Source organism: Opisthocomus hoazin, chromosome 8, assembly GCF_030867145.1.
Source record: "Opisthocomus hoazin isolate bOpiHoa1 chromosome 8, bOpiHoa1.hap1, whole genome shotgun sequence".
Lineage (NCBI taxonomy): Eukaryota > Metazoa > Chordata > Aves > Opisthocomiformes > Opisthocomidae > Opisthocomus > Opisthocomus hoazin.
In genome coordinates, this window is record NC_134421.1 from 67,022,865 (window position 1) to 67,087,379 (window position 64,515).

A 64,515-nucleotide genomic window follows, 5' to 3' on the forward strand; every position below is an offset into this window, starting at 1 on the left:
ATTAATGAGATGTAGGAAGAAGAGAAAAACGAGGCAAGGAAAGGTGACAACAGCACAAACTTACTTTGCTTTGTCAAAACAGAGAGAGGTGGGGGAAAAGCTATGCTGTGCGATGTGTTTTACAACACAAGACATCAAATTATCACACCAAAGTTTAAATTTTCATATTAAAAAACTTCAGAGATTGTTTAACACATAAGCTCCTAAGTCTGTAGATGTTAAGTAAACGCATATGTTTAAGCATATGACCAGCCCCACGTGCCAGTGGAAGTAGCTCCAGTGCATTAAACCTAGTACAGCATTCAGCACAAGCAGAGCTGAACAGGCTGGTCCCACTTTACCAGCCACTTCACTGTGAATTCTGCAATGAGGAAAAAAGAAAATCACTTTTGCTGTCATTTCTCACTCTGGTTTTAATCAGCAATATTTTCTCATGCTCTTGCGATGCCACAGTTTCTTGGTTACAAACATTGCAGGGGGAGGCTGCATTGTTTTATTTAAAAAAAGTTTCTGCTGACATTTAAGAAACAGAACAGGGAGAGTTCAAACACTAATCATTTTGTAAACGCCAAAGATGCAGAACCAAGTCAGAAGCCTACTTGGTTCAGAAATATCGCTTAGATTTAACCTGGATACATACACAATGACGACGACGCACTTTGGCCAAGGAAATCTGAGCTGCTAATAATCCATGCTCTGAGTCATCCAGGTAAAAAAAAAGACTGAAGAAATGCAGACCCCGCACCTGTAAAGGTTAAGGACTTTGTCGTGTCCTTGTGTCGGCACAGGAGGCAGCTGGCTTTGATGTGACTGAAGGATCGGGCAGCACCCAGGGGCCGCAGCACGGAGGGCTCTTTAGCTTCTTTTTTTTTCCTTTTTGCACTTCCTAAGGCGTGCAGAGCAGACCATTCTCGTGGCACCAGACCAAATCGCTCCGGATCATGGAATTTCTGCCAGAACTTTTGCACACCAGACAGCAAAAAAGACTTTGGGGGGGGGGGGGGGGGAATCAAAGCCATTTGATCATTTTTTAACTCTAGAACATCGTTATTTAACTCTAGGAAAATGTGACACGAAGCAAGTGGTTCCAGCAGCACAGGCTCTCCCCAGGGCTGCTGGATCCATCACCACTCTTTCAGGGGTTTGCTTACGATCCTGCACCAAAAGGACAATGCCCTGGATGCACGGGATTCCCTTTCTGATCGTATGGGGTACGTGCATGCTGGGTGCAGCAACAGTGACCTGAAGCTGCAGCGTAGATGTGGCTCACTGCTCCCTCTTGCCTTGTTTTGCTGGCAAAGCCACTCTCCTGCCCGCTGCTTGCCCATGCAAAGACTTGCCCCGGGGGCAGGCAGGAGGGACCAGTGCACGTTCTCTGGGACACGTGCAGATCCACCTGAGGATGCTCCACCATTGCCCATGCCAAGAAGTGTGCTGTTAATTAACCAGTGCAGCCAATTATGCACAGTGTCCACCACCATACCCTGGTCCTGTTTAGTTTCAGCTCTAGAGGGCCACACCTGTGCCGTTACTGGTGGGCTGCATGGATACCCCTGCATGTGTGTTCCTTCCCAGAGACCATTTCCCACATCTCTGTCTTCAGATATGACCATCCCACCCCCAGGAAAATGTGGGCAGGGACAGGGGCAGCCCCTGGCACGGCACCTGCAAGGCACGGACCTCCCTCCCACTCCTGCGCACAACGCAGGGCATGGGACAGCATCACCAGACCTCGCCACCTTGGCAAGAATTTGCACGTATTCGGGTTTTCTTTCAGTCAGGCTACCACCTGGAAATCTCAATATTTTTTCCCCCCCTGTATTAAAGAAATAGTTACTGTCTAGCCCTCATGGGCGTGGGGGAAAAAAAGATGAAAGTGTGACTCAGTTCCCCCATCCATCCAAAGAAATGGAAAAGGAAAAAAACTAAGTAAGGGCTTAAAAATCAGCAGCCTTCATTTTTTCTTTTATCTCATCGTTCTCCTTATGTTTCATAATTATTTTTTTTTTAAATGAGATGCTGGTAATAGAGGCGATGGCTAAAAGCTGGAGAAGTGTTAGATCTGAGCATCTGATTACCACCTCTAAAGACACTTACTGGTTTTTTTTTTCAGATTGAAATCATCTATCAGGGAGCACGCAGACGTGATAGGAAGCCAATGCTCAGCAAGCCAGCTCGGATCGATGGCAATCAGAAGATCCTGAGATCTTCTGCCTCCTGCTCCCTCCAAGACAAGCGAGGAAGACAAGTTCAAATTCCAGGTCAGGACTGCGGTCACCGCGTCCTCAATTCATCTCTACTGTCACATCCGTTGGTCAAACGGGCCATGGCTGCTCCCGGAGAAACAAGCTGTGTGCCGAGCTTGAAATGCATTAGGAGAGCAACACAGAGGAGCCTGAAAATCAATTAATTATACAAATAACATTAGTGATTTCCCAAAGTTGTTCGGCCCTGGGTAGTCCCGTGCACCTCTGGTCCTCCACATCACGTTCCAGGGGCACTGCGTTCGCTCAGAGACAAAAGGAGCAATTAAAATCAGGCAAGAAAAGCAGCATTTTAATTTCTTCTCTTTCTGGTTGTTTTTAGGCAGGCCTTTTTCGAAGACAGTTATACAAAAGTCTTTGAATTAACAGGCAATTACTTAATTAGGCACTTAATTGCAAATTACAAGGAGTGAACTGTGTTTTTTCTCTATTTGGCAATGTAAAATGTGTCCCTGTGCTATCTGTAACAGCAAAATCCCCTCCTTTCTGGGAAAACCTGTCTCGCACACAAAGCAAGACAAGTTTTAAGTGAAAATCATTTCATTTTTGGCTTTAATCGGTTGGGAAAAGGGGCCTTAGAAGCACACAAACCACTTTCAGGTAGAAAAGCAAACTGAAAAGACGCTGGAAGTCAGACCCGCCAGAGTTATGTCAGGTTCCAGTAATTTATATATGAAATGTCTAAGAAAAAGTGGGAGGCTTTGCAAATCAGTGATGGAAAAGGGTTGACTTGCGCAAACAGCGTTGGACAAGAAGGAACATCCTGGCTGTACGGGTACTTAAACAGAGCGCAGCTTTCTAGGCTCATCCTGGACTTATCACCACCTGCTTCAAAACAAGACTGCATTTTTTCTGAAGCGTGCTCCAACCCAGATTTTGGTGTAAAAAAGTCACCAGCTGACGCACCCAGCCAGGCAGCATTCCTCCATGGGCCACACGCCAACGGAAACCCTTGGAGATGACACCCGAGGGCTCTTCTTGCTCCCCAGGGCCATGGTCTCAGCTCTGCATCCAGAAGAAATTAATGTTGGCCAAATTTGCCCGTTGTCAAGCCCACCCGACCCCCTCAGTTCCTTTCTTGTCCAGCTTTTGGGTGTAACATGGAGCACGAGGGAACTGGGGCTGTTTAGTCTGGAGAAGAGGAGGCTGAGGGGGGACCTTATTGCTCTCTGCAACTCCCTGAAAGGAGGGTACAGTGAAGCAGGTGTTGGTCTCTTCTCCCAAGTAACCAGCGATAGGATGAGAGGCAATGGCCTCAAGTTGCATCAGGAGAGGTTCAGATTGGTTATTGGGAAAAATTTCTTTACTGAAGGAGTGGTCAGGCACTGGACCAGGCTGCCCAGGGAGGTGGTGGAGTCCCCATCCCTGGAGGTGTTCAAAAAGCATGTAGGTGTGGCACTTGGGAACATGGTTTAGCAGGCACGGTGGTGTTGGGTTGGTGGTTGGACTTGATGATCTGAGAGGTCTTTTCCAACCTGAACGATTCCATGACTCCAAATGTGACTTTTTGTCCAGTTTCTGGGCAAAACCCAGCCCAGGTGGGGCACCCCGAGGCGAGGAGCGCAGCCTCTCCTCAGCCCCCGCCACATTCCCCCCACAGAACGCTCTGGTTATTCGGGGACAACCCTGCCCTGCGCCTCGCCACCACGCTGCCACCCGAGGGGCGCCCCCCGCCTCTCCCCACGCGTGCACGGCCACCGGGAACGCGCGTGGGGGGGGCTGTGTGAGGGGGGGGAGGTTTAACCCCGCCGTGCCCGGCGGCGGCATTTCTATTCAGGCGGCGCTGAGGGAGCCCGGCGCGCCCGGTGCATTGTGGGACTGGGCTGGGAGTCCCGTTCGCGGGAGGAGGCGGAGGGCGAGGAGGCGAGCCGGTAAGAGGGAGACCTGAGGAGGGAGGGAGAGAGGGAGGGGTGGGGGTGCAAGGCGGGGAGATTTAAAGGGGAATTCGCCTCCGCCGGTACGGCGGGCCGGGCGCCGGGGGGGGCGGCGCGGCACCGCCGGGGCGCGGGCTGCCCGCCTGGCCCCGGGCCCCGCCGCCGTCCCTCAGCCCGGCCCCGGGGAACGGGCGGGGGAAGAGAAGTGGGGGGGGCGGCTGTGCGCCGCCGCGGCCGCTTTAAAGAAACCCGGCGCCGGCGCCGGACGGGTTAAATTTTTCGCCCGCCGACATTTTTTTTTTTTCCCTTTCCCCCCTCCCCCTCACGGAGCGGCGGCGGCGGCGCGCGCCCAACGCTCCGCCGGCCGCCCCGCGCGCGCGCCCGCCCTGGGGCCGGCGGCTCGTGCCGCCTCCGCCCGCACGACCCGTCCCCCGCCAGCAAGGGGTTAACCCCGCCCCGGCTGACGTCTTACCTGCGCGCACGTGCGCCCGGGACGCGCGTGGGTGTGGGCGCGGGGTGGGAGTCGCTCGCCTCGCGGCGCGGTGCAGGGAACGGCGGTCGCGGCGCGCGCGGGTGCTCTGCCCGCCGCCGCCGCGTGCACAAAGCCCTCAGCCGAGGCCCTCGCGGGTTTAAGGTGTCCCGCGGCCATGCCCGCGCGCCGCGCCTCAGCGGCCTCGTTGCCGTTGCCCGCCCGGGCGGTGGCTGCGCGGGGGTCTGCGGTGGGCACCCGCCGGCCTCCCGCTGGCCCCTGCGCGCTCCTCTCGCCGCCCTGCAGGCAGGCAAGGGTTAAGCTTCCGCTTTTAATATTTATTTTAAAGTAAGAAACATCTGGGTTACGAGGTGTTTGCTTCTACTTTGCGGGGGGGGGGGGGGGGGGTGCTTAACGCTCCCGTCGCGCGCCTTCACGGACCGCCGGCCCTCACAGGAACTTGGCCTTGCGGGGAAGGTTGCTCCCCTGGGCAGTCTGCGAGATACAGAGTTGCACGCAGCTTTGTTCAGGTCTGCGTTATAAAGTTACAGCCGTCTCGCACCGTGGATGTTTTCCGTTCAATAAAATCTCCGTGTTCGTTTCGGTACTCGTGTTCGAATAATTCGGTGCTGTCTTCGCCGTCCCGAAGGAGCTGCTGGTGGGCTGCGGCCTCTGGGCCCTTCCCTGCGCGAGGAGGCAGGGGGTGCTGGGCATATTGCAATTACTGAGGAGATGGAGGAAAACGTTCCCCTTGTGGGGCAAGCTGCTTTTTATAAATTTCTGGAATTAATTAGAACAAAGTGTTAAAAAAGAATGAAAGGGGGGGAAAAAAAAAAATCCCGTTCCTTGAAGAGCTTTTGTCTCCCATTCTGTTGACAGGTTGTTTTCCAGACACTATCTGTTTTTTTTTTGATTGCAAGTGCTTAGTGTCTTGCACTGGAAGACAACAGCTATGAGCTGAATTCATTGCTCATCCAAGACACGTTCTTGTAACTGGAGTTTGGATTACTGCCCGAGCCTTGGCTTTGGAAGATTTGTTTTAAATAAGTGCCACGCCTCCCAGAGAAGGAGGGAAAGTGCTGTGAAGGAGAGCTGGGCTCCATGGCAGAATTTCTCAGGGAGCTTAAAACTTCAATTCCTGCGAAGTATATTCAGTAAATTAGTAGACTTAAAAGGTTTATGGAATGGACGTGCTCATTAATAAGTGCTGCATAGGGGAGATCAGTTCCACAGTCTGTAGATTTACTTCTTTCTTACATTTAGTGCTGTCGAACTTCACGAATGCCAGTCACTTTGCATTCACGTTTTTCCTTTTCAGCTTAACGGTGTGGTGGCGTGACCATCAGTATCAGGTTTTGTCAGCGATTCTGCCAACTCCGTTCTACTTGTTGTTAGGCAGGATCCTTGCTTTCTAAGAAACTACCACAGACAGGTCTTTTTTAGTAATTCCTGAAAACTTCTGCTCTGAGAAAGATGAATTACATTTTATCACAGCCGTTCCTGTTTAGAAGTCAGTGTCTCGGTTAGGCCTCGTACTGGTTTTGGAGTGTGGTGTATGTGAGTCAGAGTGGAAAAACGTTCTAAAATTAGACATGCATTGTTAACAATTTTATTAAATGAGTTGCATCAGTGTCTTTTTACATTACCATTTTAATGGACAATTCTCTTTATTCTCAGTATCGTTAGTTGACTAAAAAAGGGCTCGAGAGGCAAGAAACTCTTCTTTTCAACGTTTTTATGTCTGTGACCGTACTAAAAGGTAAACTGGCATCTTTGTAGGTAAACCAGTCTGATTAAATATGGCCTCTTTGTTCTTCTGTTACCTGTGCTGACAGAACACCAGGCTTGCGTGTTCCCCCAAGGAGAACAGGTGTATTATGGAGTTTCAGCTTCTTACATCAGAACTGAAGCAGAGCCATTATTTGAAAAGGATCTTATTTTTGAGATTAATATGTTAATGGCTAAAATTATGACCCCGCACTGAGCTGAGTACAAACAGATGTCTCCGCTGAGCGTGTTGCAGGATCAGGGCCTGGGTTGCCTTCTGCAGATTGGCCCCAGTGCTCTGGGAACTATTATTTCTTTCATTACCTCTGTGTTAAATGAGGTCGGTAAGTGTGTTACGTTCTGTTTTTAATGAAAAACTTAAGCAGCGTATCTGGAAAAGAAATTGGTTCTCCGATTTGCTTGGCATAGTTACAGTTTTAAATGTTGGAAGGTAAGAGGAGGAGTCATTCCTTTGCAGTCTTGAAGAAACGAGTTGTGTGAGATGCGCCCACCTGTCTTGACAAGCGAACGATGGCATCGTTGTCTTTCTTTTTAACTTGCTCCATGTGGAAAAACTGTTGTCTTGTAGGTCCTAGGAATTTCTAACGTTCCCAATTTTATTTTTTTTTTTTCAATTAGACTGCTCAGCAGAGAAACTGATACTGTTGCTCTGGGGTGGGAAAGGCCAGCAGTCTGTGTGAGAGAACCATGTCTGTTCGGGAATCATTTAACCCAGAAAGTTACGAACTGGACGGGAGTTTCCGTCTGACCCGATTCACTGAACTGAAAGGCACAGGCTGCAAAGTGCCGCAGGATGTCTTACAGAAACTGCTCGAATCTCTACAAGAAAACCATTTTCAGGAAGATGAACAGTTCCTGGGGGCAGTTATGCCCCGGTTGGGTAAGTAGTTGCTCCTCTAGACACCTGTGGTCCTGCTGTTTGGTCTGCTTAGTGACGCGATCTCGTTTGCGGTTTGTTTAATCAGTTTGAAAATTGTGTGTTGTATAATGCATGCACAGCATCCAGAAATCTGAAGAGTGAATCTCGCATTGTCATTTGTTGGCATCTGGGATACAAGAATAATATTTTAATTATTTAACACCCTGCAGTGCGCTCAACTACAAAGAAAAAACGGTCAGGAATGTCCACCGTGGTAGGCACATGCGTAGGAATTAGTCTCCTCCTCCCTTTCCCCAGTAGATGCTTTGCAAACTGAAGTCATATCAGTTAATTTCTGCACTTTTATATAAATGTGTTGCCTTTGGAAATTTATGCAATGAATTTTACGCAATTAGATGACTTGCAGGTGAAGTTCCCCTCTCCCTCCCCTCCCCTCTTTTCCTGGGCCAGAGAAAGTGAGCGAGAAAAAACTTTCTCGCTGCAGCTGACTGGGAGCGGATTGTTTTACAGTTGTCATTTTTCCTTTCAGTCCTTGCGTTGTTCCCCACTCTGACCTTTTTGCTCACCTGTAGAAGCTGCCTGGGAAAGGCTGTCTTTCCAAGACCTCTGTGCTCTTGCCAGCTTCACTTTCTCTTTGATATTTGTACAATGATGCAAGCAGTAAGGGAAAACAACCTGCACAAGCCACCTACATGGGGAACAGGGCGAACGGAGGTATTTTGATGCCAGCTACTGTACCTAATATTGATACAGATAAATTAATGTAGATAATGTGTTTAATGACACTTTTAATTCTGTTTGTCTATTTACTCAGCCCTGGAAATTCAGTCTCTACTTTGCAGTGCAGAATGACTTTTTTTTTTCCCCCCCTCAGTTTAGGAATATCAAAGTAGCATTTATTCTGGAGTTATTTAATTATCAATTTAGTGTCCAATAACCTTATTTAAAATTATTTAACTTTGCTAATTGTCTATTAGCAGGCTAACAGGTTGCAACCTATTATTCTGGTAGAGATTGAATTCAGTGAGAGATTAGTAAGGAGCCTGTTTTCTTGCTTAAACAATGGCGATCTTTGTATGGAATATCTAAGCAGCAATTGTATGGGGAGCTGGGGTGGCACTATAATTTAATATTCCCTAATGAAGGACACTTCCAGCTTCTTTTATCCCCAAATTGCTATTTTTTTTTCTAAATTAAGTTATTCACAACGGCATTTCAATTTGGAAAATTTCTAAAATCAGTAATAGTTTGGTTTAGATTAAATTATCTAGCTGTTGGGTTTTGTTTGTTTGTTTGTTTTTTCCCTCATAAACTTACAGGCTCTAAACAGTAATGGAACTGCTAATATATTTTTCTTCTCCAGCTATCTGAAAAGGTAGGAAAAATAGACTAATGCCATCAATATGTAGGTATGATATTATGTAACAGGAAATCTGTTAGTAATAGAAGGTGGAGAGTTGAGGTCTCTTAAAAATATGCTTTTATGGTGAGTATCCCTTTAACAAATGTGTCTGTGAGTAAGTTAGGTGTTACTTGCCTCTGATGCCTTGTGCTTAAAAGTGATAGACAGGTAGCACTACAGCCTGTGCATACCCACCGTGCTTTTGAGATGCAGTCAAGAAGGAAATTGCCGATAGCAGGTTCAGCCTCACTCCTTTTTAGTTCAGCAAGTGGTGTTATCCAGAGCAATCTTAAATATGGCTGAGTATATCCGTGAGTAAGAAACTGCAGGTTTGATATTAATTCTCAGAGCTGTTACGGACCGTGAAATCACTGTTTGCAGTCAGCTCTCTGAACCGATTCACTTACTCAGGTATTTTTTGGTGGAACAGCCTCAGAATGACCGTCCTGGCCCCTTGGCCTGTATGTCAAGCAGCACTTCCACTGAAGCTGTGGAAAACCACACAAGCGAAATCAGTCTCGAAGCATTATGACATGAATAGGTGAACTGAGGGCAAAACAGCTCCTCTGCGTGAGCTGCTTTGCTGTAACTGCTTATATGCACTTCCCTGGAGATACCGGGCATCATGCATAGTGGCTTGGTAGCTTCTGAGGAGGATGAGCAACCCTAAATTACTGTTCATGAGCGTCTGCCAGTATACTGTCTTTTCTGAGGCAAGATCTGCTGCTTCCATAGGCAGGAGAGGCAAGATCCTCTCCACCTATATACCTGTCGCCTGGCAGACCTTCTGCTCTCAGTAGGACCGCAGATGACAGCAGCTCACTCTGTCCCTGTGCAGGACACTGCCAAATACTGGCTGGTAGCTCTTGCTAGGTAGTGTGTTTCATTAATACATGGGGAAAAGTTAGTGTGGCGTCTACTCTTGGAAAACTGATTGCTTGAAGACCCTTGCCTTGTGAGGCACACGGAGTAATTCTAGGCAGCCTGCTGCCAGCCCAGCCACTAGGTGCTGAAAGGTTAAAACCAAAACAAAAGAAATACTTTACAAAACAAGGCTTTGCGGAAGGATAATAGGCACAGCTGCGCAATTCAATTATGCAAAAAGATAACAAAACCCAGTGAAACAAAGAGATAAAGGAAGAAACAGGACCTTGAACTGGGAACAAGGAATCCTCCCCTGATCAGGTGCTCAGAGATACTAAAAAATTGACCAAATGGTGTCCTTTAGATGAACTTAGCCCATTATAATGTGAAAACCACACAACACCCCCTCCCGTTTGAAGACCCCTACTCACTGAGCATGCTCAGTACATTTAAAATGTACTTTACCTTTAAATCAAGACGAGACATGTAAGGACCAATGAGAAAGAGGGTGATTAAGCATAACTGTATAAGTACTGATAGCTGTCGCTCAAAGTGTATAAATGTTTGCCGTGTGCTGGCTTGATGGAATTACCACCTAGCACCCATCTCTGCACAGACATGAAGTAAAGAACTATCTGGGCTCTGCATGTGAGGCTGGCTGACCCCACCTTGGGCGAACGAACCCTTTTCGTGCGACAGCAAAGGCAGGAGGACATTGGCAGGGAGGGCTGCTCAGCTGGCATGTTGTGATTTGTCACCTGCCGCTTTAGTGCAGGCTCTGGCCTCGCAGCGAATGCCTGGAGGTTTTAAGATCGCTTATTCTGTTTGAAATATCCACCATCATGGAAAAGGCTGCTCTTGGTGTTGTGGTTTTCTCAAAGGAGTTTCCCTGTCTAGCAGGTTATCTTGCCGCCTTTCAGCCTTACAGAAGTAAGCTGAGGTTGACATAGTTGCAGAAGCTCCAAGCAAGTGAATCATTATTCACCACAGGCCTTGGCTGTGACTTGTGGCGTTCTGTTTGTTCCTCCTGAAGTGAGGAAATGCCCTTTATGAGAGGCGATGTCCTTTTAAAACTGTCACCGTGTTTTTGTTGAGTTCAGAGTGACGGGAAAACCTATTTGCTTTTGACAATACCAAATTTACGTAGTTCCTCTTAACTGTAAATGTACATACATACAAGCACGGATGTTCTTAATGTACTATTATTATGCTGCAAAAAAACCCATAGGAACATTGTAGTTTAGTTCTTGCTTTCAGCCGTTTACACTTCTGTTCCAGTCAGACGTTTTCATTCTTTGCTTGCTTTTCCTCATATTTGTGCTACATGTTTTCTCTAAGGAAGGAATTTGCCATGTCTGTTTAGGCAGTATTGAGTTGTGTTTCACAGACGTGTTTTATAAGTTCTCTTGTTAAAAGCAACAGATAATTAAGGGCAAAGTTAGTCACCTCACTGATGGATTTCTGTTTTTGCAGGAATTGGGATGGACACTTGTGTTATTCCATTAAGACATGGAGGTTTGTCGTTGGTCCAGACGACAGATTATATTTATCCTATTGTGGATGATCCTTATATGATGGTAAGTTGGCTAAACTTACTTGTTAACTGTATTGCTGATTTGATTTGTGCTTCTCACTTACCAATCTGATGGCAGTTTTGACCACTTCTTCTAGATGTGCAGCGCTAATTGTTTGGTTAACTGCATTCAGAGTCTTTCCTAAATACATGTGAAGAGGGAAAGGCATAGTTTCATCCTATAATCTTTTCCACATCAGCCAGGAATGCTGTAGTGCTGCTTTCTATAGGTGAAAGTTGGGAGAACTGCCACCTTAAATTCAGATTTCCCTTCATCTTTTGTTCTGTGGAATTTGGCTTGAAAAGCCCAAAAGGGGGAAAAAGAGCCATCTGTGAAGCAGCAGTCGGTAAACTCCGCTTACGAGCAGAACTGCATTGTACTTGGCCTTTTTTGAGGTTCTGAAATAACCAGGTAACATGTTAGAACTGGAAATGTCTAAATGACAGCAGTTGGCAGTAGCACCTGGCAACTTCAGAGTGCTTTGTGAACACCGATTTTCCCATCGTTCTACCTCCGTTTGCAGATGGATAAGTTGAAATGACTTGTTGGAAGTTGCGTGCACTTTGACTTCGGTTCCTTCTGTGTCCCTGTTTCATTTAGTCCATCTCAGTAGAGATTCCTCTGTGGTGTTCTGTGTGGCGGTGATCCATACTGACTTGAACAGCAGGTCACGGGGAAACAAATGAACTTTAAAAAAGCACTTAGGCTGTAAGGAATTCTACAGGCGGTGTTTGTTAAATGGAAGTTAAGAAATGCCAAAATTCAAGTTTCCTGTGATTTGGATGTGACCACTTTGCTTTAAGCCATGCTTTTATGGCTGTTTATATGATTGCATGCTTGATTTGCTGTTGTTGGTTCATTGTTTGTTCTGTGAGACCTGTCAGGTAGGTTTTGGACATGCAGTTTGAGATTGGGACCGACTCTTTTTGTGGTTTTGTTTTTTTTTTTTTTTTAACATGCTGGACCAGATGTTGTGATATATGCAAGCATAGCTCCTTTGATTTCTGTTCCAGAAGTGCTCTCTTTCTGTAGATTGAGCCACCAAGATCTCAGCCTGGCCTCCAGAGTATGGACTTGTTGAGCTCTCCTGAGAAATTTGATTCAAGTGGCTTGTTTTAACATCATGTGGGAACTTGTCAGGCGCCAGGATAAAAAAAAATAATTAAAAAAAAAAAAAAATCTGTGTCGGTGGAGAGCTGTGTTCAACTTAATCAGCTGAGAAACTCTCTTTTCTCTCGCCTTGTAGCAAAAACTTGTGAGGCACAGTGTGAGAAGTCTGTGGTGAAGGAGGAGGGTTGTTTTGCTTGGAGATGCAAAGGGTTTGAGGTGCTGCAGGAGTGGATAGGTGAGCCTGTGCCCAGATGAGCTTTAGGCCAGTGTGGTAGGAGTGGAATGTAAATTTGGCCTTAGTCCAGTTTGAGTGGTTCTATCATAAGTTAGAGTCTATACTGTGAGCCACATGCACCAGCAGCTGTAACTTTGGTGTTTTCTAACTCAAGTCCTTTGCTTTTCATTCTCGACAATATTCATTTCAGTGTGGTGGCTTGCCACTTCCTAATCTGTTTACAGGTATGTGATTCTTCTTGAAAGCTAACTGAGAACAGGAATTCTGTCACAAGCCTTCTTGATGATACCTGCCGCGATGATGCAGCAGGCTTGGAGCTGCTGGATCCTCTACTCGGACCTCTCTCGCTTGGCGGCTGGAGTACTCGGGGGCGATAGGGATTGCCATTTTCTGGTGTGGACCGACACCAGTTGGAGGACAGCCAAATACAATTTGGCAGGGTGTTTATGGGTGGTTGTTAGTAGCAGAGGAATGGTGAGACTTGGGAATTTTGAGTTTGTGTCCAGGTTGTATAAAGCAGTGTGCTCTGGACAACTCTGTTCAAGACAGGCTGCTGCTGCTGCCCTGTTTCTCCAACTGCGTCTTTCCTTGTTTTTAGTCTAGGTGCCCCCTGACCCAAGCCTGTTGTTACCAATCAGTTCTTGTTACCACTCACATGCAGTCCACATGCTGCTTCTTCCTCTTCTGCTCTGTCTCCTTACCTAGCCAATTCTAGTCTGGTTTTGGGCAGGTGTTCCCTTTCTCTGTGCACAGTGTCTACCTGCTGCTCCTTACCGGATCTCTCTTCCTAGCCGGAGTGAGAGGAAGCAAGGAGGCAAAGGCAGAAATGAAGTGCAAAGGGAGTCCAAGCTGGGTGCTGTGATAGAAGGGATTAGAAAACAGCTGAGAAGGGCAAAACTGCACATGGACTCAGCTGAACTTCAAATTTTTGCTTTATAAAACAGCTTTCCCTCACTCTGTCCCTGCCTATTTTAAAACCATGTTCTGCAGTTATATGCAAAAAACCTCTTCCTTCTGCTTCTCTTTCCCCTGCTCTTTGGCTTTGTTCTTGAAAACACTCAGTCCGTGTTCACAGAATCATGAATGCTTTGGGTTGCAAGAGACCTTTAGAGATCATCTAGCCCAGAACCCTGCAGTGAGCAGGGGTATCTTCAACTAGACCAGGTTGCTCAGAGCCCTGTCCAACCTGGCCTTGAATGTTTCCAGGGATGGGGTCTCCACTGCTTCTCTAGGCAATCTGTTCCAGTGTTTCACCACCCTTATCGTAAAAAATTTCTTCCTTTTATCTAGTATAAATCTACCCTCCCTTAGTTTAAAGCCATTACTCCTCGTCCTATCGCGGCAAGCCCTGCTGACAGTATTTCCCCCATCTTTCCCATAGGCCCCTTCAGGTACTGGCAGGCTGCTGTAAGGTCTCCCCGCAGCCTTCCCTTCTCCAGGCTGAACAGCCCCAACTCTCTCAGTGTTTCCTCCTAGGAGAGGGGTTCCAGCCCCTCGGATCGTTTTTGTGGCCTCCTCTGGCCCTGCTCCAACAGCTCCATGTCTGTCCTGTGCTGGGGGCTCCAGAGCTGGACACAGGACTCCCGGGGGGGTCTCACCAGAGTGGAGCAGAGGGGCAGAATCCCCTCCCTCGCCCTGCTGCCCACGCTGCTGGGAATGCATCCCAGGGTACAGTTGGCCTTCTGGGCTGCAAGCGCACATTGGTGGCTCATGTCCAGCTTTTCATCCACCCATACCCCCAAGTCCTTCTCAGCAGGGCTGCTCTCAATCCCTTTATCCCCCAGCCTGTATTGATAGCAGGGGTTGCCCCGACTCAGGTGTAGGAACTTGCATTTGTCCTTGTTGCACCTCATGAGGTCCACACAGGCCCATTTCTCAAGCTTGTCCAGGTCCCTCTGGATGGCATCCCGTCCTTCTGGTGTGTCAACTCCACCACTCAGCCTGTGTCATCTGCAAACTTGCTGAGGGTGCACTCGCTCTTGCTGTCTTAAGTCATTGATGAGAATGTTAAACAGCTGCAGACTTGCTGAGAGTGCACTTGACCCCTCTGTGTCATGTATGAAAATGTTAAACAGCACTGGTCCCAGTACGGACCCCTGAGGGACACCTCTTGTCACCAGTGTCCATTTGGACCACTACCCTCTGGCTGCGACCATCCAACCAATTCCTTAGCCACCGAACAGTCCACCCTTCAAATCTGTGTCTCACCAATTTAGAGAGAAGGATGTTGTGAGGGACTGTGTCAGAAGGGTTTACAGAAGTCCAGATAGATGATGTCTGTAGCTCTTCCCTTGTCCACTGATGTAGTGACTCCATCACAGAAGGCCACTAGGTTGGTCAGACAGGACTTGCCCTTGGTGCAGCCATGCTGGCTGTCTCGAATCACCTCCTTGTTGTCCATGTGCCTTAGCATAGCTTCTAGGAAGACCTGCTCCATGATCTTCCCAGGGACAGAGGTGGGGCTGACAGGTCAGTAGTTCCCAGGGTCCTCCTTCCTACCCTTTTTAAAAATGGGCACCATGTTTCCGTTCTTCCAGTCACCAGGGACTTCCCCTGACTGCCATGACCTTTCAGATATCATGGAGAGTGGCTTGGCAATGACATCAGCCAGTTTCCTCAGGACTCTGGGATGCACCTCGTCAGCTCCCATAGACTTATGTATGTTCAGGTTCCTCAGGTGGTCCCAAACCTGATCTTCCCTTTACTGTGGGAGGGGCTTTGCCCCCCTGTTCCCCATCTTGTGGTCCATCAACTGGGGAGGGGCAAGGAGAGAGGTTGCCAGGGAAGACTGAAGCAAAAAAGTTGCAGAGTACCTCAGCCTTCTCCTTGTCTGTTGATAGGAGGTCACCATTCTTGCTCATCGGGGGGGAGGGGTATGCTTTCTGTAACCTTCCTTTTCTGGCTGACATGTTGTCTGAAGTATCCCTAGGATGTACACCTGTAAAACCTATATCCGTCGTAGGGCTTCTCAGTTTAAATGGTTTGATACTGGAAAAGCTACAAGCAGTTGAAAATAGGTTTGATAATAAGTATCAAGCCACTGGTAACAAGACTGGTACTGGCCTCTGTTGTGGCACTGGGGAGACACCTTTTTGAGTACAGGAGCAGGAAACTGGCTGGTTTGAGAGTGGACTTCCTTCCCCCTCCTCTCCAGGGATGTTTCTTGTGCCCTTTTAAGAAGAACCTTCGCTCAAGACTGGGAACAGGTATCTGATACTCTGTCCTTTGCCCTGATAAATAGTTCTTAGTATCGCACAGAGACTTGTGTTTCAGGGGGACTAAGCAAGCAGTCGGATAGCGTGTGGGACCCAGCTAGACTGACCCCTGTTTGTGAATCCTGTCGTGTTTATCGGTGTTTGCGAGCCGTGTACTGTTCCCTTGCTACTTCAGAGTTGAGACTTGCACTCCCTGAATTTGTTTCCATAGGGGTTTTGGCAGTTGGCAAAGTGGTGTTAGACTGACCTTGGACTACTAGAATAGAGAGCTGTTGTCAGTGTGGTTTTAAAGACTTATCTGTCATTCCTAAGAGGGCATAAACCAGCAGTTTGTTTGGTAAATACTGAAGATAGTGGAGAATGGTTTAATAGCCCCCTTCCAGAAAAGGAAAATGGCAGGCTTTAGTGTTTTTAAACAGCTAGAAATTTAACAGCCAATATCCATCAAACCATACAGTACACAGCTCACTCTTCTCTTAATAGTTTAAGATTTAAATGATTAAAACATATTCCAGTTCCAAATATAAGGGATTCCCCTGATGCTACTGGAAGCTCTTGAATTTATGAAAACCTGGATTATGTTTAATTGTGATTTGGAGGTGTTACTTCATGTCATCAGCAAGTAAGGTAACTGCCTGAAAAATAGTAATTTTTGCAGAGATCCTGGATGTGTGATCAGACTGTAAGGTTTTAGAGATAGTGGAAAAGTGTTTAGATTCTTTTTTTCTTCTTTCCCTCGAAATTTGTCCTGCAGCTAAAGCATCTTTCTGTAGTCCAAATAGTGTCAAATAAGCATGTTGTTGTTTTTGTCATGGTGGTTTTGCCTCTGAACTTTATGAAAAGCACAGGTTTAAAATCATAAAACCAGATGTTGGTTACAGTTCTGCAGCTGTAGACCTGAAACAATTTTAATAAAATGCATGGAGTCTTCCAGAGTAACACAACAGAATTTGTCCTGTATTTTAAAATTATCTTGCTGTCCCTTAGGGCACATACTGCATCAAAGTTCTGCGTCTTCATTGGGAAACTCGATGTCTCTTCTGTGCCTGGGTCCACATCCCAACAAACCCTCCCTCAGATCCATTAATTCAGCAAAATTAGAGTAGCTAAGCTTATGAGGCCCAAGTGATCCCTTCTCAGTCCTGTCAGCTTCAAGACTTCTTAGACAAATCTGCAACAGAAGACTAGGTCTCTTAGTCAAATTTTTGTTAATGGAGATGTTCACACACACAAAAGTCAATTAAAATGTATGCACTGCAGCAAAATTCAGCCTTATCTTGTCATTTAACAAGTGACAGAGTAGGCACATTTCCCTTGCCAAACAAGCGGCGGGGGACATATACGTCCCCTCAGCAGCCGTGCGGTGACAAGGCCAGCTTCTGGGAGCCCCGAGCCCTGTAATCCCTGGCACGCACTGTCTTCTGCAGACAGCTGCTTATTGATGTCCGGACAGAAGAAGCACCTCAGTGTGGCTGTGTGCCGGCAGCACAACTGTGTCCTCTCCTAAAAACTCAGGAGTGTAGATGTGGCCTTCAGGGTAGTGCAGAGGAACAAACAGCCCTCTCATCAAGGTCACTGTCTCCTGTGCATTCCAAAGCAGAAAAGGTACAGCAACACATGCTTTATGGGTTAGCTTCCTAGCAGTTGTGAATTGCATATCATGGTCAGTTTCATCAGTGTGTATGGTTTTGTGCTGGCATAAGGTTAATAGGAACATATCAGATTAAGTAAACTGAGCTTGTTATCAAAGCTAGGCTTAACTTCAGCCTCTAAAATTAGGCATCCAGTCTAAACTCGGTGTGGGATTCCTATGTAGTCAGTGAGAGAGTATGTTGACCAAGACAGCTGGGATGAATTGTCTCCTTACCTGTAAAGGGAGCAAATACCTGCACTCCTAGATGAGCATGTTGCACAAAATGGACCATACTACGTCTTTGGCTGGATTTGTTATTGCAGGAGCTTGTGGAGTAAGCAGCTGTCTCAAAGCACAAACTAATGCTTGAAGTTTTGTTCGTGGCAGGTGTTTGAGCATTCACAAACAGTCCTGAAGATGTTTTTTTTTCCTGTCTGTCTTTCTTTTTCAGGGACGGATAGCATGTGCCAATGTCCTAAGTGACCTTTATGCCATGGGGGTCACAGAATGCGACAACATGTTGATGCTCCTTGGAATCAGCAATAAAATGACAGATAGGGTAAGATTTTTGGTACTTGCTTTTGAAGGAAGACCCAAACAGCTAAACATGTGTAGAATATATTTACCTTTAGTGTATTTTTTCCTCAGAGTTTTAACCCTTGGAAAGAAGGGATGGTTTTATTGAATGTCTCAGTTTGTAGTATGGGTCTTGCCTCATAAACATCCTGAGGTCAGTTGCTAAAAGTTCAGTTTTCTGTGGCATAGTAATCTGCTGCCAATTCCTTCATCTCCATCAAAATGGGGTTCCCTGCTTCTGTCAGTTTAGGGCAATATTGCTCCAAGGCAGCATTTGATTACCAATTCATGTATCGATCTGGATAGATACTTCTGGTTTGCTTATGCCAGCTTTGCAACATGTCTCTGAAGCAGAGGAAACTAAAATAGATGGCTTTTCTTTTTTTTAGTTTTTTTGAAGTGGCCAGTATGTATGTTTGTTTTGTTCTAGCAAAAAAGGATGTTTATTCTTAGAAGGAAGTAAGTTGAAACTTTGCAGGTTAGTGGAGGCCAAATGAATCTTGATTTAACTTTGCCTTGTTGCACTGCACTGCTGTTTGCTGTATTGATTACAACAGCAGGATAGTTGTTCTGAGTTTCCAGAACTCTGATTTCTTTACTTTTATGTGACCTTTTGAAGAATGTCTCTTCAGCTTTTTTACAAAGGGCTGTAAAACCATAGCTCTGTGGGATAAGATGCGATTTTCAGGAGGCTGACCTCTTCCTAAGGCTGGCTTTTCTGTCGTGAACTATTTGCCGTGAGGGCATTTTGGCTTGAATGGTTAAAAGCCCTGGACCAGTCTTGAAATGACTAGCACTGCTGTGTATGGAACTCTGACTTCTGTTTTGATCTCTAGGAAAGAGACAAAGTGATGCCTCTAATTATCCAGGGTTTCAAAGATGCAGCAGAAGAGGCAGGAACATCTGTTACTGGTGGCCAAACAGTGTTAAATCCCTGGATTGTTTTAGGAGGAGTGGCCACGACAGTGTGTCAGCCTAATGAATTTATAATGTAAGTTAAATCGCTAAACAATCAAAGGCACTGGTCTGAAGGGATAAAGTAAAAAATCCTTTAAATACCATGTTGTGATCTTGTGATCTGTCTCCTGATGAATAAAACAGTACCTGCTCCTGCTTGCATTTGTCCTTAGCACTCAACAGATGCCACATTTCTTCTGTACATACTTGCTTTTTTAAACAGGATGTCCTTTTACTTCTCCCCACCCCACAGTATCTTTTAATCCTATACTCCTTTTGACAGGAGTTAAGCTTCTAAACTTTAAAGGTATTGAAGGCTGTTTTGGGACACAAATTTCTGTCGTATTTATATATACATTGTAAACCATCTCCCAGTTATCCTACTAATGGCTGTAGAGAGCTACACAAGTGCTGTGTTTACAGCATTCTGTCCATTTAACAGCTGATTTCGAATGTCCCATTGTGGCATGTTACACTATACAAATGCATTTGTTCGTGATCCTAGTGGTGGTTATCTTATGCCCTGAGTAACAAAGGTCAATTTTTTTCTCCCTATCCTGTCTTATGTCTCCAGTAAATTGAAAGAAAAGTTGTAATTTTGTGTGTGTCTGACTGCAAGCACTGTTATATTCCAAGAAAGAGGGATTAGCACTTTTAAATAAGTATGCAGCTTTTTGCTCAACAATATCCCATGGCAATGAGTCCCAAAGGGTAATTCTGCAATTAGTCAGTGTAACTGTGCAACAAGATACATGGGTCTGTGAAAATGTAATTATCAGCACTTGTTCCTAATAACGTGTGTGAATCTCACCATGTAATTAATATATGAATTCTTTGTTTTCAGGCCAGACAATGCAGTGCCAGGAGATGTGCTTGTATTAACTAAACCCTTGGGAACACAAGTGGCTGTAGCTGTCCACCAGTGGCTAGATATTGTGAGTACACTGTGAAGGGGTGTGACTTAAAGGTGACCTTCCTCATTCCTCAAAACCTCAAAATGGCAAAGCTCAGCAGTGTAATAACTGCGCTGAGGGCTCAGTTGGGAATGATCTACCACCCCTCTCTCCTCCTTCCTCCTTGGTGTGTTGGCCTTACCTGCTTATGTGCAAAACTCTCTTGGAATTGAGACAGTTTACTATTTTGTGCTTCGTGAGCCCATCTTAATTGCTTCTAATTCTTAGTTAGTTCTCAGGCATTGCTGTAATAAACAAAATTGTTTACTAACAGAACAACAGACTAGCACCCTGGGTAAGATTATGCCCTACTCCACCTGCTAAAGTAATTGGCAAAAGCTTATTGATGGCAATTAGGCCAAGATTGCTGTCTGTGTTTGTGGGCTTTCTGCTTGTGTGCGTAGAGATATATCTACGTTTCACATGTATTACCCTGTGCATTCAATAAGAATATTTCTAGCAGCATTATGCATGTAGACGTACTTCCATCTGTTACTTCAGGCAAAAATGTAACTACTGAACTGAAAAGTGATGGCAAAATTGGCATCTGTTTATATTGTCTGGCTCCCAGTACTTGTCTTCGGAATTATAACTGCTCAGTTTACACTTTAAAAAGACGCATCTTTTCTACTTTTGGGACTGCTGAGCCAATAGACTGGCAGAGGGAGCTGGAATCTGCTTTGTCTTGGCTGTTGGCCACTTCATTGTCAGATGAATTCTAATTCCAAAGCCTGTGTTAGCAAAAGTGGGAGAGAACCAGCTTAAACCTTCATTGGAGCCTGAAGTGTGAGCAACAGGGAAAAAAATATTTTTCTCCTTCTTCATAGGGTCTGGCCTAGCAATTCTGACCTCTGCAGAATCCTGCGTTTTCCAACCAGATATAAGGATCAGGGCCTCAGATAATCTTGATATGAAAATGAAGTGAAACAACAAGACACCAATTTTATAGTATGTTTTCTGGTCGTAATCTCATTTCTTAACATATCTATTATTGTACTGACAAACAGACTTGCAAATTAAGGATATTCTGAATTTCCACATATTTCAAGTACTTCTAATTTCCTTGACTGTCAACCAGAAACACTTTCTGGTCTGAAAAATTAGGACAACAAGGAAATTAATCCTCCTGTTACATGTAAATAGAATATATCTTTGATTGTGGTAGGAAAAATTCTGAGTAGCTGTGCTGCCTTTTCTTTAGCTTTGTTTTGTGAAAGAGTAGGAAAAGTGAAACTAGAATTATCCATCACAAATCCACCCATAAATCAAATTTTGGTAGGGAATTTGACTTTATGTTGGAAAGTATACGGGAGAAGGTACATCGTACAGCAAGTTTATGCACAGGCAAGAAAGGAAAACTGTAGAGATATGTGCCTGTAAAATAAATAAACAAAGAAACCAACAAAAAACCCCTTGAAGCTGAGGTGTTTAAACAGAGCAGTAGCAAATGAGTTCCTGGTGAGGAGTGAAAGGAATATCCAAATGGAGACAAAATTTGTCCTCCTTGCTTGGCTGCTGCCAGCATCATTGCAGCTGAGGCCCAGCTGCTTTGCTGGCAGCAGTGGCCGTGGGGTGCGAAGGAAGAGACCAAAAGGGTCTGCGGGGAGCAGGGGACCGGGTCCGGGGTGTGCCAGGATGATGGAGCTGTTTGCTGCAGCTTCGGCTGCCTGGCTGATGGTGTCAATCGATCAGGCAGGTCCACAGCTGAGAGCTGGCATTGCTTTGCCTTGTCTGCTTTCAGCTGCAAAGCATGAAAGGGGTTGTTGTATGTGCCCCTGCCGAAAGGGTTTTCTAGCCCTTGCTGTTGTCTACAGACCCTTCCCACTGGGAAAGCTAATCTTGCTTTTAAAAGTTGTTTGGGCATTTTTGTGAACTTTTCTGCCTTTGTTTCCTGTTTACTGACCACAGTATCTGATTGCTGTAGTGGAGAGGAATTTGCATCTAATAATCTTACCTGTGTTTGTGGCTCTTCTAGCCTCAGCCTTGAGTTCTGCTTCCACCTCATTTGTGATTTCCATTCCCATCAGCTGACCAGTTTCCAACCCATGATCAGCCTCAGAACTGTGTTTTTCAAAAAAAATAAGGTGGACTGACTCTGCTCAGGTCTTTCAGTCATACCTGGAGTAAGAATCATCATTATTCTGTCATCTCTGTAATAGCCTCATTTTATTTTTTTTACTTGGTCTCTGATTTATTTAACTAAAAATGCTTTTCTTATTTAATTGTTCAGACCCAGTTCAACCTAATTTCAGAAGCTCTAATCTTACTGCTACACTTCCTTGCTCTTTAACAAATTATTTGTTTTGGCTGACTAGTCTTTTTCCCCCTCTTGCTGTTTCTGGATTCTCTCTTACACCCCTCGAAGTCAGCGCTCCTTTGTTGGGGGTAGGAGCTTCTTTGACAAGATCCTTCCCCAGTGCAGCATCATATACCAATTCTTAGTAGTTTTTGCACCATTGGTTTAGTAAGAAGTTTGTTCTATGCACTTATTCTGTGAAATGGCAGTGTAGGCATTGTGGCTTCAAAAATCCTATTTTTGTTTATTTTCAATTCTGTGTAATTTTATTTCCATTAAAAAAAAAAAAAGAAAACCCAGTTTGTAGTGTTGCTCTTAACAGCTAAATAGTTGCTTTGGTTCATTCTGGGTCTGGAATTACTTCAGCTTTGAATGAAACAATTACTCTTTATACAGGTACCATTTCCTAAATTTTTCTGAGACTTTTGGGATGAAAAGCATTGCTTAGCATGTGATGGAGATGTGAGGAGCGGCTGAGGGTGCTGGGGCTGTTTAGTCTGGAGAAGAGGAGGCTGAGGGGGGACCTTATTGCTCTCTACAACTACCTGAAAGGAGGTTGTAGTGAGGCAGGTGTTGGTCTCTTCTCCCAGGTAACTGGTGATAGGACGAGAGGCAATGGCCTCAAGTTGCATCAGGAGAGGTTCAGATTGGATATTAGGAAAAATTTCTTTACTGAAAGAGTGGTCAGGCACTGGACCAGGCTGCCCAGAGAAGTGGTGGAGTCCCCATCCCTGGAGGTGTTCAGAAAACGTGTAGATGTGGCACTTGGGGACATGGTTTAGCAGGCATGGTGGTGTTGGGTTGGTGGTTGGACTTGACGATCTGAGAGGTCTTTTCCAACCTTAATGACTCTGTGATTCTATCATAAGACACTGGAGGATGGGTGGAAGGAGATGCTGATATTAAACTGTAAAGGAATCTTATGAAACTGCCTTAATCCTAGCTCACTGGAGTGATTACATCCTGCCTTAGCATATGTTCCTCCGACTTGTGGATATCAGTGGCCTTTCTTGATCACAGTGTCCAGATGTGAAATCAAGAATTTTCTCTTAAAAATCAAAGAAGCCAGAGACTATAAATCTCAACATCCAGCAACAAAATTCTTTTCATTTGCCTGAGGAGTTCAAGCCTGAGAGTTGCCTTGAAGGAGTTGCCCTAGGGTAGGTTATTCCACTCTGCTACTGAAACCAAGATTTGAGGTGCTTGGTGCCTGTTAGATCTTTAAATGAACTTCACTTAGGTACAGCAGAGTAAGGCACACCTCTGACTGTTGAAGCTTTTGCCCCTCTTTAACTGAGTTTAAAAAAAAAAATAAGTACATTTTGGAGGCAGGATTTTTTTAAAGTGGTATGGGTGTGCTTTAAAATACACAGCTGAAAATCTAAAAGATTCATCTTTATTTCATCCATTAGCCAGAAAAGTGGAATAAAATCAAACTAGTGGTAACGCAAGAAGATGTAGAACTAGCATACCAGGAAGCAATGATGAATATGGCACGACTGAACCGAACAGGTAAGAGATGTGCGTTCTGGGGGGGTGAAGGGAAGGTTGTGGGTTTTTCCGATTCCATACTCAATTTCATTTCACTGCTGTGGGGAAATGTGACACAGCCACTTTATCCCTTCCTTCTGCTCCATCTTTCTGCTCTTCAGTGTTTGTGAAGCAAGCAAATTAAAATCAAACGCCCTCTTTTAATTATACAGCAAAAACACAAATGCTGCTGGAGATGATTATGACTCATGTGAGTGCTGCGAGTAACATCCCAGTTAGTGTAAAGGGAAATATATTGGATTTATTCCTGATCTTCTGTGCCTAGAGAACTTGTAAGGGCCTGACTAATAAGGTTAAAAAAAACTCAGAATAAAAAAAGGAAAAGCTCTTAACTTCTGCATGCTTCAATTTAAGTTTTTGGGTTTTAATTTTGTCATGTTGTGTGCTTCCCAAAGTGTGGAATGTGTAGCACATTTTCATTCCTGGGTTTTTTTTTCCTGGTTTTGTGGGTTGTTGGGCTGTTTGGGTTTTTTCTTTTAATTTTGGTAGAGGGAAGGTTCTGGTTTTACCCTACAAATTTTAATCCAGAATTTCCCTTCTTTGTTCAAAGTATATCTGGGGGAGCAGAGAATTGAATTAGGTGTTTCCTTTGGGGGAGCAGAGAATTGAATTAGGTGTTTCCTTCTCAACTGAAGGAACAGGGATAGTTAAATTTCTCTTCTTCCATTTATTCAGTTTTCATTTGGTATTTTTTATGTCATCCCACTGCTTTTTCATTCTTTCACAAAGTCTTCCAGGAAAAATAAATGACCGGGATTGTCCTATGGAAAAGGATTCAGGTCCTGCTCATGTATTGGGAAGGACCAAAGAAGGGCAAAGCATTCTTGGTTTTGTTTTTCTCCGCTCGCTCTAGGCACCTTTAATAACACTTAAATATTCTTAACTGGAGCTATTGTCCTGCATGCAGAGGTGCCTTCTCCCACCCAGGGCTCTGGAGTTGCAAATGCCCAAGAATTTCATGAATGTGTAGGTGGCGAGGCTGGGTCCCTGCCCCCACAACCTGCAGGCTTTGTGCTTAAGCTCTTAAGTTCTGGACACTTGCAAGTTTAAGTTCTGATGTGATCATTTTACAGAGCTGCAGGGAAGGAGATGCAAGAAAACTCAGCCAGTTTTCTCCTTTGCCCTTAATGAAGCAAAGCTGAGCTCAGAACCTCTCTGGCCCTCGAGTTTGGGAAGTTTGAATCTGGAGCAAACCCATGTTTCTTAGACTGCTAATATAAATTAGTAGCACATGTCTAATAGAGCATGCTCATAAATATAACCTTGGTGCTGGATTTTCAGCATGATTTAATACCTCAAATATAAGTTGAATTTTTTAAGGGTTACATGCAGGATTGGTGAATTCCAGTTCCCTTCAAGCATGGGTTTTTTTTCTAAATAATTTAAACAGTAACCCAACCTGATTCAAATTGAATGTATGCAACTTCATTCAAACTGTGCACAGTATTGTTGAAGTGTTGCTTTTCCTGATCATTTTTTTTTCTGTTTTGTTTTTTTTTTCCCTCCTTCTCGTAGCTGCTGGACTCATGCACACTTTCAATGCACACGCAGCTACAGACATCACAGGATTTGGAATCCTGGGGCATGCACAAAACCTTGCCAAGCAGCAGCGAAATGAGGTGTCCTTTGTTATTCATAACCTTCCTGTTCTTGCTAAGATGGCTGCAGTCAGTAAGGCTTGTGGCAATATGTTTGGCCTCATGCACGGGACTTGTCCGGAGACTTCAGGTAGGTGACAGTTGTGCTAACCTCTTCCTTCCCTGCACTTCCACTTTAGAATTTAATAACATTTCAAATGTACAAATCATGTGCTTTGCATTCAGAATCACAGTTGGCTTGGCGTATAGCTGAGCTAATGAGCATTAGCCACACAACTGTTCACAATTAACTTCTTCAGCCTAATTCCAAACCACTATCCTATTCTTAGTGCCTTCTAGTTCCTTATGAAACAGTATTATAGAAACCCTTACTGTATGTAGAATGTCTTGCACTTAGAAGTTAGTGATGACTCTGAATTCTCTTGAAACCTATTTTTCCCTTAGCTGTTAACTCCAGAACAGTGAATATCTGAAAATCCCAGCACAGCTGACACAGTTTTCTCAAAGGTAAAGCAACCTTCAGTAGGTTTGCCAGTCAAATGAGTGGTGTTTTGTTTCTCATTATGAATATGTGTGAAGTTCAGTGCTGAATGGCCCAGTCTTGGCGACTAAGGCCTTCTCTGTCCACAGCATACAGACTTCCAAGAATATAGATTTTTCTCCCTTACGATTATGAAATCTGGCTTTAAAGGACTGTGACTAGCAGGAAAAAAAAAAAAATAATCTCTGACCCATTCATTACTTGAGTTCTGTATTTGATAAAGTTGCCACTTGCAAATACAAGTTACAGACACCAAGTGCATTCCAGATAAACATTTGAACAGTCATCAGGTGATAAGAACTTCTGATGTTTGAAAGTTGCCTTGCTATTAAGTGTAGGCCACTTTGCTGACTAGCACGATCAAAGTCTGCTGCTGAAGCATCTATACTTATATATTTTTCCCCTTGAATCTTCTGCCCTGTTCCATTTTGGTTTTCTTCCTTAATCTGACTTTTCTTTCTCTTTGGGAAATGTAGCAACAAATCTGTCTCTTTCTCTTATCTCATTTCTCCACCCTCTTCCTGCTCTCCAAAAGTATTATCCAAGTTCTCTGCAGTTCACAGCAGAGTGGGCCCCTTGAAGCAAAACAGTCCGAAGATCTGGAAAGAAGCATCACAGTGAGAGCCATAAACTTTTCCCCTAGTGAATACACAAGTTACCGTGATCTGCTGAATTGTTCCTCAGCCATCTGTGTTTAAACAGACTTTCTGTCCTAGGGAGACTGTATGGCTCAGATGATGTGTAATAGGATATGGGACATGAACCCTTTCGAGAGTTCAAATCCAGTGTCAGCAGAGACCAGAAATACCTGGTGGCAGTTTGGTAGCACCAGACAGATGCTTACTACCCAGGAGCCCACATAACAAGTGCTGCTAGCACTCTACTTATCAGTTGCAGAGTCCAAAAAGTAGTGTGGACACAGAGCTGTGTGTGCAGGGTGCTGCTTCAGGTGAGTGGCTGTGGCAGAGGTTTGTATAGCAGTGGGCGTGGGAATGGTTTAGCTGCAAACCGTTGGTGCTGGTGTCTTCAGAGCTGCGCATCCCGCACCCTGGGGATATCCAGTTCTGGCTTTTCACCAAAGGAGTATGAGATGGTGCGGATGTACGCACTGCTGTGAGGGCACTTGGAAGTGGGAAACAGTCGACTTCAGAACCTTTTGGGACTGAGAGGTGTCTTTGAAACGCTGAATGGCTTACATTTCAACATAGATGATGATGGAAAAACCAGCAAGACGTATCTGGTTGTTTGTGAACTTTGGGTGCCTCAAAACACGTATATTTGATTTCATCAGCATTGCATTTCTCGCATTAGAGGCGGCTGTGGGGATTTGTTACAGGGCAGCGTCTGCCAAATATTGGAAGGATCCACGTGGAGCCACGTGGGCACAGTAGCTCGGGTCTGGAAGCTATATAACGGCCTTCCCACAGGCTTCAGGCTTACACCGACAGCGTGCCACATTGCAGCAGTGTGTCCTAGCTGGGGCATGGTGTGCTGGGACAGCTGGTTAGCATTCAGACCCAGGCTGTCTGCGCACTTGACGTCCTGGGGCTGATTTAGGTGAAGGCAAGCGTCTGTCTTGCTGCGCCTGTGTATCCAGTAGCAAGGGTGTCTTTTGCCGGGCTGCTCAGGACTGTTCGTGCCGTAATACCGATAGGCTCTTTCTCTGTTGTCTTAACTTCCAGAAATGCTCTGTCTGTAGCTTCTTCATCTGTGAACAGATGTTTTTCTGCAGAGTGGGCAGGCAGTGAGAAATTTACTGGAAAACGATTTGAATGGATTTTAAGCCTGTTGTGTTTTTTTCCAGTGCACATTCACTGGGCACCTGTTGGCAAAAGTCAGTGTTGGAAAGATCTATTATGTCATCTCTTCCATCCTCCAGGCACTCTTGCTTATGCTGTATTTTCTTAATATTGCAGTTTTACATGATTTTACACTCCTTTTAGGTAACTCTTTGGTAAAGGTTAAAGTTGCAATCAGGCAGTTATTTTCAAAAAACTTAATTCCGTTTGTTAGACTGGCTGTTTGCAGAAGGAAGTTACAGAGTTACTCTGTATGGGCTATTCATGCAGTCCTCTTTGAGTAACTTTTGAAGCTATTGACTGGTGTCAACCATCTTTTTTAGTGTGGCAGAGATATGTCAGCAATGCAGTGTTTCTGCAGATTTTGTGGACATAGGTAGATGGGTGGGCTGTGTTAGTGCCTGACAAGCGGCAAGGCTGATGATCTCATGCTTTTGGTAGTCGTTGTGGGAGAAAGCCATGAGCAGGAGCAAGGACACTCGGTTTGGATTCACAAGCTGTTTGTGTCTCTGCTCTTAATTGCAAAGCTTTGTCCAGTCTGCTTTTGAAGTTTTCTACGTCCTCTTCCCTGCTTGCAATACAACCATTAAAACCAGCAATATTCAAAACCTCTTATAAAAAAAAAAAAGACATTTTTAAAAAGGCACACTAGGACAACCACCAGGTATCTACATCCCTTCAACGCCCAAAAGAAGCACGCAGGAAACTCTCAAACTGCCACGGCCATTTGTCTGTTCAGTCTGCAGTTCATTTGCTTTGTCTGGAGGCAACGCAGACCTCAGAAACTTGGTACTCCGTGGAATGCTGCGTGCCTTGCTGCAGAACGGCACTACTGCTTCATTTGCCATGGGCACGTCGCAGCAACTCCAGCTCCTGGGGGCTGTGACCTTGCAGAGGTGAAGACTGCTTGTAGTTGTCCATGGGACAAAAACCAGAGCAGCTGAGAACGCCGGTAACATAGAACGGACTAGACGAGAATACACGGTGGAAAACCTTAAGGACTTACCCCGAGGGTTAAAGAGACTGGTCAGTCTACCAGAGAAATTATTACTGTCCCTGCAGACAGGAACCCTACTACTGATTGAGAGTAGCCCAGAGCCTTTATTAAGGGTTATTGAGAAAACTGTGGGATGCAGCCAGCAGGTGGGAAGTGATTTTTTTGGATTGCAAATGGATTTTTTACAGTTTTCTCATCTTGCCAAAGAATGTTAACAGGGTATGCATACAAAATTGCGAAAAGTGAATATGTGGGGAAACGGTAACTGATTGAAGATTGTTCTTGTGCTCTTTCTTATTTCCTTTTTCACCATACTCCTACTTCTCCCTTCCGGCTAGTTAGCATGTTCTCTGCACTACCACTTGTAAACCTCTTCCCTGACTCGCTTGCACCATGATGTAAGTTTATCCTCAGTTTGATTTAGAGCCTTGCATGGGAATGGCACGTAATTCCTTTGCAGTTGATTTGTCTGTTACATCTGGAGTAGCTTAAACATCGTCTTTCAAGCTTCAGGGTTTTTTTGTTGTTTTTGATGGAAGTACCTGGATGTTGTGTTCCCCAGTGCCTGAGAAAGGTAGGCATTTTTCTGGATGGCACACTCACTTGCTTCATATAGAGCCTAAAAATAACTCGCACACTTCCACATGTCCTTATAAGTAATTCCTCATGTTCAGTAGCTGCTTCTTCCTCACAGTCTTAAATTAGAAGTGTCTTTAGTCACCACCGAGGGGGCTGTTAGCTTGGAAAATTAAACATAAAGGTGCCCAAGGTGCTAAGAAGCTGTCCAGGGGTGGTGGAGGAGGAGGTGGCACGGAGCCCAGGGTGGCCAGCTCACCAGGCGGCCCTTTGCCCCTGGGCTTGGCTCCAAGCTGGCAGTATCACTTGTGCTGCTGGCTGATGCCCTTCGCCCGGACGAGAAGGCTTTGGGTCAAATACCTCTTAGAGAGTAAGCGAGCCTCAGCCTGTGCCCAGATTCCTGTCTGCGTGAGTACGCTCTCCTGCCTGTGTCCTCCAGACCTTTTCCAATGGGAGATGATGCTTTAACATCCCTTACAAGAGGCTGCTACATGTCAGAATACAGCGCAGCGTACAGATGTGAGCAGCGCAGACTGCACGGAGCGTGCGATGCTTTGAGGGGTAGTCAGGCATCTGCAGGTGACTGCTGCTCTGTGGCACAGTGCTTCACACATTTGCAGCGTAGCGTAAGTGTACAAAAGGTAAAGGATATAGAAAAGCTGAATGCTCTAGTAACAAAAGCTAGCACCAAAACATGTCATGATTTGGTCAGAGCGCCCTGGAATTTTGTGCTAGAGCTGACAATGAAACTCATTCTAGTAACTCACTTGCCGAGCCACCTTTTTCAGTGCTTTGGGATTCTTATAATGGAAGTGTTCGTAGGTTTAATAACGGAGTGGCAAACTTGCTAACTAGTTATTGTGCTGACTCTGAAAAGCATTCATTATGAAATTAAATATTTTTCAGTTGTCTCTGAGAAAAAAATCTTATGGGAAAGGCTAAAAAAGGTTACAAAATTCCCCAACAAAGAGGTCAAAAGGACTGTCACAGGGAGCACTTGATCAAGCTAATGTTTAATTTTCTGCCTCTTGCGTTCTCTGGTTAATAGTCCCCGCTTTGATGAATCATTTCATTGCAGGCAATGGGATTACTTGCAGAATCAGCTGCTGCCAGTGTGTGGTTATCGGTCTCTGCATATGACCTTTATCCAAAATGTTCTGTGCAGAGGCACTTTGCAGTCCCCTGTTGGAAGTTCACAATGCTGTGTTGTTCCAGTATGTCATTTGTTGGCGTTGGTGTGATGTCCTTTTGCCAACATCTTTTTGTGTTTGGCTTGATTTACATACCCACTAAACACAGAGTTCAGGCACAAACTTCTTTCCGGAAAGCGAGAGCTCAGACTTCCACCATGTCTTCTCTAGGAATCCTTGGAGTTCAGCAGAATTCACTGAAGTCACCAAGCGCTTGTCCAAACAGGGGTTTGGCAGATCAAAGTTGAAATGCCTTGTGATCGGACATTTTAATGCTCTGCTTTTTCTCTTTGCAGGAGGCCTCCTCATCTGTTTACCACGAGAACAGGCAGCACGGTTCTGTGCCGAGATCAAGTCTCCAAAATATGGCGAAGGTCACCAAGCGTGGATTATCGGCATTGTAGAGAAGGGCAACCGCACGGCCAGAATTATAGACAAACCACGGATCATTGAAGTCGCACCACAGGTGGCCACTCAGAATGTGAACCCGACGCCCGGTGCCACCTCTTAATAGAGATGAAATAGCTGTTTGTTTTTAAATAGATCTATTCCTTTATCACCCTACAATTTCAAGAACTGTAAAAAGAAAAGAAAACTTGTTGTGTCTGCACATCTGGTGGCCTTAGGTCAGTTTATGAGTGGATACAATTAATAAAATAAAATCCATTGCCTTTTTTTCCTGTTACATTAACTGAAGATGCACCTAATCTTGAGGCAGCTTCTGAGTTGAGAATTATATTGTTATCCAATACTGTTGATTCATTTTGAATCTTTAGACACTTATCTCTTGCCGCATAGGCTCTTTTTAAAGGTGCTTTCACGTAGCACAGACATTACCAGTAGTAGTGTCGAATAGCAGTTTGTGTCCTTTCATTATATGTATATTTATCATAAGTCTAATTTGGATGCCTTGAGTGATATTCCAGAAAGGCAATAAATTGATAAGTGACACGGGGGTATACCCAGTAGTAAGAGGGTTGCATGATTACATTCAATCTTTGATATTTTTTTTTTATTTTTAATTTTTATTTTGTAAGGTTTAGTCTTATCAAGAGCATCTACGACCCTGGACATTGCTTGGTAGTGCACTCTGTTTAAACGAGCAAGTGCTGACTTTGCATGGAAAGCGCTTCAGAGTCGAAGGAGTCATTTTTAATTTCGTTATTTGTAGACCTGACAATATTTACTGCATTATCAATGATTGTTTTCTTTATTGATAGTAAGGAAAAATAATTTTTTTTTTTTTTTTGCAATGTGATTGGATGTGCTATAGTGCAACAAAGGTTTTGCAGACCAAAAGGAGGTTACTGTATAATATTCATTTACAATTCACTATATAAATAACTACACAAATAATTTTTAAATATAATCAAACTAAAATAAACCTCTGTTCTGTGGATGGTAGTGTTTAATACATTTTATATTTTGTATAGTGATTACAGGCTTTTTTGTTTCTTTAAAATCAGCAGCTGTTTAGTATAATTCCTAGCATTATTTTGTTCTTTCTCAAATACATTTTTGTGCACGCTTTTGTGATCAGTGTTTAAAATCTACATTGCCAACATTGCAGCTTGAACTTAAGCTTGTTATTCAAAATAAATATTTAATTTTTTTTATTGCTCTTGTACAAGTGCATGAACTTCTTTGATTCCTAGCCAAATTACGAACTGGAAAGAGGAGAAACCCTTGGGGTTTTATTTTACTGCAAGTGTAATTATACTGATAGTTGTTATTACTCCTTTGGTCAGTTCTGTAAGCTGTGATGTCCAGTGGTAATCCAGAATGTCTCAGCCCACATGCCAAAGTTGGGGGCAAGCAGGTTATCTCCAAGTGTATTATCCACTTTATTTTGTTTATTTTACTTATCAGCACCAAGTATGCAGCGGTTTTGAATTGTTTCCTCTGCAAGTCCTCCTGGCTGCGCCTGCTGCGAGCCAGACGAGGGTTGGCGAGCAGCCCTGTGAGCGGAATGGACGCAGAAACCCCTCTTTTCCCCAACAACGGCACGGCGAGGTGCCCCGCTGCTGCTGCTCGCTGCGAGCTCTGCTCTGCCGACACACGCCATGCACCGATTCTGCTGGATGGGACCGGGCGCGCCTCGCTGAACCAGCTCGTTATTGAGCCTTTCCCAGATGGTGGAATTTGCTCCTTGATATTCAGACCAGGAAGAAGAAAATCTGGGATAATCGTTACTGCTAGCGGCATGAATTACAAGGCCTTCTGTCTGAAAAATGAGTCCCTGGAGGTGAACCAGCCTTTTGCATCACTCGAGGATTAAACTTCCAGTCTTGCTCCTGGTGAAGACTCTGGCAAAACTTGGCTCATCTGTTTTACACTCAGTAGTGTTCTCAACAGACACCTTTTGCAAAGCTAGTTTTTTTGTTTTGTTTTGTTTTTTTTACCCCATGTGAGTAGCCTAAACCACACAGAACCTCACGCTCCTTTTCCTGGAGAAGAAGCCTGCGAGTTGCGTGTTCACCACAGAACCTCAAAGCAGCAACTGAGTTTTTGACTTTGCTTTGGGGGGAAAAAAAAAAATCTTAGGTTTTTCACAGAAGTTCTGAAAATAAAGCATCAAAACCCCATGGTCTGTGTGAAAAATAGTTCCTTTTTTCCCCTGCTGTTTTGTGAAGTTCTGTATCTGGATACAAAGCTGTGGAACGAACTGGCTTCTGTTCATTTTCTTTATCGTCGTGGACAAGACTGCCGCTACACGGGATATTTTATTAGATTAAAAAAATCCCTAACTAGGGTGCAAATGCGTGCAAAAGAGTACTTCTGCATCAAAGTACATGTTACAAAGATCTGTTGTGTCTTAAGATGGTGCTAGATGTGTGTAAGCAGCTCACCCCCAGCAGAAAACTGGTACTGGTTGATAAGGTACTGGGTTTTTTTTCACTGGTTATGTCGATTAGTTCATCAGCCAGGTGTGAAACCAGCCCTTCGCCTCCCCTCGACGTGCCCTGAGCGGTAGAAGGTTCATCATTCAGAGGCGAGTGAAAACTCACGGCATCGCGGCAACCTTTCATGGCAAGAACTGTTTTCGTCTGGACTTTGAGAGGAAAACGTCCCTTTGCAGCTGCTGAAACCGGTGACGGGCAGAACCGCGCCCGGGCAAACTGGTGGTCGAAGCCTCTCCCGGTGGTTCCTGCTGCCTGGAATTTACATCCCAAAGTCCTTCCTGGCTTGGCCGGCTGACACGTGCCGCTGAGTGGGTGATTGCTGAGTTGGGAAGCCTGCTGTTGGCGTCACCTAGTCAGTTAAGGAGTGCAGTGATTTGTGTAAGAAGTTTCATGATTTGTTTTTTTGCTAAGAGATTGTACATCAAGCACAAGCTGTAGGAGGGTGTGTTGTACTGGGCTAGCAAGTCCCAAGATGTGCAGCTTTAAGCCAGGCACTTAAAGATCTCCTTTGAAATGAAGTTTTTTGAGATGCTGGCATCAAAAAGCAATAAGAAAGCAAAGCGAACAGTTGGTTTTATTAGCTATGTCCATTATACAAATGTAACGTGTTTTTGTTTGCATACACAGGTACCTCTGCATGCACCAGCTTCCATCCCTCAGTCTGTACGCGAAGGCTGCTCGTAAAGCTCCATCGAAGTCATGAGAAGAGCAGAGATTGAGAAGAAAGAGTTTGGCGACTGGAACATTTGTTAGCCTGAGCAATGCATTGGATAGGTAGCGTGTTCTTGGAAAGCGAGGATCTCTTCTCTCTGTCATACGTTGGTTTGCTCAGTCTTTTGCTTTTCCCCCTGCCTCAGGGGAAAAAAACACTTAAAATTATCCATGGCAGCACATAGAGTCAGAACAGTTTTCTCCTTTTTTTTTTAAGGTATTATTTTGGTTTCACGTTTTGCTAGAAATTCAGGACTGACCCTTTTCTACTCAGGAGATAAGAAAATTCGTGTGAATGCTGCAGTGAGAGGACAGCAAACCTGAGTGACCGCGGGGGGGGTGGAGGGGCACGATGGCCAGTACTTACTGTTTTACTGATTTTTCACTGAACATCTGGCGAACAGCTGGGAGGAGTCACCTTCTGGGGGCACATCTGCATTCTGACCAGAAGATGTGACGGCAGCCTCTGTGGCTGGTGCTTGAAAGGGGAAAGGTCATAAAACACCCTCTTGTTCAGCCTTAAGATAGGCATTTTTTCCCAGGCTGGGTGGTCAGGAGGGAGAAGGGGATCGCCTGGGGGGCTGTAGGACCTCAACAGGAGCAGTATCTCTGTGGAGAAGACTTCTGCATATCAGCTCACCAACTGCTGAGGTCAGCTGGCGTTGCAAGAGCCAACCATGCAGGAGGAGCTCGGGGATTTTTGAGCAGGATCCTGCTGTCTCTGGTACCTCTGAAGGCATCTGTGTCTCCAGGAGAAGGTGGGCACCCTCAGCTCCAAGGCTGGGGACAGCTGTAGTCCCAAGACCCTGTTTCTCACGCTGGACAAGCCAGACTGCAGTGTCTCAGCAGGTTGGTAGGGGTTGCCCAAAGCTTGAAATCCAGCAGCAGCCGGGAACCTGAGACAGGGCTTTGCTGTTGTGGAAAGCAAAGCTGCTCAACCTGGTGGCAGCCGGTCTCTCGACAACTGCACCACAACCCTGTGTCCTCTGCATGGAGGAGTTCACTCATCAGTGACCTGGACGAAGAGTTAGAGTGTACCCTCAGCAAGTTTGCTGATGACTCAAAACTGGGAGGAGTGGTGGATACACCAGAAGGCTGTGCTACCATTCAACGAGACCTGGACAGGCTGGAGAGTTGGGCAGAGAGGAACCTGATGCGGTTCAACAAGGGCAAGGGCAGGGTCCTGCACCTGGGGAGGAACAACCCCAGGCACCAGTACAGGCTTGGGGCTGACCTGCTGGAGAGCAGCTCTGCAGAGAGGGACCTGGGAGTGCTGGTGGACAACAGGTTGACCATGAGCCAGCAGTGTGCCCTGGCTGCCAAGAAGGCCAATGGTCTCCTGGGGTGCATTAGAAGGAGCGTGGCCAGCAGGTCGAGGGAGGTTCTCCTCCCCCTCTACTCTGTCCTAGGGAGGCCCCATCTGGAGTACTGTGTCCAGTTCTGGGCTCCCCAGTTCAAGAAAGATGAGGAGCTACTGGAGAGAGTCCAGCGGAGGGCTGTGAAGATGATGAGGGGCCTGGAGCCTCTCTCCTGCGAGGAAAGGCTGAGGGAGCTGGGCTTGTTCAGCCTGAAGAAGAGAAGGCTGAGAGGGGACCTTACAAATGCCTATAAATGTCTGACGCGTGGGCGTCAAGAGGATGGGGCCAGACTCTTTTCAGTGGTGCCCAGTGACAGGACAAGGGGCAACGGGCACAAACTGAAGCATAGGAAGTTCCAGCTGAACATGAGGAAGAACTTTACTTTGAGGGTGACGGAGCACTGGAACAGGCTGCCCAGAGGGGTTGTGGATTCTCCTCTCTGGAGATATTCAAACCCCGCCTGGTCCTGTGCAGCCTGCTCTAGGTGACCCTGGTTCAGCAGGGGCCTTGGACTAGATGACCCGCAGAGGTCCCTTCCAACCCCCACCATTCTGTGATTCTGTGATTCTGAGTTCCTCCACCTGTGTCTAAACCAGCTTTAATCTGGCTTGCTCTGTTTCCAGCAGCAGCACTTCAGACTCCATCACAGGTCCCGCTGCTCCAGACTCTGATTCCAGGTATGTACCTCAGTGCTTGTCCCATCACCAGATCACGACACCACATCTTCCCTTCTGTCACCCAACACATATCTAAGCTAGGGCCGATATTCCAACCAGTGCTGGTTTGTGCTTTGGCTTGCAATGTTGACCTATTTTCTGTTGTAATTTTTTTAAGGCATGAAAAAGCTGTTGCCCCACATCTCCAGCCTTCAGAGAGGGGGAAAATAGTAACAACAGACAACTGGTCCTGATCTTTCTAAGGTAAAAACAGGTTTGTGTTCGGATGCACATTCCTTATTGTAGTAGGTCGGTTGGGGGATGCTCCTGCCACCACAGCTGAACTCGGAATAATGTAGTTTTGAACAGATGCCTTGCAGTCCTCTGGTCCAAAGCAGGGACAACTTTGAGGTCATATGAGGTTGCTCAGGCCTATATGCAGTCGGGTTTTGAACATCTCCAAGGACAGTAGTTTCACAATCTCGCTGTACCCCCCATTTCAGTGTTTGGCCATCCCCATTCTGCAGAATTTTCTCTTTATCATAGAATCACAGAATGGTTTGGGTTGGAAGGGACCTTAAAGATCATCTAGTTCCTGCCATGAGCAGGGACATCTTCCACTAGACCATGTTGCTCAGAGCTCCATCCAACCTGGCCTTGAACACTTCCAGGAAGGGGGTATCCACAGCTTCTCTGGGCAACATGTTCCAGTGTTTCACCACCCTCATGGTGAAGAATTTCCTCCTAATATCTATTCTAAATCCGCCCTCTTTTAGTTTAGAGCCGTTCCCCCTTGCCTTATCATTACTCACCCTTGTGAAAAGTCCCTCTCCATCCTGCCTGTAGGCCCCTTCAGGCACTGGCAAGCTGCTATAAGGTCTCCCCGGAGCCTTCTCTTCTCGAGACTGAACAGCCCCAACTCTCTCAGCCTGTCCTTGTAGGAGAGGTGTTCCAGCCCTCGGATCATCTTTGTGGCCCTCCTCTGGACCCACTCCAACACATCCATATCCCCATGTTGGGGGCCCCAGAGCTGGACGTAGTACTCTTGCGGCAGTTTGTGCCTATTGTCTCTGAATGTTGCTGTAAACTTTCAAGAAGAGTTTGGCTGTCTTCTCTACCTCCCCCCGTTAGGTACTTGCAGACAGCTGTAGGATCTCCTTAGAGCTTTCTCTTCTTCAAGCTGGGCTATTTTATCAGCCTTTCCTTGTGCATCATGTGCTTCAGCTGCCTCATTTTGGAGGCTTTCCATGGAACTCGCTCCGGGATGTCAATGTCTGTGCTGGGGAGCCCAAAACTATGCACAGTGTCCAGATGTAATCTCACGAAGTGCCTCACGGAGGGGAAGAACGACTTCCCAGCACCCTCTGGCCGTACTCTTGCCATGGCACCCAGCATGCAGTCAGCCCTTTTCACTGCAAGCGCACCCTGCTCGTTCGTATTCAACTCATCCTTCGAGTCCGTTCCTGCAAAGCCACTCTGCAGGCAGGTGGGACCCAGCTTGTCCCGCAGCGCAGGGTTCCTCCATGCCGGGTACGGCATTCAGCCTTTGCTGAGCTTCCAGGGTTCCTGCCACCCTGCCTGCCGAGGTCCCTCCCAGCGGCTGCCCTGCCCTCCAGCAGTCAGGACTGCTTCCCCAGCGTGGTGTCATCGGCTGCTTTCCCGAGGATTCATCTTTGTCGGGGTCAGTAACACAGAGATAAACCAGTGTGGGTTCTGCTGCCGAACGCTGAGGGACCCCAAGTGCACTTTGTACTGCTGATCCCAGCCCTCTGACCCCAGCAGTGCCACCTGTTTTCCACCTGCGCTACAGTCTGCCTGTCCCAACAAGGCAAAAGTCTTCCTGAGGTCAAGACGCACGTTGTCCGTTGCCCTACCCTAGCCTACTCCATCGCAGCAGGCAAGGAGGTTGGCCAGACCCAATTTGCCCTTGGTAAATCTGTGCTGGCTGTTCCCAGTCACCTTGTCCTTGGTGCATGAGGACATGGCACATCCAGGAGGGCTTATTCCATAATCCTTTTGGGTGCTGAGGTCCCCAGATCCTTTTTCTTGCCCTTCGTGAAGACCGCTACGACATTTGCCCTTTTCAGTCATTGGGAACCTCCTGGCACAGGAGAAGAGCAGCTTTGCAGTGATGTTGACCCCTACAGATAAATCCCATGCACTCCCATGGACTTGAAAGTGCCCCATTGTCTTCAGAGGTCTCCAGCTCAGTCTCCTGCAGCATGGGCAATGCTCTGTGTCCCCAGACCCCACTGCTTGGCACAGGGGAGCCAAGAACAGACCATGCTAGCAAAGCCCCAGCGAAGACATTAAGTCCTTCAACTTTTTCCATGTCCTTTGTCGCTAGGTCCCCCTGTTTGGTTCTCTATTGGGTCCACACTTTGCCTCCCTTTCCCTGCTGATGTATGTGTAGAAGCCCTTCTTGAATCTTCCGGTGATGAGAAACAAAGCTGCATGGAGGTGGTGGTGGATTTTGTTGTTGTTCTTGTTATTGTGTCATCTACATCTGTTGTCCCTGGCATCTAAGTTTAAAAAGCTAATTTTGCTGAGTTGCAGCAGCTGCCACTTCCCACCACAGTAAATTAAGCTTTCAGAAGACCTCATCTTTGGAATTACAGTTCTGATCATCATGTGGATTTTAATAGTCAATTGAGATGCTTATTAAATTATAACACTGTGCATTAGGACTGTTCCTGTACTGCTGGAGAAATCTTGATCGTTTCATTTTTATTAGTTCTGTGATTTAATGAACAGAAAACATTAAAACTAAAAGCCAAATGCAAAACAGCTGTATAAAAATGTTCTATAAGATTTGGGAAACTGACAGACACAGCTGTAAAAATCCTTTGCAAAGACACAGCCTCTCTTAAATGCCATTAATTTTAATAAAAAATATGAATGCCACCATCAGCTTTCTTAACAAAGAAAATCTCTCCCTCATTTCTTTCCCCAGGTTCACGAGATTCAGTTTGTACCTCAGTGAATCTTTTCAATGGATTTGAAAATTATTCACTCTGGAGTGTTTGGGGTTTGGTTTTTTTTTTTTTCAGAGTAAGATACAAAGGACAGGGTTTTTCCTATGTGTCCACAGACGACTCTTGTTTTTAGAGAGCAGAGAGAAAATTAGAAAAGCAAAAGCCGAGCTAGAACTCAATCTGGCCACAGTTGTAAGGGATAACAAAAAATGTTTTTACAAATACATCAACAACAAAAAGAGAGCCAAGGAGACTCTCCATCCCTAATTGGATGCGAGGGGGAGTATTGCCAGCAAGGATGAGGAAAAGGCTGAGGGACTTCATTCCTTCTTCACCTCAGTCTTTAATAGTCAGACTGGATATCCCCAGGGTAGTCAGTCCCCCGTGCTGGAAGACAGGGAAGGAAAGAGGAACAAATCTCCCATAATCCAGGAGGAAGCAGTCAACGACCTGCTGTGCCACCTGGACACTTACAGGTCTATGGGGCCAGATGGGATCCACCCAAGAGTGCTGAGGGAACTGGCAGAGGAGCTGGCCAAGCCACTTTCCATCATCTATTCGCAGTCCTGGCTAACAGGGGAGGTCCCTGGTGACTGGAGGCTCGGCAGTGTGACACCCATCTACAAGAAGGGCCGGAAGGAGGATCCAGGTCCTGCTCGACCAACCTGATCTCCTTCTACAACCAGGTGACCCGCCCAGTGGATGAGGGAGAAGCTGTGGATGTCATCTACCTGGACTTTTGTAAGGCCTTTGACACTGTTCCCCACAGTATCCTCCTGGAGAAACCAGCTGCCCATGGTTTAGATGGGTGTACTCTTCACTGGATAAAGAACTGGCTGAATGGCCAAGCCCAGAGAGTGGTGGTGAATGGAGCTAAATCCAGCTGGCGGCCAGTCACGAGTGGTGTTCCCCAGGGCTTGCTTTTGGGTCTGGTCTTTTTTAACATCTTTATGAATGATCTGGATGAGGGGATTGAATGCTCCCTCAGCAAGTTTGCAGGTGACACCAATTTGGGTGGGAATGTTGATCTGCTCGAGGGTAGGAAGGCTCTGCAGAGGGATCTGGACAGACTGGATCAATGGGCTGAGGCCAACTGTATGAGTTTCAACATGGCCAAGTGCCGGGTCCCGCACTTGGGTCACAACAACCCCATGCAACGCTACAGGCTTGGGGAGGAGTAGCTGGAAAGATGACCAGCAGAAAAAGACCTTTGGGTGTTGGTCAACAGCCGGCTGAACATGAGCCTGCAGTGGCCCAGGTGGCCAAGAAGGCCAACGGCATCCTGGCTTGGATCAGGAATAGTGTGGCCAGCAGGAGCAGGGAGGTGATCGTGTCCCTGTACTCGGCACTGGTGAGGCCGCACCTCGAGTGCTGTGTTCAGTTTTGGGCCCCTCACTACAAGAAGGACACTGGGGGGCTGGAGCGTGTCCAGAGGAGGGCAACGAGGCTGGTGAGGGGTCTAGAGAACAAGTCTTATGAGGAGCGGCTGAGGGAGCTGGGGCTGTTTAGTCTGGAGAAGCGGAGGCTGAGGGGGGACCTTCTTGCTCTCTACAACTGCCTGAAAGGAGGTTGTAGTGAGGGGGGTGTTGGTCTCTTCTCCCAGGTAACTATTGATAGGACGAGAGGCAATGGCCTCAAGTTGCATTAGGGGAGGTTCAAATTGGATATTAGGAAAAATTTCTTTACTGAAAGAGTGGTCAGGCATTGGAACAGGCTGCCCAGGGAGGTGGTGGAATCACCATCCCTGGAGGTGTTCAGAAAATGTGTCGATGTGGCACTTGGGGACATGGTTTAGCAGGCATGGCGGTATTGGGGTGATAATTGGACTTGATGGTCTTAGAGGTCTTTTCCGACCTTTATGATTCTATGATTCATGGCTACACCACACCCAGCCGTCATGCCACAGATGTCACTACATGGTCCTGAGCACTGCAGCCCAGAGTGGTGCCAGCAATGCCCAAGATCCATCTTTTGTTGTACTGAAGTTTGACCGCGGACTGTATTAGCATGAGGGTATGAGTAAAGGGCACTCGCCTTAACCACCCACTCCTCCGTGCCAAGGGGGATGAGGCTTCCTGAAGCACTTTGGGGTGTGATATAGCAGGGTGGCCCAGCGACACGGGAGTTACTGCACAAGCCAACATCACTGGGTATTACTGGCAGCATTATCAACATTGCCAGGCAAGCAGAAACTAAAAAAGAAAATTGTGTTCAATGCACAGAGAGATTGGTTTTTTGAGGCGGCTCTTGTTTAAAAATGCAGATATGTATGTAAGTGTGTATTATGTACGTATAAAAGCATCTTAGTTCTCAAACTCCTAAATCAGGACAGCAAAATCACTAACCACATATTCTTTTTGTGTATTTTTTTTCAGGTATGAAAGACACTTTTGCATAAGATGCTGTCAAACACATACAGCAAAAGAAATATCTACACTGCAAACAGGTCCCTGTCAGGCCGACGTATGTAGTATTGTTCCACTGTATGTTTTTGATGGGACTCTCACCTGAATTTTGAAACAGATGAAGATTTGTTGGGGTTCCTGTTTCAGTTTGGATTGTGAAGGCAATTGCACCATATATCTGAATTATAAATAGACCTTTCAGTGTAGTTATGATTAGGACTTCAGTCATAAAACTGTTACTCTAGTTGCTTTTTTTTTTCCCCATTGCCTTCCCTCTCACTGGAGTTTGATTTGAGGGACTTTTATTAACTTTCTGTTTACCTGTAACTAAGAGTTTTCCTGTAGCTCAGGAGTCAAAGGTCTGATGCTGTTGGCAAGAAAGGGCTGGGTGCTGTCACTGCTGCTGCTGCTAATTGTCCCTTCATGGTGCCTGTACGCTTGCCTTTGTGACTCTACAAAAAAATGTTGAGAGGGTTTTTTCTGGGTTCCTAACCCTGTTTGTCCCACTTTTGTGAACAGCCTATGTTTTGTTGTAGCCCCCAAAAGGAACGACTAACTGCACCAAGCATGGGTGGAACCACTGACCACAAGAGCCATAAACAAGAATGCACCCCAGTCCAGGCAGCTGCCACAACTGGAGTGTGTACAGCCTGCTATGGTACATCTTTACATAAATTATTGGGAGTTTTGCCGCTGAGTTTTCAAGGGTATCAGCCTTTAGGATACAGGTTAGGTTCAGACGCACTTCCTATCTGAGCCTTGGCTTCTATTTATGTGGAGCACTAACATGAAGCTTCAGATATTGACAGCTGAGTTTTTGATCCATCAACATGTCATGTCAGATTCCAGCAAAACCTGTTGTAAAATGGAGTTAAGCTTCCTACAGTAGCTGTGATGCAGCGTTTTGGTGCACACCCTATCATCATGAGACCGCCTGGAGCAACCAAGGCACTTAGTCTCGATGGTGGGTCTTTGGGAGCGGGGCCTGGCTGGATTGCTCATGAGCACGGGGTTTGTGAACAAACTGGGCAAGTGTGAAGATCTATTTGCATGAATTTTGTTGGCAAAATAATGCAAATTCTTAGCATAATTTTCTTCCAGTCCCGGTGCTGCTATCCAGCTTATCACATTGTATTTGTTACTGGGCTTGCCGCCCTCAGTTTACCACCCCTCTCTGCTCTCCCTGCACTCTCACCCAGATCCCAACTTCTCCGTCTCCTGGTAGAGCAGATGGGAGAGCGGCCTGCAAGGCTGGACCCGAAGCAGGCAGCACACTGCCTTCCTCCCACCTTCATCCTCCTCAGAGCTCTTCCTTCTGTCCCCACCTTCCCTGCTCTGTCCTGGTCGGAGATGAACCCCCTGGCCCAGGGGAGAGGGGAAAGGTGAAGGACAGCAAATGCCAGCACAGCGTTCCTCTACTTTCAGCAGCATCTGCTTCACGGCGGAGGGCTTGAAGGATGAACTGACTGTCACACGACGGCACGAGCTAGTCTGAACCGTGGCACGGGGGGCCTGAAGTCCACTTCGCAGGAGTGGTGGGGCTCTACGGCGCGGTGGCAACAGGGGACATGTGCAAAGATGTCAACAATCACCTTCTGAACCGTGCTGCGGGTCTGAGTGATGGGGCCGTTTTCAGTCCCTCGGTACCCTGCTCCTGGAATGTGTCAGGCGATGCATGCACAGTGCTCGTGGAGGCAGATGAGAGTGTGCTAAGGACAGTGTACACTGAGTGCGCCACTTCTACGTGCATCCCAGCTTCAGAGGAACACCCAGCCTCTACAGCTTATTTTTTTGCAACCTCTATTTGCAGCTGCCCATTTTTTACACTTCTTCCCCCTCTCCCTACCCCAGGTTTTCCCCTCCAAGCTTTTTTTCTTCCTCATCTCCCACCTCCCCAGGTGCTGCGCTGGGACTCCTTTTGCTCCTTCCGCTCTTTTCTTACGCTGAAGCCCAGAAGGCTGGACAGAAAGGCCACCCAGCACGACACCCAGCCTCGGGTGCGGATTTGGTGCAGTCTGCAGACATCCCAGATCTCTATCTGTGCAAATGAGGTACTTGGGGAACTGATCCACTGCTGCGCTGGGGTGACGGTGAGGCCATCAGAATCTCTCCATCTCTCCCGAATGATTCATGGAGGGATGAGGCAAGCTCTGACAGCCTCCTTAGAGACAGGAGATCAGCATCCGTGCCGGCCTTGGCCTCGGTCTGTGCCCGAGAGCGCCAAGCGCCGCTCTCTGCACGGGGCTGATCAAATCCTTGCAGCTCGGTAGCTGCTGGCGGAGAAGGGGAAACATATGGGAAGGAGGGGGCCGCGCAAAAAGCCAGCGCTGAGCTTTGCCCACGTACGTCCCAGCCGCCAGCAGGCCCTCCCATCTGCAAACCCTGCCAAGCCTTGGCTCCGGGCAGGGTTTCCGCGGCCTCTCTGAGCATGCACGGCTGCTGGCGCATGTGCAGCCGAGGCAAAGGTTGCAGACGCCAGCGGGGCCCTGCTCCTCCCGGGCTGTTCGCGTAGGGTCAGGCTGGGACTGAGTGCTCCGGCTGCCGGGGCACGATGGAGCAGCTCGGGAAGCGGCCGGGAGCGGTGGCTCGGCTGGACACCATCCTCCGGCACCTCTCCCCGCGGCTGGGAGCAGCCCCTGCTCCTGTATCCTTTCCGATGTGGGCTGGGGACAGAGACGGAGCGGGACGTTGGCCCTGCCGGGGTCGCGGCTCTGCTTGCCCTGCCGCGGCGGGCGTTGTGCGTCGCTGCCCGCTCCCGGCGTGCTCGGTGTGCGTGGGCGACGAGGAGGGGTCGGTGGTGGTTTGCCCTGCGAGGACACCCTGCCCGGGAGGGACGCGCGGGCAGCGTCCCAGCGTGGTGCCCGGGCTGCGGGGTGGTGACGCGCGGGGGGCCGTGCCCCATGCAGCCCCTCGGCGAGCGGGGAGGCACCGGGGCAGCGCTTCCCGGCTGGTGCTTGGGGTCAGCACCCCGAAAGCCTGGTGCCTCCTCCCGGAGCTTCAGCCCTGTGACCTGTCCTGCGTGGGGACGTGCGTGGGGACGTGCGTGGGCTGAGCCGGCCGCCTCCCGGCAGCCCCCCGTGGCGCAGCCCCGCAGCACCGAGCAGGGGGGGATCGCTGCGGTGAATTCTCCTCCTAGATATTCGTGGGTTTGGGGGAGATAGATAAACCGTGCAATCGCACAGCAAGCCTCAGACTCTGAGAGGCACAGATGACTGGTAGACCAGCAGCAGGAGGAACATCGAGGTTTGGTTTGTGAGTGGGAAATGCAGTGGAAGTGTTGGAGGCTGCCAGCTTTAGAATAGATCAGAGAAAGGAGACTGGAGCAGAAAGGAGTTTTCACTGTGGTCTGTCCCCTGTTTCCAAAAGTTAAATGAAGATTGCTTGCTGATAGTTTTTTTAAAGCTGCTGCCATAAATCTTGCTTTAAAAATAAAAAATATATTTTTAAATGCTGCTCTTTCTCGATGAGAGCTGAATGCTGACAGGTTTCCTCTGAATCATAATAAATTAGCAAAGAGGATGTGATCAAAGAGCATGTAGGAGTCTTCAGATATATTACAGAGATGAAGATAGATGGATAGTCGTTGACTCAGACTGCCATAAGACAGAGGTGCAAGTAGGAGTACAAAATTGGAAATAAATGCTAGGAAAAGCACCCTGGTTGAAAAGAGGGAGCAAGTAAGTAAGGAGAGACTCTGCAGAAACGGTTTTGTTTCTGAATTCAGCTACAATGGTCCATATGCAAAGAGCTTTGGACAAAAAGATGACTAAATTGGGCTGGAACAAGAGAAGTGTGTGGATAAAATAAATGACAGAATCTCGTAAGAATAGATTTGTTTGATATATGTTACCTCAGTGCAGTGGTTTTGTTGAAATCTCTGGCTTGGTGAATTGGGTAGGACAGTCAGTTTCCCTTCCAGAAAATGCCTCTCTTTTTATGAAAGGAGAAATGTCTTAATAGAAATGTCTTGACACAGAAATAAAATGTGAAAACCACCCATTCCATTCCTACAGCTGTGAATTCACCTTGGGTGCTGCCTGGTTTGGGACATAGTGGAAAAAAACCAGCAAACCAACGGTAGAAGCGCAGGTTTCCTCTAAATGCAGGCAAACGGGAGCTTCAGAAAGCAACTGCACCTCTTGAATGATTTGGGTCTTTGGCTGCTTCTGGTCAAAAAGCAGTGGCTTTCAGGCCAGGACCCTCTCACCAGGTGTCTGCGAGATGGTTTCTAAGAGAGCGACACAAGTTCATTTTGCTTGTCTTAGATATGTGGGAGTTTGCGCCATCTCTTGAAACTCTGCAGGGAGATGCTTTGGAAAAGATTCTGGGGATCTTGAACCTTGCTGTGCCTGTGCTTTGGTCTCTCCACAATTGTTTGCTTGCTTCTGAGATGTCCCAGGTGTTATATTGTCTGCTCGGTTGGCTAGCATGCCCTTAAATACATTATTCCTGTGAATACATTATTCCCGAAAGGGAGTGTGTGGGGAAGGGAAAAGTTTAAATACTCCATGTCTTCACCAAAGTGCCATGCAGGTGGAAGCTCCTACCCAGCCTGTGTGCCTCTTGTTTTCAGTTCTCTGAGCAACCCAGACTTTCCCTTTGAGCATTGCAAGGTGGCAAGAGCAAAACCAGTGAGAGGAAGAGGTGCTGCAAAGCCCAGGAGGAAGGTGTTCAAATGGGGTCCATCGCTTGGTGGCCTTGTCTGCTGTCCCCCCGTTCTGGGAGGTGGAAGTGTGCTGAGGAGGGCACCACAGCTTGCGTTCACCCAGTGCCTGTATCTCTGTCAGCTGGCTGTGGGCATTTAGGAGCCTGTATGGCTCATTTTCACTGAAACTGGACCTGAAAAGTGGTGTGTAGAGCAGTAGTGCCCTCGGTTGAGGAATCCCTTGCTCTGGGACCTGCTGTGGTGATTTCTACCTGGTTTCCCCACGTCCTCTTCCTTCCCATTCTCTTCCATCCCATTCTCAGCACCTTTTCCTCCCTCTGGCTCATAATTTTTGCTACTCCCCCGTCCACATCTTGTGTTTCTTCTCCCCCTGTGACTGCTGTCCAGCTTCCTGGTGTAGGGACCATAGACACAACTGCTGTGATGAAACCTATTGCCTATTCCAGAAGCATGCATGCTTTTGTGGCACATTTAAAATGTAGTGGTGAGCAGCAGAGGAAAGCCTTTGGTTTACACAAACCCTTGAAGCGCAGGGGTCTCCAAACACGCACGTGCAGACCCAGAGATCTGCACGTAAATGTTCTGGTTTTGTCCTTGCCCCTGGGCAACGCTTCAATGCCATGCACAAAGCTCCCTTCGCAAGCGGGGCTGAATTGCTCTGTGGCTGAGAATGCCTCTTTCTGCACAGGGGAAGACAGCTGTGTTTGTTTAAACTGGTTAAAATGAATTTAGGTGCAGGACAAGCCCATAGCTCCTCTCTTTGTGCTCTCCCTGTCAAGTTTGGGCGGGACCTGATCTCTGCAGTAACTGGAGAGAAGGTTTGCACAACTGCATGGGAATGTGAAGTCCCAGGTTCACCTTGTGTGACTTCTAGCTCCAAATCTGACACACCGATGTTAGGTGGGGAGGGATGGGGAAGCAACTCCAGGAGGCAAAGCAGGTTTTGGGTAGGTCTGACTGCTCTCTGGAACGTATGAAGGGAAACTGGGCAAGTAAACATCTCCACTGATCATCTTATTGAGTGTCCTGATGTTCTGGGAGATGAATCGAGGCCCATGGACTACTCTGGAGTCTCAGGCTTTTTGTACTGGCTTTTCTAAGTTGTACAGGGCTCTGAGCAACCTGATCTACTTAGTGGTGTCCCTGCTCACTGCGGGGGGGTTGGACTAGATGACCTCTAGGGGTCCCTTCCGACCCAAAACTTTCTATGATTCTATGATTCTATATGCACGGACAAGGTTGTACTATGCTGTTACATTATACTTCTCTGCCAGATGTGCTACTCAGGAGGTGGGAAAGATTTTTTCAGAAGCAAAATAAACAAGAACTTGAATTGAATGCCCAGCACAGCACTTATCTTTAAGATGAACTGCATTGTAGGATTCAGGACGTGTACAGATGTTCTTCTACTCTGTTGTGCTTGAGTGTATGTTCCTTAATTTCCATCCCAGAGAAGCGTCCCTACTTCAGCCCAAGTTATTGCTGTTCCTCAACCAGGGAGGTTTCAGTAAGCTATATCTTCCTTTGTAGAGATAAAAAATAATAACCTGCAGAACTCAATTCTTTTTTCCACCCTAGCATACGTGTTGATTGCCAGACATTGTGTAGCTTTTCATTTTACAAGGGTAAATTCTCCTTTGTTTAACTGCAGTTTAATAAAAAAGCTTAACCATGCATCTGGAAAATGTCTGAGTGGATAATCTGACCGCAGAGATTATTCCCATGCGCTTCAGTGTCTCTGCTGAGCGTAGAGCTGCTGAGGACCGATCCCAGCTTTCCTGCTCACTTCTCCACTTTGGGAGGGTGCGAGGCGGGTGCTTGGAGTTCTGCCAGTAGCACACCCAGGGGTAGTGGGTGGCTGTGGGCAGAGATGTTGCACAGCCACGGACACACCGTGCTGGCTCTGCTGGGGCCTGGGAAGTGCTGCACGCCTGCAGAGCCCAGGTGGACGGGCAGGTGGGGAGCGTTTCTCACCGATTGTACCCAGCAGCCACTGATCCCCCGCATGTCACCATCTTCCTGCCGGGTCTCGTCATCGCTGTTCCCGTTGCTCTGCTCGGCCCTGCTAACGTGTTTCTCCTCTGTGTCTCAGCTACACCCTGGACAACAATGTCCTCACCACAGAGCAAAGGCAGTTCTATGAAGACAATGGGTATCTGCTCATTAAGAAGCTCGTTTCTGATGAAGACATTGAGCGCTTCAGGTATGAGGCACTTGCCTAAGGTCCTGCGGAGTCCTGTGTGCAGCAGAATTCTGAGGGAGCTCTGGGACGCTGGAGGTCGCTGGACTCTCCCAGCACTGACATTCCCTCTGCTTTGCAGGAAGGAGTTCGTGAGGATCTGTAAAAAAGAGGTGAATCCACCGGGAGCTATGATTATGAAAGACGAGTCCCTGCGATCCCAGTATGGTCAGTCTGAAAAAGTAGTAAATAAAGTGCAGGACTTCCAGGAAGACAAAGAGTTGTTCAGATACTGTACTCTGCCAGAGGTAAAATAAAAAAAAATAAATAAACAAACAAACAAAAAGGGGGATGGTGGTGGAAAAGCCTATATGAATGTATTCATGTTTTCATGCCTGTGTGAATAAGCTTTTTTTGGTTCTGCTAAAGCTCCATCCTTTATCCCTCAGAGCCCCTGTTATGTCACTCCCATAAGCACATATGTAAGGAAGGAATATCAAGCCATCTTTTAAGAGTGTTCTGCATGAACACGGGTTGGATGGTGGTCAGGGCAGAAGAGTTAAAGCAGTGTCCTGTGCTCCCGTGGTGCGGAGCCAGCAAGGAGTGCGACTAGCCCAAACCGTGCCAGGCTGGTAGGGCAGATCAGCAACATTTTCTGAATGTCTTCTGTCCAGGCAAAGCATCTGCTCTCTGGGCAGGCCCAGCTTTGTAGCCAATGCTCGTATTGTGGCACACAGCCATAGCTTTGGGGAATTACGATCCTCCCCATCTTTTCAACCCCACCCAGAAGCATGCTGCACCTTCTTCCATCTTGGCCTCCTACCACCATGACAGATCCTACCTCCTGTCCTGCATCCCTCCAATCCGACCTCCTCCTCCTCCTGTACCCTAGTCCTCAGCCAAATACCCAGCTCCCAGTGTTTCCTCAGCAACCTTTGCTCTTGTCTTACACGTTTCTAATATATTTTTCTAATGTTTTCTTCCCTGCAGGTCCTCAGATACGTTGAGTGCTTCACAGGGCCAAACATCATGGCAATGCACACCATGCTGATAAATAAACTTCCAGATTCTGGTAAGGAAAACTTGGGTAAGAAGAAAATAGAGAAATTGTTGTGTGCATGCTGTCTATCTGGCCAAAACTGAACTCAGTGTTTTAGAAAAGCTGATTGAAAAAAAAGAGACTAATTAAACCCAAAGAACTCTGAAAATTTACGAGGCCACTTCGGTAATAGTTTGTTTTCTTTTAACCTTGGCTTAATGAGATAGCATTTTTTGTCTTTCAATGTTCAGTGGATGTTTGTTTGCGAAAGATGGTGGTTGTCTTGGCTGCACACTCACATGTTCAGAGCAGGCAAGTGGCTCCCTATTCAGCCATCTGCGCTTGCATAAAGGCCCGGGGTTTAAAACATGACATGCTTTTTAAGCTCAACTTTTCAAATGTGTTGAAAACAAGTGCTTCCTTGCACGAGCGGACCTTGGTAAAAGGCAATAAATACAGAGATCATCCTTTGCTTGGAGTTCATGCGCTCCTGACCTCACTGACAGTTGTTGCACGCTCAGCACTTTGATATGAAGATACTTGAATAGGTGCCAAAAGAAGGTTTTTGAATCCTGGCATTGGGTCCTGCTGCTAGAAATTGAGATCATAATTTATACAAGGGTGATGGGCAGGGAGAGAGGAAGAGAACAGGACTAACCGTATTACAGTTTTTTAAAGTAGCTTTGACTCTGCATAAGCTGTTGCCGTTTAGTGAAGTTGAGACCTGAGCTATGTTTCTTATTCTCAGGTGTGCAGCTTCTGAGCAGATACAGAGTACATTCAGTTATGAAAATACTGAGTTTGTTCAAGTCCTCACCACTTGTGATCTTAAATACTCCACAGAAAGCTGTGTCACTCTCATTTGGAAATTCAACAGGAGACCATATGTTTTTAAAGTAAAAACAAGACAACAACGGACAAGAAATGGGAAGCTGCTCCGTATTTGCAAGGTCTCCATTCAATACCTTTGAGGAGCTCTTTAGGAGAGGTGCAGGTTTCAGGAGAGTTTTCGAGGCTGCCCAAAGTCTAAATAATATGGCAAATGAGGCAAGTGGAAACATCCTAACTATATCTATTTGAGGAACAAATTCCATGGCAAAATAAATATATAAATAAATATATAAATAATATATAGAAGGCTCTGTTGGTGTGGGTGATATGTTTCCATTTCCATAGCGGGAAAAAAAGTAACACGCAAAACTTCAGAAATATTTATTTTTGTTTAGACTTCATGGAAAAAAGGCCTCTAGGGCAAAGGCTAATAGACTGCTATGTAGACTGCCTGGGGAGGCTGCAGTCCATAAATTGAGATTTATTTTTTTTTAAAAAAGAAGGCTAAATAAATATGTGTTGGGTGCAGCACAAACAGGGTTGATTCTTCTTGCAACAGAGCAATAGATCAAGCGAGTACAGACAGCATGGCTGTTTGAAAGTCTTTGTACTGGGAAAGGTTTGTGCAACACCATACTGATGCAAGTTCACAAACGTGGAGAGCAGCTGAAGTGAATGGTGAAAACTTGGCAGGGAGTTGTTGGTGGTGAAGGCCAGCACAAGGAGTCTTCTGAGGGATCACACAGACAGGCTGTCTCCTGGCATCCACTGTGTCCCTGTGCCATTGCTGACCCAAGAGCCACCACTGTGCCCTTGGTCCATCTTGGGATGGGGTGTCAGCTAATCCATTTGGTATCTAAGTCAGTGGTGGGCTGGAGCAGACACTGAGTACACAAAGTCTCTCCAGTGGCAAGCAGCAGCTTCTTGGGACAGGTTACAAGTGGAACAGTTGAATGGGAAGGAAAAGGCTGTGTCACGTTTGATGAAGTTGAAGGTTTTGAACCTGTGTTGCAGATAAACAGACTTTTCTCCACCCCATGCATCAGGACTTGCACTATTTCCCCTTCCGTCCTGCGGCCCGCATCGTGTGCTCCTGGACCGCCATGGAGAGGGCTGACGAGGACAACGGGTGCCTGGTCGTGCAGCCAGGGACGCACAAGCAGCCCCTGAAGCCTCACGGCTATCCACAGTGGGAGGTAGAGCGGCACGGGGGGCTTGGGAAGGGCGTGCATGATGGGACCGTATTTTGGCTGGGGAGAGCTCACCGTGGAGGGATGGTGTGCAGGTCAGAGCTGAAGTTTTCAGTGATGGTTTTCCTGTTTATGCAAACAGTGACTTGTTGCTTTGGGAGAGAGCTGCTTGGCTGGCCTCACTCCATGTAACCTGGGTAGATTTGCCTCTTCGTACCTTCACCTAGAAATCATCCAGCACATCGTGGCATAACAGCATAAACGCATAAATGCATACAACCGTTTTCCACTGCCCTTGCCAAGTCTGAGGACTCTTTCTCCTGCTGTGAATTTGTTCCTGCCTGGCGAGCATGTGTACTGTCCCGAAGAGGAGAAATTGGATAGCCAACAACTGGATGCAATTAAATATCAAGTGGTATCTTCCTCTTAAGAATAGATGTTTCCTGACCTGACTTGTTGTTAGTGATGATTATACTGGGAGCAGAAGGCTGGACCCCAGTGGTGGCATCAGGCCACACCTGTGGGATTCCCCGGTGCTCTTCTCTATTCTCTCCAGCCAAGAAATGTTCTTAACTGTCTGAATCCAGCTTCAGAAAATGGAAGAAGTATTTTTTTGCTGTACCTCAGGCTTGAAGTAGGAATACTTGTAGACAAGAGGGCAGGCTCTTAGTTGGGCACACCGAAGACACTGCCCAGAGGAAAGCCGATCAGTAGCTGACCTTGCTGTCCCTTGCACTGAGAATCAGCACCTGCTCTGATTGTAACTGAGTGATTTCAACTTAGCCTTTTTTTCTAGGGTAAAACCAACAAACTTTTCCATGGGCTGCTTGACGAGGATGAGAAGATTCCCAGGGTTCATCTTGTCATGGAGAAGGGAGACACGGTGTTCTTCCATCCCCTGCTCATTCATGGCTCTGGGATAAACAAGACATCAGGTTTCCGAAAGGTAGGAAACCATCTCTTGATATAGCTTTTGGTATTTCTGATTTTTTAAAATTAGTTTCCTAATATAGTGTTACACTCGCTTTTTTGTTTTTAAATATCTCTGTCTTTTGGGAGAAGAGCATGCTGTGGGGCTGCTTGAGAAAAACAGAGCAGGAGCAGAAGTTAGACGTTGAATCAATGTTTGAAGCCTGGCTGGCTGTACTTGCTTTTCCAATAGTTCCCTTTCAGCTGTCCCAAATATCAGGAGCTTCTCTGACTTTATTCCTAACTCTGCCTTCTCGGTGTCTTGTCCCTGGATAGCAGGAGCTGCCATCATTCAATAAATAATATTTATTTATGTGATAACATGACCCATGTCTCTATTAAAGATTTGGTTGTGCATCATCTGTTTGTTTTGCATCACAATTATTTAACCGAAACAGGCAAAAGTGCCCTCCTTTGGAGGCCTGACCCTTTCTCAGCAGTGGATTCATCCAGGTACGTAAGGGAACTGTAGCCTCTAGCGTAGGCACTAGTAGCGGTGCAGGTATTTCCCCTCACACACAGCAAAACAGGCTGCTCTATTTTTATTTTGTTTTGCCTGCATCAACGACTGCATGGCCTGTTCTTTCAGCCCCAGTAGCAGTCTGCTGGTATGGAATTCCTTCCTGCTGCAATCCTGAAAGCAGAGAGGACATCAGGTACCAAGAGACTCATCTTCTGTCCCTCTCCTGGCTAGTGGAGCAATAGCCCTGTTTAGTACCCCACAGAAACAGAGCTTCCTCGTACCACGCCAAATCCCAACATTTCTCTGCCTTTGGAGTGAATCATGGAGTTTCCAGAGCTCTCTGAGACAGTTTATGACCCAGGACCCTTTGAGATCTGGCACGATCTTGCTTGCAGCTGGCATAGCTCATGTAATGAGAGGACAATTTTTTTCTGGTGGGGTATTTCTGTTTGTTTCCTCTAGAGCCTGCTTAAGCAAGAACTGATTACAAAATAAGAGGGTTGATGTGACTGTCTGGGTGCAGAAAGTAAGAACCCTTACTGAACACACAGGTCTGCTCCAACCTTGACTTTCCCTGTTCCCACTCTGGTTGCTGATATTCTGAGATCTCGTACAGTTCATGTGGGGGAGCATTTGGGAGAGAAGCGAAGGAAGAAGAGCAGTCAGCAAGCAAGAGCATTTCTCCAGCAAAAGTATTTCTCCAAGGGGGTACTCTCAGGAGAGCAAGAGTGCTGGCAAAGGAGGAAGGAATTTGCTGACATGATCTGCAAGGAAGGGGTGGGGTGTCCATGATCCGGGATGCACGAGATTTTTTTCCACCAGTCATTTGTAATGGATGTGGTAGTGACTGATGCCCAATTTCCTCACACAGAGTATAAGCTGTCACTTTGCCAGCTCGGAGTGCTACTACATTGACGTCAAGAACACGACCCAAGAGCACCTGGAGAAAGAATTGGTAGAGATGATTCGCAAGAAATACGACACGACTTCCGTGGAACTCAGGGTAAGACCTGCCTGTATGTCCTTTGTTACAATCCAGGTCAGTTCCTTTTGCTAAGTCTCTCTTGTCGGACAGATTTGTGCTTTTTGCTGTGCCCAGTTTGGTAGACCAAGCTGTGCCAAGCAGAGGTGCTGGGCAGAATAAAAAACCTGATGTTCAGAGGGTGACCGGCAGGCTTTTTTGGGGCCTTTTTGCTCATAAGGCTGCTTCTTGCTATGCTGGAGAAGCGGCCTTGCTCTCCGGGCAGCCCCTTCACATCCCTTGAGCTCTGGAAGTTCCTCTTCCAGCTCTACTTGTCAAAATGGGTTTGGTGAGCACACGCTGATCCCTTCCAGTGCCGGCTGAGCTGGTGCAGATTAGATCAGCACTTCGTTATGCGGCTGCGACTGATGCTGTAGTGAGGAGGAGCTGTGGACTCTGCTGTCGTGATGGCTCAGCTCTGAGGCTGCTCGCATGCACTTCTTGCACCACTGGAAGGGGTCTAGACTTCGCCCCACGGGGTAGCAGTGGGAGGGCTAACGTGGCAAGGCAGGAACAGGGTGAAGTCTATGCAAGCCTTGCCCTTCACTGCATCTCCTGGTTCACGGTCTGTTGTGGGGAGCGTGGCTGAACCAGAGCTCCTTGGAGCTACATTTGGACTGCACGGTGTGAACAGGAAGATGCGGTCATCTCTTGCCCTGAATTCACAGCTGTAAGAAGGTGCAATAAATCCAGTGCCCATCCACAGTTTGTATCTATGTCCACAGTTCTTAGTTTCCCCTCCTAATGGCAGGTGGATTTTCCTTTTAAATCAAGTAGCCACCTCTGACTACAGTAGTAGACTGAATTTTTTTAGTTAAATATAATCCCACATCAACTGTTTAGACTTGAGGCTACAGCAGGTATGTCAGCAGCCATATACGTCTGTCTCAAAAAGAAAATATGGGGGTAATGGACTCTTGCTGAGTAACTGAAACCATTGCATAACATGGAAAGCAAATCTAAATTCTTCAGGGTTTCAGCCACTGAAAGACAAATAAACCTTGTTACTGGGGTGGAAATTTTCTGAATTTCTTAACAGCAGTGGTTCCCAAACACGTGCACAGCCAGTATCAAGGCAGTAAAGTCTAGATGTAATAGGCAGCGATTTTCTTTTAAAATTTACGTATTCTATAGATCCTACAACATCCAGGGTATTCTGGAGGAGAAGACTTTCTTTTTTCACCTTTGGAGGTTTGGTTTGGTTTGGTTTTTCCCCCAGTGTGCCGGGGTATGGTGGGGCATCCCACTGTGTTTTGCAAGCCTGATCTTACACGTTGTCTGTAAAGTCACAGTTTGCTTGACTTTTGATTCCTGGAGTTATTTAGGTACACAGCGAAATCGGAAGTGATGTGTAGCGAGGCTCTCTCCTCCTCGTGGGTGGAAATGAGTGTGTGCCCATACAAGCCTCAGATGAGTCTCTATTTTCATGTAGCTTTAAGCCTTTTTTAACCAGAGTTGGGACTTTCTCCCAGAGGAGTGCCCAGCTCTTCTATTTCACCTTCACCAGACTAATGCTAAGAACTAAGTAAACCTCGCACAGGGAAACCAAGGTCAGAGCTTGCCCAAGACTTGCCTCTGCAAAGCAAACAGCAGTGGTCTCCTCTGCGTCACAGTCTGCAGCACTGCCTGCCAAGCACCTGACTTCTGGCTAAGGGCTGGCATTCACATCTGCTGTTTCCTGCTGGTTTCTGCTGCACAAGGAACCTCACTTGCTCACAGGCAGCAGTAGGCAAGCTGTGGTCAGCTGGTGAGCTTTTTTTGTTACCTAAAGGTGCACAAGGGAGGCACTGTGAGCACGAGCAGGTTAGGATGACTTCTGCAAGGGTCATGTTCTCTGTGCTGCTCACGTTTCCTCTTCTGCCGCCTTCCAGAACTGAACCATGGGCATCTTGCTGTCCGTGTCCCACCTGCAAGCAGCCTGTCTCCTGGAGGTGGAGGCTGCACGTCTTCCTTCGTTTGGGTTGCATTTTTGTTCTTGATATTTAGGATTTGAACCGATATTCAGTAAATGTTTTGGTATGTTTTTATGAGTGGGTAGCCAAGCTGAGAATGCTGTACCTGTTTCCACCTCTGTAAACTGGAATCCTGGTTGCCATTTTTGCTGGCCCTTAAGGCTTTTCCTTTGTCTCATTTTTGTTTTGAAGGATATTTGGAACTTCCGAGCACGGCTTGTGCAAGGGGAAAGAATTAACCTGTAGAACCACCTCTGCGGGGCAGGATGGAAAACACGTGCCTGAGAATGAGCTGCTCTGATCGGAGGGTGCAGACCCTGCAGAATTATATGTGCTTGGTTGACCTCTGATTGGTAACTTCGCCAAATGCTGCATCACAAAATCATTTTATGCTAGTACAAAATAATTGCACTGAGGTTGAACAGCTGATGTATGTCAAAGAAAACCTAACTCAGAAAAACAGAGATTTGCTGTGTTTATCTATCTTAGACAATTGAAGAATTAAGGTCTTGAAAGAACACCTTGATTTTCTTGATGTTTTCATTCTTGTATTTCAAAAGTTTCTCACATGACATACCTTTGGAATAATGCTATACTAACATAAGATTTTATGCAAAAAATTATGCAAGGGTATGTTTATTAATGTTTCTGACTTCTTTTTCTACGCAAAAGAAATAAAATGAATCAGAGTTTCACGCAAGCCCTCAGTATGAGCTCACATGGGAAGTCATTAGTACAGCTGACGAAGATGGGGATATTGGTACCAGCAAAATCAATGGTGTAAGGAGCTGGATAAAGGGGAAACAGCAGCCACTCACATCACAGAAAAATGGGATTGATGGGCTGGAACATGGCAGTTGAGTTCCTCACACATGACCTGGTGTGGCATCGTATCTTACCGAGCAGCGCTGGCACAAGTGAAATACGTGGCTGACTGGACTGGGAGCTACTGGGCCAGCAAACCAGCCTCCCGTTGGCTTTGCACTACGCCCCAAGGCTGTGTGAAACGAGGGAGTCCTCCTGTGAGCCTGGCGGGTCTGGGAAAGGGTGCTGCCAGGTCAGGGAGGCAGTGGTGCTCCTCAGGATGCACTGGTGGTGGGGTGGAGCGATGTGCTCTGAAATAGTTCTCTTGTCTTTCACAATGTTTTTCCTTGCTTTCTGAAAGGTTCTTTTGCTTTCAGAATCTATGTTTTGAAATACAGATTAAATCAGAGAAAAACTGTTTTTGTGGACTGTGCTGTGTTATTTCTGCCACTCAGAAGTTCTGGCAGTGGGTGCATTGTTGAACACCCCAGGGCAAAACATCAATCCTCAGCTCTTTTCCACTCCACCCTTCCCCCCGAAGAAGGTGCCAAAACAGCACCAAAGGCTGCACTGACGGGCTCTCACAGCTCCTTCTGCTCTGTTATCCTGCAGCTTGGCCGGTCACTCAGCTGAGACAGGAGATCAGGTACAGTCCTGTCCTCAACCCACAGGGCTCAGACTCTTCTCCCCTGGGGGACTGCCTGGACAAGCGGCTGCAAGTCAAAACTGTTGCAGTCATTTCATTCACAACACAAAACTGGGAGGAGTGGTGGATACCCCAGAAGGCTGTGCTGCCATTCAGCGAGACCTGGACAGGCTGGAGAGTTGGGCACAGAGGAACCTGATGAGGTCAACACGGGCAAATGCAGGGGCCTCACCTGGGGAGGAACAACCCCCATGCACCAGTACAGGCTTGGGGCAGACCTGCTGGAGAGCAGCTCTGCGGAGAGGGATCTGGGAGTGCTGGTGGACAACAGGTTGGCTATGAGCCAGCAGTGTGCCCTGGCTGCCAAGAAAGCCAATGGGATCCTGGGGTGCATTAAGAAGAGTGTCGCCAGCAGGTCGAGGGAGGTTCTCCTCCCCCTCTGCTCGGCCCTAGGGAGGCCCCATCTGGAGTACTGTGTCCAGTTCTGGGCTCCCCAGTTCAAGAAAGATGAGGAGCTACTGGAGAGAGTCCAGCGGAGGGCTACAAGGATGGTGAGGGGCCTGGAGCATCTCTCCTACGAGGAAAGGCTGAGGGAGCTGGGCTGAGGGGGGACCTTAGAAATGCCTACAAACATCTGACGCGTAGGTGTCAAGAGGATGGGGCCAGACTCTCTTCAGTGATGCCCAGTGACAGGACAAGGGGCAACGGGCACAAACTGAAGCACAGGAAGTTCCAGCTGAACATGAGGAAGAACTTCTTCCCTCTGAGGGTGACAGAGCCCTGGAACAGGCTGCCCAGGGAGGTTGTGGAGTCTCCTTCTCTGGAGATACTCAAGCCCCACCTGGTCCTGTACAGCCTGCTGTAGGTGACCCTGCTTTGGCAGGGGGATTGGACTTAGATGATCCCCAGAGGTCCCTTCCAATCCCTACCATCCTGTGATTCTGTGACAAAGTAACGCAGAGGAGGATTTTGTGCTTCTACCTCTTCCTGCAGTGTCTATAGGTTTTCTTGTTTTTTTGTATACTTTTTAAACAAGGTGAGGTTTGAGCACAGTTATTGTCTTGGTCCTAAACCCGTGGTGGTGGGGTGAGGTGTCTGGGCTGTGGTTCCCGCCTGGAGATGGACATATCCACTTGGTGACCTCTGGTTTGACCACAACACCAAGAAGTCTGACAAGGGGGAGGCTTTAGGGCAGACCCTCAGCCCTGCTCAGTGGGTGATTTTGAGTGTCTGGGTTCCCGCATCTCTTCCCATGCCCTCTGTATAAACCTGGCACTGATCCCGCTCTTGGGGAGATGTACCAGGATGGCTCTCTAGGCTTGAACCTTCTCATCCTGGTCTTTGCTTGCTGCACAGGCTCGAGTGCATGATATCCAGAGAGTTGGAGGCTCCTCTGTTGACTTTGCTGAGCTTAGCTCACAGCCTAGTTGGTGATCTCCTTGGTATTTTTGTGAGGACTGAGAGTATCCTGTCTGGTTTGTGACACAGGATCCGTGGTGAGAACTCACTGCCTGGCGTTATTGATGCAGCTGAGTTGACTGCAGAGGGAGCTGTGACCACAGAGAAGAGCTACAGGTGTCCATCAGACTCCCGGAGTTTCCAGACTGAATTTCTCTTACTACAGCTGGGAGAGAGAAGGAAAGGAAAAACTTTAGCTTTGTTTTTAAAAAATTGTATATCTCTGGCTATGCATTTAGGCTTAAATTTCTTTTCAGACGAATAAACCCATCAAAGACCTCGCAGGTCATCTCAACTCAGCAGTTTTCCCACCTAATGAAAGACTCGTGCCCTCACCGCTTCCTACAACAACAGGCTGAGGATACTCCAGAGCCTGGGGAGGACTGAGCTTAGGCAAGCTCCCCTCGACTGTGCAAGGCCAGCTCAGCTGCCTCCTAGCAAAGCCAAGTAGTCTGAGCCCTCCCCCCCCAAAATGACCCAGGCACAGCCAGGTCCAGCAGGGCTTCTTGGCTCCTTCTCAGCAAAGCTGCATGCTCATGGGTGCAGGAACGTGCCTCTGGGAAAGTAAGGATCTACAAGCTCCTCCTCACAGGATACTTGAGCAAGGGCTGGAGTCCAAAGAGTGCTACATCAGTGCCTGTAAATGTGACCCCTTCCATGAGAGAGATCTACCTGGTAAGTGCTTTGTTGTTCCTGTTCCCACCCATCCCAGCCAGCAGAGATTCTGCACTCACTGGTTTCCAAAGCACATGTCCTAAAAGTGGAAATTCACGGCTAGAAATTCATCTCAGTCTCCAGCACTTGGCTTTCTGGGTAAAAACCAAAACCACAGCCTTAGGATTTGGTGTCATGGCAGTACAGTGCAGCTGATTCGGGCACATCAGGCAGGTGACTGCAGAGGGAGCTGCGGCCACAGGAGAGTGTCAAGGTCTTCTCAGCCTTCAGGTCCAAACTCCCTCTTCCATGAATTACCACCACAGCAGCAGGAAGGGGAGGAGGAGAGGAAAAGCAGGGATTAACCAAGTCACCCGCTGCCCTAAGCCTATTCTTTTTCCAGGAGAATAACTGCCCAGCGTGCCGCAGCCCCATGCAGAACAAGTGCAGGAGCTCCAGTGCTGTTCCCAAACACACTGCCCAACCCTCAGGGATTTTTGCAGTCCCAAGGTATCAAGCTATTTCCACGTGAAAGAGGATTTGGTTTTGGGTTTTTTTTTGCTGTCCTGTGCAAGGCTTGTGAAAAAAAGGAATGGCCCTGCCAAGAGAAGGACCATGTTCAGCCTGTAGCCTCCACCTTTTTTGGTGTCAGAAGAGACTGCAGGAAAGCTGACCCCAGTTTGTAATGAGGACGTGCTGCATTCAATCCACTCCTGGTCCTTGCAGCAAGAGCTGTACCTCCACCTTCCCTTCCGCAGCAAGTGCCTTGACCCACAGGCTCTGAAGTTGGCCCTGGGAGAGGGGAAAGACGAAGGACAGCAAACTCCAGCAGGACAAACCCCGCCTTTCATCAGTGTCTGCTTCACAGCACAGAGCTTGAGGGAAAAGTGAGGATGGACTGACTGCCACACCGATGGCACGAGCTAGTCTGAACCATGGTGGGGCTGAAGTCCACTGTGCAGGAGCAGTGAGGCTCTGTGGTGCCGTGGCAACAGGGGACATGTGCAAAGATGTCAAAAATCATCTTCTGAACTGTGCTGCGGGTCTGTTATGGATCCATATCCAGTTTCAATATTTATCTCCACTCAAATATCACTCAGTGTAGGCAGATGAGAGTATCAAGTGCACTGCTAAGGACAGTGTACATTGAATACAGAGCTTTTGAGCATGTCCCAACTTGAGAGGAATACAAAGCCTTTGCAACCTCTGTTTGCAGCTCCCAATTATTAAGCTAGCTTCGCTTTTCCTTCTCTCCCTGCTCCAGGATTTCCCCTCCAGGCTGCTTCTTTCCCAGCAGGGCGCTCAGAGGACGGGAGCCATCACGCTGTGTAACTTAGCAAACCACCCATGCCAGCACAGATGCGGTGAGTGACCGAGCGCGCCAGGCGCTGCGTTCTGCACACTTGTTGGCTGCGTCCCCGCAGCCAGCACGGCAGCTGCGTATGAGCAGAGTACAAGAAAGGGAGCATGTAGAAGCTTGCCTAAACTTTCCCCACCTACTTCCCAGCCTCTAGCAACAAGCCCTCCTGTTCCCAAACCTTCCTGTTCCTTCACTCCTGCCCCTCGCCCAGCCAGGGTGGTGAGCCCCACAACTTCTTGAGAGGCTCCTGGGAATGCACAGGCACCAGCACGTGCACAGGGGAGGTGAAGAGGAGCAAATGGCACCTGGGGACTGCCATCTCAACGGCGCACATGCTGTGGTTGAGCTCCACCCTGAGCACTGTGCAGACCTTGTAAGTGCTGGGTGGTGAGCTGAGCTCTTGGTGATGTCTACTTGCCATCAAAGTCAACATGGAAAAGCCAAACCCAACTGCTCAGCACTTCTCCCCACGTCTGGCTGCGGCCCCTGCTCCCGTATCCTTTCTGACCTGGGGCTGGGGTGGAAAGGGAGGAGAGGATGACTGGAAAGCAGCAGTGGTTTCCACATTGGCTGTGTTGTGACCTGGATGACCATGGCATGGTCATCTTCTGTGAATTGATCTGCAGTTCTGAACCGAGCTGGGAGGAAAAGCAGCATTTGCACTTGGCGGCTTGCCTCAAACTGCAAGCACCCAAGTAAGCTTACTTGCAGTGTTGAGTTTGATTTTTCCCAGGTTGATAAAGCTGCTTCTTGCTGCCTGGCTGCCTGTGCTGGAGAAGTGCCCCTGCTCTCCAGGCAGCCCCTTCATGTCTCTGGAAAGCAGCGGAGAAGCTCTGCAAGTTCCTCCTCCAGCTCTGCTCATCACCATTCCGTCAACTGAGCGGCCAAAGCTCATTTCATCCGTGCACCTTGGTATCTTTCAGTGCAAATCAGCCCAGCTGGGGCAAACTTACGCCAGCAGCTGTTTAGGGGACCACAGCTGAATTTGGAGGAGTAGGAGGGCATGGTGCACACAGTACCCACCTGTGGAGTCTGCTCTGTACACCACATCAATCCAATGAGCCTTTCGGCTTATTTCAAGTGTGGTTTTGTGCGTTGGGATTCGTAGCTTTTTATTTCATTTAGTGTTGTTTGTGCTTTTCTGCTGGAGGCTCTGAAGAGACAACAAACAAGTTAACGGGTATTTTTACAAATACAGGGCCAAACAGATAAGCTCGTGCCAGGAATAAGCAGGAAATGCTGTATGCAAAGATGGTGGCTTCTCAGTATGGTTTTGTTTGCTTGTTTGTTTTTTTAATGCAGTGTGTTTGGAAGAAGGAAGCAAAGGTTGTGGAAGGAAAAAGAATTAATCTTTAAAGAGGCCTCTGAAGACCAGGATGGAAAACGTGTGCCTGAGCAGCAGCTTCTGAGTAGCCAGATTTATGTGCTTTTTGAGCTCTCTGTAAGTAACTTACTCAAATACAGCACTGCAAAATTAAACTATTTTATGCTAATACAAAATAAATGCCCTGAGGCTGAACATCTGATACATGTCAAAGAAAACCTGACTTACAAAAACAGATTTGCTGCAGTTATTTTAGGTAATCAAAAAATGGTGATGGGAGATGTGTTTTACTTCTTGATTATTTTTTCCTAGTCTCTCTCTTGATATGCTTCCAGGCTGATGCTCTATTAATGTAAGGTTATTAATAATCTTAATAGAATTGTAATAATTATTACAGTTAGATGAAATTAATATCATTAATATAAGATTCTATGCATTATTAGGTTTTTTGAGGTTTCTAACATCCTTTTTCATGCAAAGTAAACACAGTGGATGAGTTTCATGCAAGGCCTCAGTATGAGCTCAGCCTCAGTATGAGCTTACACGGGAAGCCATTAGTACAGCTGACAAAGACATGGAAGGTAAGACATTTAGGAAGGTAATTAAGACCCTGTGTAATTACTTCCTGTGGCACATGCCGTGCTGCTGTTGTAGGGGATGGGCTCAGATACAGGAGCACCAGGTGCCGTGATTTGCCCATGATGGGCTGCTACCCAGCCCTTGACCTCCTCTAAGCCACCCTGTTTCCTCCAGCTCTGCAAGGGAAGGAGGAATCTCTTAATTTTATGCTCAGTCACGTTCAGCATCAGGTGTCCTCTCCTCAGATCAGCACAGCCAACATGTGCTGAGTTATCCGGGGCTCCCACGCAGGTGCTCGCCTGGTCAGTATTCCCTGCTGGGTCGGCAGCCCGCACCGAGGTCGCTTATTTTCAGTTTTTCACAAGTATCCCGTCCCCTGTGCCTTTCCCAGCCCCTGCCTGTGCCTGGATAACCAGCCTGGATGTGTCTGTTCTCCAGCCCTTAGCTGTTGTCGGGAGAAAGAGGGAGCAATTACCTTTTCCTATGCAAAATATCCCCCTCTCCTTGCTCTGATTACTCCCCTGCTCCTTGTCTGTGCAAGCGGTGTGGGGACCCTGAAATCAGAGCTGCTCCTTTCTTGGCTCTAAGTCTATGAAGACAGAACAGAAAAATACAATATCAGCAGCTGTGCTGGACAGGAAGCCGTGTGACGTTGATGAGAGCTGTCAGGCAGCCAACAAAAGGCGTCTGCAAACACCAGGGCAAGTAGGAAAGTCTTGAAGAAATCTAAGAGCAAGGTGCAAAATTAATAGTGGAAATAATTGTCCTGGAGAAGCCAGGTCCCCGGAGACACCAGGGATTTCCCTTCCCTCTGCATTTGTCTGTCATTCTACAAGTCAGGGTTTGAGGTTTTGTCTACAGGGCTATGGACAAAGGCTATTTTGCCATTTTTGGGTCACTGCTAGTCATACAACTAGAAAAAAGTGCTGATCACCCAGGCTGGTTTTGCCACCAGCAGGGGAGGAACCCAGTAGGCTTTGAAGCTCTCCTGTGTGGGTATCAGGAGCTGGTTTTGGAGCAAAATGAAATGGGATCTGCAACATGACCTTGCAAGGGAAATGAGACTAAAAGAACAGGAGAAAAGTTTTGCCTACACTCTCGTCCCACACATAATTAATTTTTGGAGGGAAAAGCCAGGCAGCTAGTGGGTTGGGAAAAATAAAATGATGTGAAATGGCTCGGAGAGTCCAGCTTGCCAGGGGAGCTGCACATGATGGCCTGAGACCATTGCATGGACTCTGCCATGAAAAACTGATGAGCAAAAAGGAAGTTCCTTTAGTAGCATATTTATTGTGAAGGGATATTAAGTTTTCATTAAGCTGATTTTACCTGAGAGTTTATAAAACTAAACTGGTTAGTGCAGAGGGAGAAAATGGTATTTTCCTCAAAGTGTTTGTAAAATCCAAGGAAAGATAATTTGTGGCAGCAGAGCGAGGTGCTCTAAATTAACATTTCAGCAGAACCAAGCACTGAGGCAGGATGCTTAACATATCTAAAAACCAAGCCTGATTTCATAGGGGGCTGTCATGAAAGAAGCTGGATATTTTCCTGCCAATTTTCATATATACACAGGGAATTTTGTAGCTGAAGACACAAGCTTGCAGATGGGAGAACATTTCCTGGCTGGGGAAAGGGCCGATTTATCAGCTTACTGCTCTTTAAATCTTGATAGTGCCTCCGAGAACGCACATTCAGCATTATATTTCCAGTGTGATTTTGCACAATTTTGGGGACGTGGCAGCTTGAGCAACACCGCTGGCTTGATTCACCAATAATGCTAATGGCAGACCTGGAAGTTTCTGTAATGTTAATCCAGTTTAATGCCTTATACCCACTGGTAGTGTTAGGGCAGACTCATCCCTCGACCTGCTGACTGCTCTCTTCCTACCAGAGCCTGACATGGAGTTGGGCCTCTTTGTTGCAAGGTTGGAGGTCTTTGTATCATGTTCCCAAAACTGAGACAACTTCAGTGACAGTATAGATCCAGCTGGGCTTGTCAGGTCACACCCGAGCTAGCTCTCACGGGTCTC

General features: G+C 47.0%; 2 protein-coding genes across 3 annotated transcripts; both read left to right on the plus strand.

The window, feature by feature from the left end:
- The first annotated feature begins 4,075 nt into the window (after positions 1 to 4,075).
- Positions 4,076 to 31,939, plus strand: SEPHS1 (selenophosphate synthetase 1). 2 transcript variants are annotated; one of them, XM_075428909.1, is made up of 9 exons: positions 4,076 to 4,135; positions 7,014 to 7,275; positions 11,015 to 11,118; positions 17,760 to 17,867; positions 18,721 to 18,875; positions 19,686 to 19,776; positions 23,503 to 23,602; positions 25,157 to 25,369; positions 30,639 to 31,939. In XM_075428909.1, exons 2-9 carry the CDS (start codon positions 7,083 to 7,085, stop codon positions 30,851 to 30,853), a joined length of 1,179 nt encoding a protein of 392 aa, XP_075285024.1. In that variant the 5' UTR covers positions 4,076 to 4,135; positions 7,014 to 7,082; the 3' UTR covers positions 30,854 to 31,939. The 2 variants fall into 2 exon arrangements, with proteins under 2 accessions (XP_075285024.1, XP_075285025.1); XM_075428910.1 differs by lacking the exon at positions 4,076 to 4,135 and adding an exon at positions 4,803 to 4,955.
- Positions 31,940 to 43,795: 11,856 nt separating this feature from the next.
- PHYH (phytanoyl-CoA 2-hydroxylase) lies at positions 43,796 to 56,884 on the plus strand. The gene is made up of 9 exons (XM_075428335.1): positions 43,796 to 43,994; positions 47,468 to 47,523; positions 48,109 to 48,219; positions 48,338 to 48,503; positions 49,186 to 49,267; positions 51,080 to 51,261; positions 52,052 to 52,201; positions 53,559 to 53,690; positions 55,853 to 56,884. Exons 1-9 carry the CDS (start codon positions 43,902 to 43,904, stop codon positions 55,904 to 55,906), a joined length of 1,026 nt encoding a protein of 341 aa, XP_075284450.1. The 5' UTR covers positions 43,796 to 43,901; the 3' UTR covers positions 55,907 to 56,884.
- Positions 56,885 to 64,515: the final 7,631 nt, after the last annotated feature.

Bases quoted from the DNA above. Each gene is read 5' to 3' on its own strand.
- SEPHS1 (XM_075428909.1), top strand. From the start codon at position 7,083: ATGTCTGTTCGGGAATCATTTAACCCAGAAAGTTACGAACTGGACGGG. The intron at 7,276-11,014 runs GTAAGTAGTTGC...CTGTTTTTGCAG, and splicing joins GGCAGTTATGCCCCGGTTGG to GAATTGGGATGGACACTTGT. The intron at 18,876-19,685 runs GTAAGTTAAATC...CTTTGTTTTCAG, and splicing joins CAGCCTAATGAATTTATAAT to GCCAGACAATGCAGTGCCAG.
- PHYH (XM_075428335.1), top strand. From the start codon at position 43,902: ATGGAGCAGCTCGGGAAGCGGCCGGGAGCGGTGGCTCGGCTGGACACC. The intron at 43,995-47,467 runs GTATCCTTTCCG...TTTCCATCCCAG, and splicing joins TGGGAGCAGCCCCTGCTCCT to AGAAGCGTCCCTACTTCAGC. The intron at 51,262-52,051 runs GTAGAGCGGCAC...CTTTTTTTCTAG, and splicing joins ACGGCTATCCACAGTGGGAG to GGTAAAACCAACAAACTTTT.